Here is a 72,089-nt window from a genome sequence, read left to right as displayed (position 1 = left end):
TCAGGAAAGTGTAAGGGTCAAAAGACTACTGCTACTTCTCTTTCCCTCTGGTTGAGAAGTATGATTCGTTTTGCTTATGAGACGGATGGACAGCAGCTTCCTGAGAGAATCACAGCTCATTCCACTAGGGCTGTCTCCTCTTCTTGGGCTTTCAAAAATGAAGCTTCTGTGGAACAGTTTTGCAAGGCTCCACCTTGCTCTTCTGCATAATTTTTTCAAATTTTCCAAATTTGATACTTTTGCCTCGGCTGAGGCTTCTTTTGGGAGAAAGGTTCTTCAAGCGGTGGTGCCTTCTGTTTAGGTCTGCCTGTCTTGTTCTCCCTCCCTATTCATTCCGTGTCCTCTAGCTTGGGTACTGGTTCCCACTAGTAATTGATGACGTCGTAGACTCTCCATATCTTAGGAAATAAAACAAAATTTATGCTTACCTGATAAATGTATTTATTTCTAGATATGGAGAGTCCACGACCCCTCCCTTTATTTTAAGACGGTTATTTTTTACTAAACCTCAGGCACCTCTACACCTTTGTGTTATTCCTTTTTTTATTTCCCTTTGGTCGAATGACTGGGGATTATGGGTAGGGAAGTGACATTTAACGGCTTTGCTGTGATGCTCTTTGCCTCCTTCTGCTGGCAAGGAGTGATATTCCCACTAGTAATTGATGACGTTGTGGACTCTCCATATCCGGAAATAAATACATTTATCAGGCAAGCATAAATTTTGGGTTTTTTTGGGGTGATTTTTTTTTTTTAGATTAGAGCTTTTTTTATTTTAATGGGCCGAAAAAGAGCTGAATGCCCTTTTAAGGGCAATGCCCATACAAATGCCCTTTTCAGGGCAATGGGTGGATTAGTTTCTTTTTAGTTAGGTTTTTTTATTTTGTGTGGGGTGTTTGTAATGTTAGGGGGTGTTTGTTGTAATTTTTTAGCACAAGAGCTGTTAACTTTAGGGCAATGCTCTACAAAAGGCTCTTTTAAGGGCCCTTGGTAGTTTATTATAGATTAGGTTTTTTTTATTTTGACGTTTTTTTTGTTTGTTTTTTTTTAAATGGGGTATTAGAATAGGAATAATTTTTATCGTTTTGGATAATTTCGTTTGTTATTTTTTGCAATGGGATTTTTAAGTTTTTTAGTAATCTTAGGTTTTTGTTTTTTTTTAGTAATGTTAGGTTTTTATTTTTTAGTAATGTTAGGTTTTATTAGTGTAAGCTTAGGTTTTATTTTTATTTCACAGGTAAGTTTGTATTTAATTTTAAATAGGTAGTTAGTTAATAATTGTAACTTTAATTTAGGTCTATTTTAATTATGTTAAAGCTAGGGGGTGTTAGGTTTAGGGGGTTAATATAGTTTAATTTAAGTTGTTGCGATGTGGGGGGTGCTGGCAAAGGGGTTAATACGTTTGGTTAGTGTTGGCGATGTGGGTGTACGGAGGTTTAGGAGTTAATAGGTTTAGTTAGTGCTGGCAATGTCGGAGAACTGCGGGTTTACGGGTTAATAGGTTTAGTTAGTGTTGGCGATGTTTGGGAAAAGCGGTTTAGGCGTTAAAAGGTTTATTTAGTGTTTTAGTTAGTGTCAATGATGTTGGGGAACTGCGGTTTACGGGTTAATAGGTTTAGTTAGTGTTGGCGATGTTTGGGAACTGAGGTTTAGGGGTTTATAGGCTTAGTTAGTGTTGGCGATGTCGGGGAACTGCGGTTTAGGGGTTAATAGGTTTAGTTAGTGTTGGAGATGTTTGGGAACTGCGGTTTAGGGGTTAATAGGTTTATTTAGTGTTTTAGTTAGTGTCGGCAATGTTGGGGAACTGCGGTTTAGGGGTTAATAGGTTTAGTTAGTGTTTGCAATGTTTGGGAACTGAGGTTTAGGGGTTAATAGGTTTAGTTAGTGTTGGGGATGTCAGGGAACTGCGGTTTAGGCGTTAATAGGTTTAGTTAGTTTTGGCGATGTTTGGGAACTGTGGTTTAGGGGTTAATAGGTTTAGTTAGTGTTGGCGATGTCCGGGAACTTCGGTTTAGGGGTTAATAGGCTTAGTTAATGTCAGCGATGTCGGGGAACTGCGGTTTAGGGGTTAATAGCTTTATTTAGTGATTGAGTTAGTGTTTGCTAAGTCGGAGAACTGCGGTTTAGATTAGAACAATGAAAAATTCCAAATATAAATAAAACGAAATTCGGCCGAAACTAATTGCACGTCTAATTTGCGGTCCACTTGTAATCTGGCCCTAAAAGTTTACACTTATTTTGTCAATATTTAAACAGCTAATGAAAATGTTAAGATTACATCAACATGTTATTCTCAGACTAATCTTTTCTTTGAAGTTATTTAGGGCTAGATTACGACTGGAGCGCTATCTTATTGTGGGCCCATTAAGGGGCAAATTGGCCCGTTTACAAGCACACGTTAAATAACCAGCCATTACAAGTGATTGGTTAATGCTCCCGTGAGCTCGCGGTTTCACTTTGCGCTTATAACAACCTCTGGTTAATGAAAAACAATGTGTCCCAATAGCCTCCAATATAAAGAGTACAGTAGTTAACATTAACAAATAACGATGAGCATTTTCATAAACAAAAACTGCACAAAGCAGTTATAAAAGGTTAAAGTTTGAGATGTAAGGTGTTAAAAAAGTGCCTTTACATTGATGTCAATGGGGGACTGTGTTTTTACTTTAAATATATATATATATATATATATACACACATATAAAAACATACATATATATGTATATATTCATATACATACCTGTATATATTTCTTTATTGCTGCTCAATGCTATGTGAATTGCCCCCTGCGCTGTGCTAGGTGGTTTGCTGTATCTTGCGGCATGAGAAGAGAACAGGGCTCCCATTGGAGCCTATGGAAGCACTTTCGTGAGCGCAAGGCTCCCAGGCAATGAGAATGCAAGGTCGTTTACATCTAAATTAGACTAATACTACAGTACTGATTTTACAATGTCTACTAATGCTCACTGAGAAAGACACACGTTTATTTGAGCGCAATTAAATTTAAAACGTTGAGTTAGTGCAACTTTAGAGCACTGGTTAGCTGTTACGTGAGACAAAAAGGTTGCACAAAACCCCTTAAAAAAATTGTATTGTATTGTGTACTAATCACCCGTAAGGGTCTCAAGGAGCTGCTCATTTTATCGACCTCGGAAGGATGAAAGGCTGAGTGGACCACGCCGGGGATCGAACCTGCAACTAGCATGCTGAGCTATCTGTCCATTTAAATACATTTAAATGTACAGTTATAATCATAATAACACTGATAATTTTTTTTTATTTTTTTTAAATTGCATTTGAATCAACCAATAGGAATGAGAGCTGCTTCAATCCTATTGGCTGATTTGAACAGCCAATAGGATTTTAGCAGCCCTAATTCCTACTGGCTGATTTAAAATTTTCAGCCAATAGGAATGCAATGGTACCCCCAGTATAAAAGGTGTACCTTGCATTTGAATCCTCAGTGTACAGCGGACGACCGCATGATGAGGACCTCAGCCTGGACCTCTGACTGCTCCGCCTCCGCAGGGATGAAGAAGATGAGAGTCCCTCGATGGATGAAGATGGAGCCGTCTGGATGAAGATGGAGCCGCTGGGATGAAGATCGTTCAAGCCGGACTTCAGCAACTGTGAGTACTTAAAGAGGGGTTAGTGTTAGTTTTTTTTTAAGGTTCTTTGGGGTGGGTTTTTTTTTTTTTTTTAGATTAGGGTTTGGGCTTGTCTTAAAAGAGCTGAATGCCCATTTAAGGGCAAGAAAAGGAGCTGGATGTCCTTTTAAGGGCAATGCTCATACAAATGCCCTTTTCAGGGCAATGGGTAGATTAGGTTTTTTTAGTTAGGTTTTTTATTTTGTGGGTTTTGGGGGGTGGGGGTTTGTAATGTTAGGGGGTGTTTGTTTTTATTTTTTAGAAAAAGAGCTGATTTCTTTAGGGCAATGCCCTACAAAAGGCCATTTTAAGGGCTATTGGGGTTTATTATAGAATACGGTTCTTTTATTTTGGGGTGTTTTCTTTAGAAACGGGGTATAAGAATAGTAATATTTTTTATTATTTTGTGTAATGTTTTTATTTCTTTTTGGGGTGTTTTTTTTAGAATAGCCATTTTTTTTATTTTTCATGGGCAGCAAAAGAGCTGAATGCCCTTTTAAGGGCAATGCCCATACAAATGCCCTTTTCAGGGCAATGGGTAGATTAGGTTTTACTTTATTTTTATTTTGTGGGTTTGGGGGGGTGGGGGGTTGTATACTGTTAGGGGGTGTTTGTTTTTCTTTTGTAGAAAAAGAGCTGATTTCATTGGGGCAATGCCCTACATAAGGCCCTTTTAAGGGCCCTTTGTAGTTTATTATAGATTAGGGTTTTTTATATTGGGGTGTTTTTTTTTAAACAGGGTATTAGAATAGGAATCATTTTTTATTGTTTTGGATAATTTCGTTTGTTATTTTTTGTAATGGTATTTTTTTTATTTTTTGTAATTTTAGTGTTTTTTTATTTTTTATAATGGTAGGTTTTATTGAACGACAGCTTAGGTTAATAACTATTTACAAACTAGTCTACCTAGTTAAAAAAAAATTCCAAACTTACCTGTGAAATAAAAGCCTAAGCTAGCTACAATATAACTATTAGTTATATTGTAACTATCTTAGGTTTTATTTTTATTTCACAGGTAATTTTGTTTTTAGTTTTAAATTGGTATTAATTAGTTAATAATTGTAACTTTAATTTAGGTCTATTTTAATTATGTTAAAGTTAGGAGGTGTTAGGTTTAGGGGTTAATATAGTTTAATTTAGGTTGTTGCAATGTGGGGGGCTGGCAGTTTAGGGGTTCATAGGTTTATTTAGTGGTAATGATGTGGGAGGCCAGAGGTTTAGGGGTTAATAACTTTATTTAGTGGCAGTGATGTGGGGGAGCTGCAGAATAGGGGTTAATATCTTTATTATAGTGTGGGCAATGTTGGGGAGCGGGGGAATAGGGGCTAATAACTTTATTATAGTGGCAGCGATATTGGGAGCAGCAGATTAGGGGTTAATAAATGTATTTTGTGGCGGCGATTAGGGGTTAATAACATTATGTAGGTGTCAGCGATGTCGGGGGCGGTGGATTAGGGGTGTTTAGACGTAGGGTTTATGTTAGGTTGTTAGGTTTAAACTTAACTTTTTTCCCCATAGACATCAATGGGGTTGCGTTACGGAGCTTTTCATTCTGCGATCGCAGGTGTTAGGTTTTTTTCTAATACTCCTCCCCGTTGATGTCTTTGGGGAAATTGTGCATGAGCACGTCAAAATAGCACTTGTATTTTGTGCAGTATGGAGCTCAACGCAACCATATCGCACGCAGAAGGCGACTTTTTTAAAACTTGCAATGGCAGCGCTATAGAGGGTGAAATAACGCAACTTTTGTTGTGTTCGTTTCGCACCCTCTATAGTGCAAAACTTGTAATCTAGGTGTTTGTCATTTACCATATACATTTTAACCCTTATAAAAGTGTTTTATTAATATTTATATGAATATTTTTTATTAGCTACTTTATATATCAGTGTAACATTTTATTTTAGCGTACTTACATTTTTTTTTATCCCTTACACTTTATGCCAGGTCTTCAGTGATGCTAACCTGACAAGTGCAAATTCTGTTTGCGCACAAGCGCACCCTTTTACTTTCAACTTGTAATACGTTCGCAAATTAGCTTGGTTGCGACCTGCACTAGCTATAGCGCTTAACTTGTATTCTAACACCAAATATTTATAGTGACAGTGTACTGCACATTTTTCCTCATCTTTAATGTGTTTGCAGGGATCCATTTTATCTGATGGGATGCATTAAATTGTTTACAAACCACTCCTTTACCCTTATTTTGTAATTTGAAATAGCTGGTTTTGTCTGTTGTATCACCACCTATACTGAAAATGTCAGTAGGAGAACTAGAAGGTTTTGATTAAATCATTCCAGTGGGGATGTGACAGAGCTGTACTAAAATGCTAAATTTCCATTGTTCTCTCTATGTATTGGTGTTTGAGTAAACAGTGAGAAATAAGACGAGGAAGACTTTGTGTAAATAATTGGACAGATTTGCTAATTACGTCTGTTCTACCCTACAAGCTCAACCCATTTCGTTAGGTTGTGGTTTAAATGAGCAGAACCAGCTTCAGATAGAGCATGCAATTTTAAACAACTTTCTAATTTACTGCGGTTATCATTTCTTTGTTCTCTTGGTATCTTTTGTTAAAAAGCAGGGATGTAAGCTCAGGAGCATGCACATGCCTAGAATACTACATAGCAGCAGTTTTGCAAGAATGTTATCCATCTGCAAGAGCACTATTTCCTGCCATATATCGCTCCAGATGCCTACCTACGTATCTCTTGAACAAAGAATACAATGGAACAAAGCAAATTTGATGATAGAAGTGAATTGTAAAACTTTTTTAAAACAGCATGTTCTGTCTGAATCACAAAATATATATTGTGTATCCCTTTAAGAGGAAACCAATTTTACACTGTCCTATTCATATAACACACTATACCCATTATACAGAAGTAAATAAAAAAATAGAATCAGTAAATGCCCTTTTAATAATAATTAAAGTGTTAATCTGATTATATTTAGTTGTTCATGTGTTCATTGATCAGTACTTGAGACTGAAGAGGATTTAAGTTTATAATTAGTAGATATGTTGGCAGCTGCCTCCCCTGACCTTGTTGTTTGTACAAAGCACCCACTGGCAAAGGGAAGCCTGGACAGAATCAGTCTCAGGTATTGATCAGCATATTATGTTATTAGATTCAGTCTGTGAGCATTACTGTCAGGGCACGTTAGCTATTGCAGAACAGCACATCTGTGACACGCAGTCTAATGTGCATCATGTGCAGCCTACCAGAACACAGGTCTTTCCTGCGGCAGACGCTCCTCTCCAGCTTACGACTCTCGTTATTATTATTATTTATGAAGCGCCAACATATTCTGCAGAGCTGTCCATGGGTACATGAGCTGTTCTTTGTAGAGAATTTATCTTTTCAGACAACTTCAAAACATCTCCTCCTTTTTCTCTCAAAAGGTCTTAACTAATTAGTCCTCCTTGTGATTTTTTTAATATGCACTTCCTGTGCCCTTCTTGAGACTCACACATCCTAATTGATTCTACAGCACGTGATCCGGATTCCGGACACTGACCTGGGGTGTCCTCTGTGCCGACTGCACCAATGTTTCCTCTTGTCTTCCCTCATTTTTACTTTCCGATATGGTACAATAGGTATAAAAATAGAGACAGAGGTAAGGGCAACGCCTTTCCAGGATATATTTATGGAGGTGAAAAAAACAAAAGTGTGCTTGGGGTCAGTAACCGGAACAATACATTGGATAGCCAGGGGAATGGGTATTTAAATTACAAAACTCAGTGTAGATCATAGTCTGAAGGAAAATATTGAAAAATATAGGGGCTAATGCAGTAAACTAGATGACCCACTCTTCAGTCAAAATACAAAGAAATATAGTAACATTGTAGATGAAGTTAAGACAGAAGTCCATTGTGTTCAACCTATACAGATCGTACCTGATTTACAGTAAAAAATGCACCCATTGAAATGTATGTTAATACAATTAACCCCTTAACGACCGAGGACGTGCAGGGTACGTCCTCAAAAAAAGGCAGTTAACGCCTGAGGACGTACCCTGCACGTCCTCGGTGTGGAAAGCAGCTGGAAGCGATATGGAGGCATCCTGCAATAACCTTTTGAAGCCATCCGATACAGAGAGAGCCACTCTGTGGCCCTCTCTGCACCGGAGATCGGTGGCTTACTTCGTTGGTGGGTGGGAGCAGGACCGGGAGGCGGGTGGCGGCCATCGGTGGCCCTGGAGATGTGGAGGGAGGCGGGATCGTGGGCGGGGATGTCCGGGGGGCGCGCATGGAAGGGCGGGGGCGGGCGCATGCACGGGAGGGAGCGGGTGGGAACCGCTACACTACAGAAAAAGTTGGAGTACAAATTTTTTAAAAAAGAATAAAAAAGTGAAAAAAAAAAAAGATCAGGCATGTGGTGGGGGTTGGTCTGTGGGGGGGAGGGGGGAAGCTACACTACAGAAAAAAAAACAAAAAAAACTACTTTTTGCAAACTGGGTACTGGCAGACAGCTGCCAGTACCCAAGATGGCCCCCAATAAGGCAGATGGGGAGGGTTAGAGAGCTGTTTTTTTTTGGGGGGGGGGATTAGGGAGGTTGGGGGCTAAGGGGGGATGTTACACCACAGCATATGTAAATATGCTAAAAAATTTTTTAAAACTTTTTATTTTAGTACTGGCAGACTTTCTGTCAGTACTTAAGATGGCGGGGACAATTGTGGGGTGGGGGAGGGAAGGGAGCTATTTGGGAGGGATCAGGGGGTCTGATGTGTCAGGTGGGAGGCTGATCTCTACACTAAAGCTAAATTTAACCCTGCAAGCTCCCTACAAACTACCTAATTAACCCCTTCACTGCTAGCCATAATACACGTGTGATGCACAGCAGCATTTAGCGGCCTTCTAATTACCAGAAAGCAACGCCAAAGTCATATATGTCTGCTAGTTCGGAACAAAGGGGATCCCAGAGAAGCATTTACAACTATTTGTGCCATAATTGCACAAGCTGTTTGTAAATAATTTCAGTGAGAAACCTAAAATTGTGAAAAATGTATCATTTTGTTTTTAAATTAATCGCATTTGGCGGTGAAATGGTGGCATGAAATATACCAAAATGGGCCTAGATCAATACTTTGGGTTGTCTACTACACTACACTAAAGCTAAAATTAACCCTACAAGTTCCCTACAAGCTCCCTAATTAACCCCTGCACTGCTGGGCATAATACACGTGTGGTGCGCAGCTGCATTTAGCGGCCTTCTAATTACCAAAAAGCAATGCCAAAGCCATATATGTCTGCTATTTCTGAACAAAGGGGATCCCAGAGAAGCATTTACAACCATTTGTGCCATAATTACACAAGCTGTTTGTAAATGATTTCAGTGAGAGACCAAAAATTGTGAAAAATTTAACGTTTTTTTTAATTTGATCGCATTTGGCGGTGAAATGGTGGCATGAAATATACCAAAATGGGCCTAGATCAATACTTGGGGTTGTCTACTACACTACACTAAAGCTAAAATGACCCCAAAAAGCTCCCTACATGCTCCCTAATTAACCCCTTCACTGCTGGGCTGGGCATAATACACGTATGGTGCACAGTGGCATTTAGCGGCCTTCTAATTACCAAAAAGCAACTCCAAAGCCATATATGTCTGCTATTTCTGCACAAAGGGGATCCCAGAGAAGAATTTACAACCATTTATGCCATAATTGCACAAGCTGTTTGTAAATAATTTCAGTGAGAAACCGAAAGTTTGTGAAAAAATTGGTGAAAAAGTGAATGATTTTTTGTATTTGATTGCATTTGGCGGTGAAATGGTGGCATGAAATATACCAAAATTGGCCTAGATCAATACTTTGGGATGTCTACTAAAAACAAATATATACATGTCAATGGATATTCAGGGATTCCTGAAAGATATTAGTGTTCTAATGTAACTAGCGCTAATTTTGAAAAAAAAAAAAATGGTTTGGAAATAGCAAAGTGCTACTTGTTATAGCCCTATAACTTGCAAAAAAAGCAAAGAACATGTAAACATTGGGTATTTCTAAACTCAGGACAAAATTTAGAAACTATTTAGCATAGGTGTTTTTTGGTGGTTGTAGATATGTAACAGATTTTGGGGGTCAAAGTTAGAAAAGTGTGTTTTTTTCCATTTTTTCCTTATTTTATATATTTTTTTTTATAGTAAATTATAAGATATGATGAAAATAATGGTATCTTTAGAAAGTCCATTTAATGGCGAGAAAAATGGTATATAATATGTGTGGGTACAGTAAATGAGTAAGAGGAGGATTACAGCTAAACACAAACACCGCAAAAATGTAAAAATAGCCTTGGTCCTAAACGGCGGTCATTAAGGGGTTAAAAGCTGACACATTTAACACAAACAGTCATAACCCTGAATCGGTGTTTAGCTAAAAATGTCTCTAATCCACTTTTAAATGTATCTAATGTATTGGCATTCACTACCTCCTTAGGCAATACATTTCACAATTTGATTACTCTTTCAGTGAAAAAATGTTAACATTGCTGGAGATTAAATCTTCTATAAGGAGCAGAAATTCACCACTGGGAGCTAGATGCTGGTTGGTGGCTGCACATATATGCTTTGTCATTGACTCACCTCACCACATGTGTACACCCTATGTGATCAGCGAGCTACCAATAATGCATTACTGCTCCTTCAACAAAGGATACCAAAAGAATGAAGCACATTAGAAATTTGAAGCTGCTCAAAATTGTATGCTGTATCTGATTTATGAAAGAAAAATGTTGGGTGTCATGTCCCTTTAATTCATATACATTGTATTTTCCCCAATAAATGCAGTTGTGTATATCTTTTTATACCTGGGGGCCGAATGGCCCCTGATGCCCCTGTTTCCACGCGAGCCTTCAGGCTCGCCAGAAACAGCAGTTCAGACCGCTGCTCCTTAACTGGTCCACCTGCTCTGAGCGGCGGACAGCAATCAACACAATCAGATACGATCAGGTTGATTGACACCCCCTGCTAGCGGCCAGTTGGCGGCATTGGACAAGCAGTTCACAAGAACTGCTTGTGCAATGATAAATACAGACAGCGTATGCTGTCAGCATTCAGCGATGTCTGTCAGACATGATCCACTGAGCGGATCATGTCGGACAGACTAATGATAAATCGGCCACCTGGAGTCTGTTCATTTACTGTATTTAAATCTCGCTCATGTATTTGTTTTATGAAATCATTCTGTGCTACATTGATACAAATGTAATATTTTCAGTAGCAAATATACAAAAGACAGGAACATTAGGATCTTGTATGCTTATTCTAACTCAAATTGGGAATATTGCATATTAAAGTTTAGCAAATGAAAACTTTTATTTTTTACTTGAAAGTGATGCAGCAAAGCTGTAAAAAGCTGACTGGCAAATATCACCTGAACATCTATATGTAAAAAGGAAGATATTTTACCTCAAATTATCCTCTGTAGCCACATCCAATTGGAAAGGCATTTTAAGCAGCCAATCAGGACTTGCAGGGGAGTGTGCATTGGCATCTGTTAGATCACAGTAAAGCAATAAAGCTGATTGGCTGTTTCCCCCCCAACATGCAGTGGCATAAGCTGAATTATAACTGGCCACAGAGCACTTACTATTGTGAGCTGAATTCATTTTAATATAAAATATCTTTATATTTTAGATGACTCTGAACAGTAAAAAGAAGGGAAACCATTCACAAGAGTGTTTAGCCAAGTTATGGAAATTATTAGACATAGAAAGAGAAAAAGCACATTTTGAAATTAAAGGGACAGAACAGAAACAAATCTTGTAATTACAACATTATTCTGTAGTCTTCCAATAAATTAACATATTGGGGCCGATTTATCAAGCTCCGTATGGAGTCAATTTTGCATAACCAACACTGTTATATTAATACACTTTTTACCTCTGTGATGACCTTCTATCTAAGCCTCTGCAAACTGCACCCTTATCGCAGTTCTTTTGACAGACTTGCATTTTAGCCAAGCAGTGCTGACTCATCAATAACTCCATGGGAGTGAGCACAATGCTATCCTATATGGCACACATGAACTAGCGCTGTCTAGTTGTGTAAAACTATGAAAGTGCACAAGGGCTAAGAAATAAGCACATGAGCCTACCTAGGTTTAGTTTTTAACAAAGAATACCAAGAGAACAAAGGAAATGTGATGATAAAAGTAATTTGGAAAGTTTTTTTAAAATTGCATGCCCTACCTGAATCATGAAACTTAAATTTTGACTAGACTGTCCCTAGCATAGTAGCATAGCAAAACATTTCTGATAACTACATAAATGTGGTTATAAAATGCAAACTAGTACATGACAATTATTGGGTCTTGGATTCCTATATATATCATTTAGAAACATTGATTTTATTGGAAAATGAAATGAAGTTGTCACAGCAACCCAATCTTTAAAGGGATAATAAACACCAAAAATGTAAATACCTCCTTATCTCAAATCTTTTGACAGACTTGCATGCAGACAATTAGTACTGACTCTTAAATAACTCCATGTGCATAAGCACAAAGTTATTTATATAAAACAAATAAACTAACGCCCTCTAGCTGTGAAAAACTGTCAAATGCATTCAGATAAGAGGTGGCCTTCAGGGACTTAGAAATTAGCTTATTAGCCTACCCAGGTTTATCCTACAACAAAGAATACCAAGAGAATAAAGCAAATTTGATGATAAAAGTAAATTAGAAAGTTGTTTAAAATGACATGCCCTATCTGATTTATGAAAGTTTAATTTGGACTTTAGTATCCCTTTAAGCTTGTATACCAGTTGTGCTGAGGAAAAGGAACACAATAACTCTCCTTGCCTCTGTTTCTCCTTGTCAATCCCTTGCACCAGCAAGCACACACAAACATCTGTAACATCTCACACAGTAAACAAGAATCGCTATCAATGTGGAAAAGCAATAATTACCACTTCCACAAATGTTTGTAATTGTAAAATATTCACGTCTGTCTTATTGGAGTAAAGTAGTTTTGTTGGGTAACATAAGAACGATCTCAGAAGCCTCACAGAAGGAGCTGACCATGGGAGGTCCTGGGTATTCTAGAGCCATTGTCATGGTTCATTAATCTAATACTTATTCCATGTGGAATTCATAAAGACTCTCTTGAACCTGTACTTGTCATTGTATCTTTATATTGTTTAAGATGACAAGGTTGTCTAGTTTTTATCTTAATTATATTTCTCTTGAACGTTTTTAAGTTTTAATGTATTCATCTGTTAAATTGTTTTATATAGTTTTTGTTTTACTTTGTTTTGAAGGCATTTTTGCTGGCATCCTTCACACAAACATAATGGAGATGTTACTCTGTTGATTATAATGAAGCTAATCTCACATCTCGCAGATGTAATTAGCGGCAGTTACAAATCTCTTGTAATCTTGTGGTGAGTTTTTTCCCATGATCATGTTTATCTGAATCTAAGCTATTGAGTTGTATCTCAGTGGCTTTTACACCATGTTATCTCCACCAATGTGTTGCGTTATAATAATTCAACAATAGTATTACAATCCATCAAAAAAACCCTTTTTTATCACATTTTCACAGGATTTTTGTAATTTGGCAGCCATGACCTCTTGAGAGCACATTTGACTAATTATTCACTATTCACATAACTTTTTCTGTTATGTTTTTGAGCATGCACAGTTCATGTGTTCATACACTCCAGAATACAATTTAAAGTATTAACCCTAACTTACAAAGAACTCAACAGTCTAACTCCCAACTATATTTCCTCTCTCATCTCCAAATACTCTCCGACCCGTCCTCTTTGATCAACCTCTGTCCTACATCTCTCTACTCCTATTATCTCTACATCCCACTCCTGCCTCCAAGACTTCTCATGCGCTGCTCCTGTCCTCTGGAACTCTCTATCCCGCTCCATAAAACTGTCTCTAACCTGGTGTAGCTTCAGACCCGCCTTGAAAACTCACCTATTCAGAGAGGCTTACCATCTCTCCTCCATCTCTCATCCAAACCAAAGTAATTCTTGAACTCCATGACTCACTGCTGCAACTACAATCCATGTGACAAGCTACCCCAAACCTTATCTGTCTCTGCACCCTCAACCTGTAGACTGCAAGCTCTCTGGAGCAGGGCACTATTCTTCCTGTACTAGATTTGTTTAGTTGTTATGTTTTGCAACTTTTCTTGTGCTTTTGGGTTAGTAGTGCTGTACGTCTTGAAGTTCTGGCATGGAAACCTTCTGCGTTTAGTACACACCTTACTGTGCAAACTGAAACCTCAGTGCCTGTTGCCACCAATTCTTGCTGCAGGTCTTTTGCAGTCACTTGAGGGTTTTTCTCAACCTGCATTTTCAGAAATTTAGTTGCAGCCGTTGATAGCTTCCTTTTTCTGCCCCATCCAGGTAGTGTAACCACTGTTCCTTTAACTTTGAACTTGCAAACTATCCTTCAACAGTGTCTCTAAGAACTTTTAGTGACTTCACTATTGTGTTTGTATCCTGTTCCTTGTTTGTGAAGGGCGATGATCTCTTAACTTTTTTGACCAATCTTTTGACTTAGCCGTAATTCTAACATGCAGTCAACGTGACACTCAACAAACCCCTAGCCAGTTCAGGTATTTCATGTGTTCTAGCTTAAGCACACCTGGTGCAACTAATGAAGCCCTTGATTAGTTACATCAGGTGTGCTTGAGACAACACCAGGTTTGCATATTTTTACAGGGGGTTGAGTAATTTTGAGACTGCATAATTCATAAAAAGTTGCATTTTTTAGTTGAAATACTGCATCAACTTGTGAATCTCACAAATTAAAGTCTTCTAAAGTTCAAATAATGTTCATGTACAAGAAAATTTGTCTTTGAAAAATTTCTCTTAAGGAGTAGCAAATCCTTGATCAAGCAGGTTAACTTCAGACCATCAGGATCTGGAACAAATTATCTGCAAAGTTAAAACATAAGAAATGTAGCACCACATAGTGTGTATATATATAAATACAAAGATGTCCTATTCAAAGATGTTAATTGACAACTCACAATTTAAGAGGCACTATAAATAGTGCAAGTGATGTTGGCTGGTACTCTCAGTGACAAGCTAGCAAGTGGTGGACTGGGCCAGGAGGCAGGGTGGCAATGGCCTCTGGCTTCTCTTGGTGATGGAATCAGGGCCAGCGCAGAAGGCTTTGCCATTTAAAGGTGCATGCATCTGTCTGTCTATCAGTATATATATATATATATATATATATATATATATATATATATATATATATATATATATATATATATATATATATATATATATATACATATGGGTGTGTGGGGCTTGGCTGTAGCTGTAAATACAGTATATGCCCTCTGTCTCTACACTGCCCCACTTGTTGACAGAGCTGCACCTGCTGAGCCCAGTGCCCAATGTGCTATGCATCTCAGCAGTGAGTTGTGTTCCCAAGAAGTCTTGTTTACTATAGCTGTAGGCTGTCCTACATGCATGTTGAAGAAGGAGCCAGTGCCACATCATAACCAACAATCCCTTTGCATTTTGTTTTAATATCAACTATAGCATTTTAAAAGTGGTGGGTTGATATACCTGGACTTCTGGGTAATGCTTGCCCCCTGGGTCAAAAGTTGTCAGACCTCCTTTACAGCTATCTGATCTCTGGCTAGATCTGCTCTCTTACTCCTCATGGTGAGTGGTTACCCAGGAGCAGAAGTAGACATATGACGATAAAAACTTTATTTAAAAACAATACCAGTCATTAATAACAAAAGTTAAACAGCACTTTAAATCTGACTAAAAAAGGCCCATATTTAACAAGACCCACATGTACTGGCATAGTAACTAAGCATATCTAAATCCATTTGTTCTTGGTTACTATACTATTTATGCCTGGTCACTATGGCAATGGAAATCAGCTAACTAAATCAAAAACAGTTTACTTTCAACTCATAATACCAGCGCAACCCGACTCGTGCAAAAAGCTTACTTCTAGCGCAGTTAACACTCAAATGGGATTGTTAATTAGTTCTCCATTTGTTGTAATCTGGCCCATTATTGGACTATGCAGAGATACACCCATATATGTGCCCACATGCATTTGGAGCCTTGAGAAGCGGGTCATCAAAAACTTGTTTACCAATTTTAATTCCCCACCCAATGTCCTTAAGGTAAAGAGCAAACAGGATGAATGACAATTCGTTCCCATATGTGAAATTACTAGGACAGAGGTGTTTCTCAGCAAGGAAACAACTGCTGAAAGATGATCTTGACTGAAGTGTATTACATATTGCTTCCACAATGATCGTCAGTTTTTCTATTCTTTTTTCTCTGCCAGTTAAAAGTGTGGGAACCTGTTGAATCTCTAGACTGTAAGCATTCACATGAGCCTTGCTTTCAGCTTCTGCTGCATAAACGCCTATATTAATGTTTCCTTTATATATCAGACATTCACTTTACACCTTTTGTACAGAGCTCATGAACATAATGGCCTGGAACGCAATCGATCGAGCAGGGTGCGTTATTAAAATTGTGACCCTGAACTAAGAATAATGCACAATCAGGTATTACAAGTGAATGGTAAAAAATGATTTACCAGGGAATCTTAACATGACCAGCGTTTTTTTTATCAAGCCTGATACTTTCAATGGATAGCGAAGGATGTACTGTCATTGCTCATATTAGTGAAGAGTTATGTGCTGCGCTCGAGTACAACATATGATAGTGCTGGAAAATGTAGTTCTCTTGGAGATCTGTAGTAAAGTGATAAGGCTTAATTATATGCATAATGAAAAACATGTATAATGTATTAAAATTAAGTATTCACTTTGTATGTGTATATGTGTGTATGTATACATGTGTGTGTATGTGTGTATACAGATGTGTGTATGTTTGTGTGTAGATATGTGTGTGTATACAGGTGTGCATATTTGTATGTGTGTATACAGGTGTATGTGTGTATATTGTGTATGTATACAGGTGTATGTGCTTAGATATACGTGTGTGTGTATACAGGTGTGTGCATATACAGGTGTGCATATTTGTATGTGTGTATATTGTGTATGTATACAGGTGTATGTGTGTATATTGTGTATATATACAGGTGTATGTGCTTAGATATATGTGTGTGTGTATACAGGTGTGTGCATATACAGGTGTGCATATTTGTATGTGTGTAGATATACAGTATGTGTGCATGTATACAGGTGTTTGTGTGTTTATGTATATGTGCAGTGTTTTAAACTTATATCTCAAGAGAAAAGCATTGTTTAAAAGTAAATGAAGAATGATAGCCGGCATGAGTTTTTCAGCGTGTCTGGATGGAAGTCAATTATGTGAAGGATTTAGTACAATTGTACTATAAGACATGCAGATGTTAGCGTGTCTTAGTCTTTTGTATGAACAAAAAAATAAAAGCGCTATTGATCTAACTTGAGCATTATTAGTGCACAATTTAATAATGCTAGGGTCAGATAAATAGATCTATTAGTCCATGAAAAAAATAGCTGTAGCCTTACATTGCCTCCTATTCATTCTTAGGGGCCGATTTATCAAGGGCTGAATGGCCCCTGGTGCCCCTGTTTCCGCACGAGCCTTCAGGCTCGCCAGAAACAGCAGTTATGAAGCAGCGGTCTTAAGACCACTACTCCTTAACTGGTCTGCTGCCTCTGAGGCTGCAGACATCAATCCACCCGATCCTATATGATCAGGTTGATTGACACCCCCTGCTAGTGGCCGATTGGCTGCAAATCTGCAGGGGGCGGCATTGCACAAGCAGTTCACTAGAACTGCTGGTGCAATGTTAAATGCCAACAGCTTATGCGTATTCAGCGATGTCTGGCGGACATGATATGCTACAGCGTATAATGTCCGCCGGACACTGGTAAATTGGCCCCTTACAATAATACGTTTGTCCAGACATATATTTAAATGGACATGAATCATCAAATTTTTCTTTTATGAATCAGAACATACAATTCTAAATAACTTTCCAGTTTACTTCTATTATCAAATGTGCATTATTCTCCTGGAATCCTTTGTTGAAGTAGCAATAAAACACTACTGTGAGCTAGCTGAACACATTAGGTGAGCCAATGTCCATAGGCATATATGTGCAGCCACCAATCATCCGCTAGCTCCCAGTAGTGCAGTGCTGCTTCTGAGTCTAACTATGTATTATTTTCAACAAAGGATACCAAAAGAACAAAGCCAATTAAATACTTTAAGTAAATTAGAAAGTTTTTAAAATTGCATGCTCTGTCTGAATCATGACAGTTTCATTTTTACTTTACCTTCCCTTTAAGCCCATGCACACTGTTTAACTCTAAAGCAACTGTCTAAGGAGATAAATCATTTACGTTTTTTCATTAATTTATTATTCAGAGGGTGGGGTAAGACATCTAGAAGAACAGCTGTTTTTTTTATAATGTCAGGCTTGTCTGTGTGATGATTTAATTTGGGTAAAATGAAGATGCAGTCTCCTTGTCAAAATTAATTCTATTTTTTCTGAACTAATGGATTAAATAGTCCCATTTTTTCTAGATGGTCATGCTTTCTCTTGTTTGAAAGAGGAGAATCTTCCTTTTGACATTAGAGCTGTCATAGGCCTATGGATTTCTGTTTGACTGAGCTAAAGGCACAGTGTCGGAGCTCCCTCACATTTATTGCTAAGGTTAGAAAACTACAGCGTCCTCAATGGCTACATTATAACCAGAGGAAACTGTTTGGGAGATTCTACTATTTTCAATAATGAAAGGTCACAGGTCCCTCTAACTTGCATGGAGTTAAACCATTGGCTGTTTGCTGACTATCCCCAAGATCCCACCCTGTGCATGTGCCTAAACTGGGGTGGGCGGAAGCGATTGTTCATTGTGATCTCTGTAAACAACAAGGCTTAAAGGGACAGTCTAGTCCAAAATAAACTTTCATGATTCTGATAGAGAATGTGATTTTAAACAATTTTCCAATTTACTTTTATCACCAATTTTGCTTTGTTCTCTTGGTATTCTTAGATGAAAGCTAAACCTAGGAGGTTCATATGCTGATTTCTAAGCCCGTGAAGGCCGCCTCTTCTCTCAGGGCATTTTAATAGTTTTTCACCACTAGAGGGTGTTAGTTCATGTGTGTCATATAGATAACACTGTGCTCACGCACGTGAAGTTCAGGTGAGCCAGCTCTGATTGGCTAAAATGGATGTCTGTCAAAGGAACTGAAATAAGGGGGCAGTTTGCAGAGGTTCAGATACAAAGTAATCACAGAGTTAAAAAGTGTATTTATATAACTGTGTTGGTTGTGCAAAACTAGGGAATGGGTAATCAAGGGATTATCTTTCTTTTTAAACAATAACGATTCTGTTGTAGACTGTCCCTTTAAATCAACCTCAGAGAAATGAAGTAAATAACAATACCACAACACAGTGTTTAATAAATAATGCATATATGCAAGACACAGGGCAGCTAACCAGCACGCCTGATTTCAATAGCAAAATAAGGGTAGTCACAATGATTCTCAAATGCAAAAGTGGGAGTAAGCTGATAGCAGAACTGCTGAGAAATGTTATATTATTAGTATATTCAGCAGTAATAACCCCCTATGGTGCAATGACTAGCCATTTGTTTCAGTCATGTTACACCTACTACAGTAAAGAGATCCAAATCTACAAGTATCTCAGATGCTTGCACAAAATGTTAATGTTTATTGTGGAGAAACATTTGTATTGCAGCAATTAGGTGTCAGTTTTACAAAATATCTGCATACTGTCCAGCTTAAAGGGACATGAAACCCCGCATTTTTCTTACATGATTCAGATAGCATGTGATTTTTAACAACTTCCAATTTTACTATTAATTAATTTGCATTGTTCCTTCGGTATCCTTTGTTTATAAATCATGCCTAGGAAGACTAAGGATCTGAGAGCTAGCTGCTGATTAGTGGCTGTACATATATGACTCTTGTCATTGGCTTAAAGATGTGCTCAGCTAGCTCCCAGTAGTGCATTGTTGCTCCTTCAACAAAGGATACCAAGAGAATGAAACAAAATTGATAGAAATAAAATGGAAAGATGTTTAAATTGTATGTTTCACAAAAGAAAAGTTTGGGTTTTATGTCCCTTTAAGAACTGTATAGAGGTGCATTACTGACATTGGTGCGGAGAAACAAATTCCTGCATTAAAATAAATGTTTGTGCTGCAAAAGTATAAGCAAGATGACTCATGCACAAGGGCCCTTCTGTAGCGAATAAATTAACATGCTTCTTTTAAATGCACTATAGAAACTTAGTCGCAATGTCACAGCTGTAAAGGGTTACAATTCCTTGAGTAGGCGGCAGATATTTGATGAGGTAACGGCACACAGGATACAGGCCGGAGGCAGAGAAAGCAACTTGTCTGAAACCCAGCCAGGTCGGCTTGAAAATGCATTTAATTTTCTTCCAAACTAGTTTAGTTAGAAAGCAACATATGAAAGTGATCCTGCGCTTGCAGGCAGTGGGAGAAGAGCTCTGTATTAGCTGCCTGATCCAAGTGTGTGGGGGGCTTGCTGGCTTCCTCTGAGATGTCATGGAACCAATTCATAGATTCCTCTGGAATTCATAAATAGCAACAAAATCCTGGAGAGTGTCTGGTTAAAGCCTGAATGTCCTCATAAACCCTTGTGTGACATTTATCTGCTTGCTGGAGCAGAATATCCAAGTATACAAAATGTTAAAGCAGCAATGGGAGTGGTTGTGTGAAGCAATAGGAGGAGCTTGGATCTATAGAGACATAAGAGAGGAGTGGTTATGTAAAGCAATGGGAGGAGCTTGGCTCTGTAGAGAAATAGGAGAGGAGTGGTTATATAATGCAATGGGAGGAGCTTGGCTCTGTAGAGAAATAGGAGAGGAGTGGTTGTGTAAAGCAATGGGAGGAGCATGGCTCTGTAGAGAAATAGGAGAGAAGTGATTAGGTAAAGCAATGGGAGGAGCTTGGCTCTATAGAGAAATAAGAGAGGAGTGGTTGTGTAAAGCAATGTGAGGAGCTTGGCTCTGTAGAGAAATAGGAGAGGAGAGGTTGTGTGAAGCAATGGGAGGAGCTTGGCTCTGTAGAGAAATAGGAGAGGAGTTATTATGTAAAGCAATGGGAGGAGTATGGCTCTGTAGAGAAATAGGAGAGGAGTGGTTGTGTAAAGCAATAGGAGGACCTTGGCTCTGTAAGAGAAATAGGAGAGGAGTGGTTGTGTAAAGCAATGGGAGGAGCTTGGCTCTGTAGAGAAATAGGAGAGGAGTAGTTGTGTAAAGCAATGGGAGGACCTTGGCTCTGTAAGAGAAATAGGAGAGGAGTGGTTATGTAAAGCAATGGGAGGAACATGGCTCGTAAGAGAAATAGGAGAGGAGTGGTTGTGTAAAGCAATGAGAGGAGCATGGGTCTGTAGAGAAATAGGAGAGGAGAGGTTGTGTAAAGCAATGGGAGGAGCATGGCTCTGTAGAGAAATAGGAGAGAAGTGATTAGGTAAAGCAATGGGAGGAGCTTGGCTCTATAGAGAAATAAGAGAGGAGTGGTTGTGTAAAGCAATGGGAGGAGCTTGGCTCTGTAGAGAAATAGGAGAGGAGAGGTTGTGTGAAGCAATGGGAGGAGCTTGGCTCTGTAGAGAAATAGGAGAGGAGTTATTATGTAAAGCAATGGGAGGAGTATGGCTCTGTAGAGAAATAGGAGAGGAGTGGTTGTGTAAAGCAATAGGAGGACCTTGGCTCTGTAAGAGAAATAGGAGAGGAGTGGTTGTGTAAAGCAATGGGAGGAGCTTGGCTCTGTAGAGAAATAGGAGAGGAGTAGTTGCGTAAAGCAATGGGAGGACCTTGGCTCTGTAAGAGAAATAGGAGAGGAGTGGTTATGTAAAGCAATGGGAGGAACATGGCTCGTAAGAGAAATAGGAGAGGAGTGGTTGTGTAAAGCAATGGGAGGAGCATGGGTCTGTAGAGAAATAGGAGAGGAGAGGTTGTGTAAAGCAATGGGAGGAGCATGGATCTGTAGAGAAAGAGGAGAGAAGTGATTATGTAAAGCAATGGGAGGAGCTTGGCTCTATAGAGACATAAGAGAGGAGTGGTTGTGTAAAGCAATGGGAGGAGCAGGGCTCTGTAGAGAAATGGGAGAGGAGAGGTTATGTAAAGCAATGGGAGGAGCTTGGCTCTGTAGAGAAATAGGAGAGGAGAGGTTGTGTAAAGCAATGGGTGGAACTTTGCTCTGTAGAGAAATGGGAGAGAAGTGGTTGTGTAAAGCAAAGGGTGGAACTTTGCTCTGTAGAGAAATGGGAGAGGAGTGGTTGTGTAAAGCAATGGGAGGAGATTGGCTCTGTAGAGAAATGGGAGAGGAGTGGTTGTATAAAGCAATGGGAGGAGCTTGGCTCTGTAAGAGAAATAGGAGAGGAGTGGTTGTATAAAGCAATGTGAGGAGCTTGGCTCTATAGAGAAAAAAGAGAGGAGTGGTTGTGTAAAGCAATGGGAGGAGCTTGGCTCTGTAGAGAAATAGGAGAGAAGTGATTATATAAAGCAATGGGAGGAGCATGGCTCTGTAGAGAAATAGGAGAGGAGTGGTTATGTAAAGCAATGGGAGGAGCATGGGTCTGTAGAGAAATAGGAGAGGAGTGGTTGTGTAAAGCAATGGTAGGAGCTTGGCTCTGTAGAGATATAGGAGAGGAGTGGTTATGTAAAGCAATGGGAGGAGCATGGGTCTGTAGAGAAATAGGAGAGAAGTGGTTGTGTAAAGCAATGGGAGGAGCATGGGTCTGTAGAAAAATGAGAGGAGTGGTTGTGTAAATCAATGGGAGGAGTGTGGCTGTTTGAAGAAATTGAGGGGTGTGGTTGTATAGAGAAATTGAAGAGGTTTAACTATGTAGATCAGGGGAAGGAATGGCTGTGCAGAGCAGTGGGAGGGTCATGATCCTGTAGTACAGTGATTGGTTTTGTGGTTGAGTTATGGGAGGGGCATGGCTGTGTGGTTGTGTAGAGCAGTAGGAGTGTTGTGAATGGTAGGGCATAGCTATGTAGCAAATGAGAGGGCCATGGCTATGAAGAGAATGGGAGGAACGTGGCTGTTTAGTGAATTGTAGGGCATGGCTATAAAGAGCAATGGAAGGGTAGTGGCTTTGCAGAGTAATGGGAGGAGTATGGCTGTGGAGTGAATAGTAGGGCATGACTGTGTAGAGCAATAGGAGGGGAGTGGCTGTGCAGAGTAATGGAAGGAGCATGGTTGTGTAGTGAATGGTAGGGCATGGCTATGTAGAGAATGGGAGGGGTGTGGCTGTGTAGTGAATGGTAGGGCATGGCTATGTAGAGAATGGGAGGGGTGTGGCTGTGTAGTGAATGGTAGGGCATGGCTATGTAGAGAATGGGAGGGCGTGACTGTGTAGTGAATGGTAGGGCATGACTATGTAGAGAATGGGAGGGTGTGGCTGTGTAGTGAATGGTAGGGCATAGCTATGTAGAGAATGGGAGGGGTGTGACTGTGTAGTGAATGGTAGGGCATGGTTATATGGAGAATGGTAGGGGCATGGCTATGTAGAGAATGGTAGGACATGGCTATGTAGAGTTCCATAATAACACCTCTATACCTTGGGTCTGGACAACTCAACAACAGTATTCCAATCCATTAGAAAACACTTTTTTTTAACTTTTCAAATTCAACAGCCTTGAATACTTGACCGCTTAAAAATCCATGTGACCTGATTGGTTAATAAATGTAAAATATACAATTGTTCTATGGTTTACAGAGGATATGAAAGTCAAATTAAACTTTAATGGTTCAGATAGAGCATGCAATTTTAAAAGATATTCAGTTTACTTTAATTATTATTATTTTTGTTCATTTGGTACCCTTTGTTTAAAAACATACCTAGATAGGCTCAGAAGCAGCAATGTAGTTCTGGGATTTGGCTGTTGATTGGTGGCTACACACATATGCCTCTTGTCATTGGCTCACAAGCTGTGTTTAGCTAGGTCCCAATAGTGCATTGCTACTCTGGTAGCTGACTTATATTATGTGTTTAATAGGACATACAAGTACAAAAAGAAAATGTTCTAGTGCACCTTTTTATTGCACTATAGGTTGCATAGAACAATGTGGTTAATACATTCAAAGGGGTTAAATGCATAGTTGAAGCCAGCTCCAGAGCATCAATTCTCTACAGGGACCTTGTTGAACACATCTGGTGAACCAATGATAAGAGGCATGTGTGTAGCCACCAATCACCAACTAGCTCCCAGTAGCCCTTGTAGCACTTAATATCCAAATGCTGAATAATTCATATATGCACAAATAATGTCAGAGGCTAAAATTGACATATGGGTTCCATTCCAGTCAAGTAGGTTAAAGTGCATGGGGTAGCTACGTTTTTGAAAACTTGCGTGGGGACAATTCAACATTGGAATGTCATTCAAATAAAAGCATTTTGTCAACAGATTTTTTTTTATTTATTGAATTCTATACCTTGGACCTGTTGAAAACATATTTTTGCCTTTTTTTTGCTTTTTGTACATTAAAACAGCTGAGCACAATTGTAATAGACTCAAAGCCGTTCTCCTATTTTAACACTATAAAGGTACCACATGCTGAAGCTCCGCCTCTTCATACTACGTGCTGCCATTTTGGAGCACACATTTTCTCCTACTTTGTTACAGATCAGTCACAACTTTATGACAGCTGTATCATTTGTTTGGGATAGTGTGAACTTTAAATCTTTATTTTTACACAGTTTGAAAGTTACAAAATTATATAAAATAAAAAGAACCCAGCAATAATAGAGATCCACTGCTTCTGCACAAAAATGTAAATCTCCTGCTCTGTATTGTGCACACTAACCTAAGGTGCAGGATACAGCTTATAAAAGTCTGACAACCTCACCAATCTGTATATGTGCACTGTTTCTATCACAGGGCGGAAGAATATGCGGGCACGAAGATGGCACCACCCAGTATGAAGAAGTGATACTTCACTGTCTGGAACATTTAAAGTGAATGTCAATTTTGATGCTAAAGTGCCGTTTTTTTAAAGTTTTATTAAAAACAGGGGCATTTTAATTCATCAAAATTTACATTTCACTCCTGTTGAGAAAAAAAACATACCTTTTAATCTTTACAGCAGCTCCAGCTTCCTCCGGTCGTTGCAAGCCATTTCTGACGTGGGAAATGATGGATAGGTCATCCTCCAATCACGGATTCCCCCCCGGGGGAATCAGTGTCTGATTCAACGCCGTGATTGGAGGAAGCCGGATTCCTCATTTTAGACCCAGGAAGAGGCTTTGCGACGGGCGGAGGAAGCTAGAGCCGCTGTGAAGATTAAAAGGTAATTTTTTTCTCTCCACAGGAGTGAAATGTAAATTTTGATGAATTAAAGTGCCCCTGTTTTCAATCGAATTTTTAAAAACCGGGCACTTTAGCATCAAAATTGACATTCACTTTAACTGGGAAAACATGCAATCAAACATATTAGAAAGTCATTCTTAATTTTGGATCACTTATATCATTCCTTACTTTCACATTGGACAAGTATCTGGTGCTTCCATGAAGGTCTCTGTAATGCTTGTTTCTTTATACGTATTAATTTGTTTCTCTTGTGTAACATTTTGCTATTATATCCTTTTTACAATTAAAGGTGTTTTCTAATCCAATCTAATTGAGTCAAATTTAATCTATAACTTGAATATATTTAAACTGAATTAAAACAGAGCTACTATGAGTTTTAATTGATAAATAAAAGTTTTGGAATGGGGAAAAGCTATAAAGAAAGCATGCAAAATGATAAGGGATTAAATGCTCTGAGATTAAAATTCCATAAAACTTTATTACCCCCATGCCCAAACTTACCAATAACACACAGACAAGAGATTTGGAGGAAATAATATCATTGGTCACATTTATTAAAGGTCATAAATCTAATTATTGTGAACTGACTAAACTTTTCTGTTTGCAGTGATCAGGGCAATTAAAGACATCTACTGGCCGGCATACACGTGGGAGGGAGCAACCTAAGTCTGCACTTAAGGTGAGACACTCCTCCCATCATCCTGAACATCACTCCACCCAAAGGTTGTTCAGTATGCAGGGCTGACACCTCCCGCTGTTAGAGAGTACAAAGCTACTCCAACCAATATGGGGTCTCAACACTGTTGACCCCACAAACCAACTTAAGTCAAGGGGACTCCGAAACTTAAAGCTCATTGTCTTACAAAAGGCTAGCTGGAATAATGCTATCCCACCAGATACTCTGCAGGAACCCTAAGGAGGCCGTCTCTCTCAAGCAGTAAAGAAAAACAAAATAAGAGTGGGATGGTGGGCAACCGCAACAGTTTTCTGCAGGAAGTGAAAGGGAGCCTAGAAGCTTCCTGTAGCCCCCTTTAACACAGCAGCTAAGTCATTCCCCTTCACCTGCAACAATATTGTCAGACCCTTCAAACACACCACATTTTGCCGGTTCTCACCAGTTCTTAAGAATCTGTTCCTAAAATGTAGAAAGTGTAAAGTGTCTGTTCCAAAAATTAAGAAAATGTAAAGGTTCTAATATCGTAGCTCAAATTTCCTAACTTTTTGTATTATAGAGAAGTTAGAGAACCTGTTGTTAAAATTTCAGGATCCCACCACTGTCTTATGGACAATACATAACAAACCCAGAAAGGGCTCTCCACTAACATAAGGGATTAAATGCTTAGTCTGAGATTAAGATTCCATAACTCATATAACCAAATAACCAAATTTTATTACCCAATACCCAAACTAAACAATAACACACAGACAACATATGTGTTGGTCACATTTAATAAAGGTCATTAACCTAATAATAGTAAACCGACTAAACTTTTCTATTATAAATTGACAGCAAGTGAGTCCATAAATTAACCTCAAGCATAAGAGGTCACTGCCCAAATTCCTGAAACTGCAATGGAGCGCTCCTGGGCGGCTCCATCCTAAGCAGTGATCAGGGCAATTAAGGAGCTCTCCTGGCCTGCCAACACGTAGAGAGGAGCACCCTAGGCCTGTACCTAAGGTGGGTCACTCCTCCCATCTCTCAACTTCACAACTTTAAGTTGGTAGGACAACAACAATCCTAATATTTAAAAACAAATCCAACCCAACATCAGAAAGGAGCACACCATGTGGATGATATAAAACCTTTTTGTTGACAATCAAATTTGGATGACCAATTACAAAACCCTGTGACTCTCTGATGGTCTTCCAAAGTAAAGCATTTCCACAGGCACCATGCAATATAAATAGCTTTATTGGAACATATGGATCCCAGGCAAAAAGTGGCAATGTTTCGAGTTATGCACCCTTAATCATAGCATGTGGAATTGCTTTACTTTGGAAGACTTTATTGGGAATGTGCAGTGACCCTATCCACAAGTTGCACATGAAAACTGTGTTTTGTGAGTGCTGGAAATCACTGAAGTTGTTTCCCTGATGGTCTTCCCCAACTCCCTGTTCACTTTCTTCCACACTCTATAAGCCCCACCATAAGATCCCATATATCTCCAATGCAACCTACCTACAATATTTGACCAACTGATACACAAGCCTGGGCACCATGCACTCAACCACCCAAGGTCCGACTGAATGATCCTGATCAAGTTCAAAGCAGGAATTGCCCCAGAATCACTCCCCCACTAATAAATCACCACAATGCGTGGGGTCTCCTCAACTTTCTCAAAGCTTCCTGCAGCAACGCTGGCAACTCATGCCACCTCATACCCCTATTACCCAACCATTTTAAAGTCCCTCTAGACATGGAAAATACTAATTGTTGGCTGCCTGGCTGGTTCAAAGCTCATATAGGTGTCCAGTGAATGAATGAATGGCAACTATCCAAATACGCACTGAGCCACGGGCCAATCCTGCAAAAACAACAAAACAAGCTATATCAACAAAATTATAAAACAAATAGCAAAGAACTAAACAAGAAAAAAAAAGGCAACTACAAACCATGTGTCTTCAAATGCCTAACATACAACTTAAACCTGTTTGAATGCCACCTCCCCAGCCTGTGAATGCCCTCATGAGACACCCCACTACTAGCTGCTGAAGTAGCAGCACCTATCCTGGACGAATGGGGAGCAATTTTAGTAAGATCTAGCCCAACCATCCTTGCACATCAATCTAAACCCCTCCTAAATTGAGGCCTAGTTAATGCAAACACCAAAAGCTGAGAACTGTCTTGCAGACGAATCCTAAGAATCTCACTGGACAGCACTAATTTTTCATACTCGCCTTTAATTGCAGCCAAATTCCTCTTGCACCCTGGTCCGTCTTTGACCGGAGTACAAATAACAGCACTGCATCTTCACTCACCCTCGCATAAGCACGCTGCACACCTCCCAGCCGTGGCCTTAGTTGGCACCACTAGTTCCTCAACTTGCAGGCCCCAAATGAACGCCAAAAGAAAAGCTGCCCTAAACAAAGATACTTCTTAATCTGAACTGCCAATCTCACCCAACATATGCAACAGCCTTCTTAGTCTTTCCAAAGTAATAGGCTTTTTAAAATCGACTCTCCTTATTTCAGCCCGCCCCCCACCATGCACTATCTGATGGACCAAGAGAGTTCAATTGGGTCAGGAAAAGAAAATAACTTGTTGGAAAAAAGAAAGAGCAGCAAGCTTAGACACAACCACACCCTTTCTAACAAACTTGGCACACAACCTGATCAGCCTCTCCAACAACATTACATGAGAACCCTCTGCAGTTGTTACTCCCTTTAGCGCACAAAAGGATTCCCATTCCCCCCAAGCTGGCCAAGTAGCTAGCAGTAGTTAAAGGAAGAAGTGACAACTAATTTCCACAAGCTACCAGAGAAAAGGTGGACACATAAGCCCTTCAGCTGCTGCCTTAGGAGCTAACAACCTAAACTGAACCAAATTGAAGCAATACAACACATCAGCTATGGTGTTCTTCACTCCTGGCACATGCTGAGATGAAAAATTAATATTGTGTTCCAAACAATGCAAAACCAGGAATCTGAGATAATTCTCTACCCTGGGCGACGATGCTAACAAGTTGGTAATAGTATGGACCACGTTCTGATTACTATCCTCAGGGCCGGCGCTTGTATAAGGCCAACTAAGCAACCGCCTTAGTGCGCCCCAGCAGGTGGGGGGGGGGGCAGTTTAGAACAGCCTGATTTTTTATTTTTTTTTAACTTGAAGTTCCTTAACTTGTTGGCTCGGCCACTAGCCTGTAATACAAACCTGGTGGCAATAGTGCAGCACACAGTACATCCCCCACATACCCAGCCAAACACCCCTCACCCTGCATGCTCACTCACCCCATGCACCCATGCAAGCTTTGAGTGGGATGTTAATGTGTTTAACAGGTGCCGCACCAGGCTGCTCAGTACAGGGTTTCTCAGGAGGCTGCATGGTGCTCCGCCCCCTGTCGACTCTATGTGGGTGCAATAGGAGCAGCACACCTGACCTTGCTCTAAAGATTGTCTTTTTTTTTTTAAAAAATTAAAACTAAATTTCAAAGCCCGCACGCAGCACATTGCTAGCCTGTGCATGGGTTTTTACAGACAGACTGGTTGGATGCAGGACTTAGGAGGAACAGCATTAAATTAATTGTGATCCCTGTTGAAGGAAGACAGACTGCAGAGCAGGACTACTACAGAAGGTCTGATAGTGATTTTTCTCTACAGGTGTATATGTTTACAAGTATGTGAATATTTATTATCTATGAATGTAAATATATATATATATATATATATATATATATATATATATATACACACAGTGTACATATATATATATATGTGCGTGTGTGTGTTTACAGTATATATATATATATATATATATATATATATATAGTGTATGTATATGTATATTCAAAAAAAGAAACAAGAACTGACAATAATATACAATTTATTACAACTTATATTATCCCAAAATTGGCACATTCTAACTCTAGATGACAAAATTCCAGAAAAAGTGGGAAGAAGTCCACTATTGACCGCTAAGAAATCTAACTTAAAAGATGTTAGTAAAAAGTAGGTTTGTTAGGTCAGAACCTGAGAGTAACTGCCTAAATAAGTACCAAAAGGTTAAAGGCAATTTTCCGTGTGGACACTGTGTCTACTGTCCCTACATGCTAAAGTGTAAGACATTTTCAGCAAATACAGGTAGACAGTTTAACATTAGGTGTTTTTCTAACTGTAACTCTGTAGGGGTAGTCTATCTCTTACAATGCTACTGTCCCCTGTTCTATGTTGGAAAAACAAAACGAATGTTCAAGGACAGGGTGCAGGAGCATAGGGATGACATCCTCTATGAAAGAGATACGAGTGTTGCCCGTCATTTTAGTGATATGCATAATAGCATTACTGTCTCTTTAAAATTTGTAGGGATCGATAGAGGAATAACAAATGGCAGAGGAGGGGATGAAAATAAATGTCTTTTGAATAAAGAAGTAAGATGGACGTATATGCTTAATACAGTGTCCCCCTATGGGCTAAATTAAAGGATTGAATATGGATCCTTTCTTGGCTAAATATCTATCCTTAGCTATAATTCATAGATTAATCTCTTCAAGTTAATTGTCAAATTAATCTATCTAGATGGTTTGGGTTAGTCTCTATAACCAGAGAGGGAGACCTTTAGCAATAATATTATCTATGTATGGCAATATTCTCTGTCTTTAAAGACTAGGATTCGTATTAGCATCTTAGTAGAAAAATTTAATAAGATAATATAAAGGTTATGTTGTCTAAGATTATGCTTCACCACATGTTTTTCCACATTCTTGATTTTCAATTTAGAGTCCTTGTAAATAATATTGAAATGTTTATTTAGGATTGTAGCATGCAACAGATCTAGACGGAGCAGTTGATATTTTTGCAATATGTTTCTCTTTTGTACTCAATTTAAAGGCAATGCTGTATCACATAAGTAAAGAAAGCTTGGCATAAGTAGTTTTTTACTAATAAAGGCAACAATGTTTTATTGAAACAAAAGAGGCTTGGCTTGAGCAGCCAATTCCATTGGTAAACAAGTAAGAAGCTGCGGCCACTCCTCCAACAAGGTGAATCAACAAAAGCCTGGAGTTATAAGTGATTGACAGTCCTGACGAGGCCCCTTTCGCTCAGCATTGTGGGGCGAAACGCGTGTCGACAATTCAAACAGGAGCAGCAAGCCTGGCACTTGCAGTAAGAAGCAGCTGTGTCTAGCCGTTTGGAAGTGGAATCACAGAGGCGCGATATTCTACCTACTGAAGTCAGTGTCCCTAAGGAGTAAGGAGATGCGACCCTTTGATGGTGTAGGTGAGATTAGGATGTTGGAGGCTCATGTCCCGGTCCGTTTGTCGTAAGCCCTGTGAATAAGATTCCTGGACTTTGCTGCAGTTTTCACGATAGCTTGTTTAAATTTGTATCTACTATTTACTAACTTTGACCACGCTTGAAATGGATGCTCTGTATTACCTATATATTATGTGATATCCCATAGCTGGCATTTGAGGACGTTTTTACCTCGGTTGGCTCTTGGGCTCTACCTGACTTATATACAGGATTCACTGTGCTGTGTTTGTTGGATTTAAAGGCGCTTTTATGCTGCAATTGGTGGAGGCAGTATACTTCTAATCAGAGACTTGCAAAGTTTGTTGAGAGGACACTTTCTACAGATTCTTTAATGAAATAATCTAGGTTATCTGTCCATCACATTTGTTGCCTTGCTTATGAAGTTTTATCTGTCTATAATATCTCACAGGTTGCTGCTTATGTATCTAATATCTGCCTACTTTGTAGAGTCATTATTGGCATCATATAGATGCTTTTTATAGTTAGCATCCACTGCAGTGGCCTATTCTAGTGTTGATATGAATTTATCTATGCTGTGATAATATATATTTTTTATTGTAATAAAACAACTGCTATTGATCAGGTCTGTGCATGCATGTTTCTTTTTGGGTTTGACACTATTCCCTAGCCATACATCTACATATTAGATTTTTAATGAGGTTTATTTTCGAGTGCTGAAATCCCCTTCTTTAGTCACAGTATATCATATAGCTCTACTGTGCATATTCTTATTTATTTTTTAACTGGGTTAAATAATACTTTAGGGGTCTGCACCAGGTCTGACAAAAGCTAATGCTGAGCAGACTGTATTTAGTTATCCAGAGTAAAAGTTCCCATCTCTTTAACTGAAGGGTAGTAAATATATATATATATATATATATATATATATATATATATATATATATATATATATATATATATATATATATATATATATATATATAGTGTATGTATATATACACATAAATGTATGTATATATATATATATACACAGAGTATGTATGTATATATATATGTGTATATACACTATGTATGTATGTATGTATGTGTGTATATATATATATATATATATATATATACATACATATACACACACACAGAGTATGTGTATAACTCCCAGCAGTATGTGTATAACTCCCAAGCCACTATAAAAGGGGAAACATTTTGAGCAAAGTAAGATTCTTAGTCAGACGTCCATTAAACTACGCCTGTGGCCAAGATCCTGCACACCATTTGCCCTCAAAAAATGCCCCAAAACCGTGTGACCCTGCAGCATCCGTGAAGAGATGAAGTGCCTGTCTAAAAAACGCAGCTGATGGCCAAAGACTCACCCAATTAAAACTCACCAAAAAAAGCTCCCACACCAAATCTTCAAAAATATCCCTGGTCAACCTAATCTTTCCTTTCTGACGCGCAACCCCCTTCTAAGAAAACTTTATCTGCTGGTTGAAAATCTTTCCCAAGGAAATCACCCTACACACGAAAATGAACAACCCCAATAGTGATTGAAGCTGCTTAAAGGGCCATAATACCCAAATGTTTAAACACTTGAAAGTGATGCAGTATAGCTGTAAAAAGCTGACTAGAAAATATCTCCTGAACATCTCTATGTAAAAAAGAAAGATATTTTACCTCAAAAGTTCCTCAGTAGCCACCTCCCATTGTAAAGAATTTCTAAGCAGCATTTTAGTGTGTCTGTCCTGGGACATCTTAGGGGATGAGCATCGTGAACTCTCATATTATTTCACCAATCAGGTAAAGGAAGCTTACTATGAAATCTCATGAGAGTTAAGTCAAATCTCATGAGATCACAGTAAGAGTTCATGACCTCAGCAATGCTGATGCTGATTGACCGCTGTTCATTTCTTCATTTTTTTTTTATTTTTACCTGCAGCTGGGAGCAGCTGAGTATAACTTTTTACACAGAACTTACTCTGCTGAGCTGAGGAAATTGTGAGGTAAAATATCTTCCTTTTTTACATAGAGATCCTCAGGTGATATTTTCCTGTCAGCTTTTTACAGTTATACTGCATCAGTTTCAAGTGATTTAACATTTGAGTATTATGTCCCTTTAACTGAGAGCCCGGACTGCCTCCAGCATCTTAGCAACCTTATTCAATGGCAAATGGTACAACATAGCAACATAGCAACCATGTAATTTCAATATTCAGAAAAGTCAAACATGTGCAAGGCCCTTGAGTCTTGTCTTCAGCTAATGGAACTGAAAATCTGTATATGCGCATGCAAATAACTTTTATCAACCTTTCATTTTCACTGAACCTACCAGCAGAAAATCTACTAAATAATGAGCAATGGTGTCATCCTTTGCTGTTGTTTGAACAGCCAAATATAAATAAGAACTGAACATCTCGGCAGACAACGCATCGGCAGACAACGATCTGAAAGATACTGTCCCTCAAATTTACAAACCATTGATCTAAAAGAAGATAGATGAAGTGGTAATAAATAAAAGGATGATTCTATATTAAAGTTTCGCCAGCATCGCCCCCTCCAGCCTGTCAAACAATAACAAGAGCCTCATCAAATGACTGGTACCTTACAGAGTTAAGCTCCGACCCTTGTGCCGAATACCAGATCTGAACACTCATTTAATCATGACTACAGCAGCATATCAGTCATCCCAGAGCTAAGTACGGTATTCCTAGACATTTTGCCGTTAAACTCTGTATAATAATCTCTCCATGCCACCTCTTTAAAATGCCTATGCACCCAATTTATGGTTTTCATGTACTTTAATATTGCATGTACTTACCCTGGGTGCTTCTCCAGGTAGCATGAGGCAAACGTTAGCTCGTGAGCTAAACACTTATGTGTGCTGTTTTCAGGATTTCGGATATAACGACCAATATAAATTGGAACCCTTTCCAGTCAAACACCTTGCCATATACCATATCGCTTTCAACCCTTTAACTTTTTTTTATTAATATTTAAAAATTATATATTTTTATTAAAAAGTGTATATATGAGTGTAATACTGTATTTTAATGTGTTTTCATGTGTTTTGTGATTTTTTGTTTAAACCCTTACACTTTACTTCTGGTCAAAAGTCTTGCTTAAGTGCAAACTATGACTTTCAACTTGTAATACCAGCGCTATTTAAGCACAGTCATGATATCCAATGAAAGTATAGGTTGTGATCGAGCAATGTCAACCACGTTAACCCATCTCTAGTAAATGGGATTTACCATGGACTTGTGATTTCAACTTGCTTGCTAATGTTAGCGCGATACAGCGATACTGCTTAACGCGATCCGCGTGCCACTACTAATCTGGCTCTATATTTTCTAAATGTACACACACAGAATTTTCATCCACGAAAATACTGCATGTTTTTAAAGATCAGTGATCTGCATTTATTCAATGAAATTTCCTCCTTGTTGCTAAATCTCAAAAGATTTTTTTTACAGTTAAAGGTAGAACCCAGAAAAGATACCAAACATGTTTATTTTTTTCTTAACAAATTTGCTGAAAATACTAACAAGATACATGGGATGTTTAAACATATATGTACTAGTGCTACATATAAACATTGTCAAATATTATGAGCTAGATTACAAGTGGAGTGCTATTTATCGATCCCGCTTGTGCGCTAGATGTAAGGGAGAGAGTGTACGGGAGAAGAGGTAGATATGAGTATCGTCAGAATAGAGAAGCATGATAAACTATACTCATCTTACTTGACCTCTCTGCGGCCTTTGACACTGTTGACCATCCCCTCCTCCTATGGACTCTCAGCTCTCTTGGGCTCTGCCCTCTCCTGGATTCACTCTTATCTCTCTAACAGATCCTTCTCTGTCTCTTTGCTGGTGACTCCTCCTCTCTATTGCCTCTGTCTGTTGGAGTACCTCAAGGCCCTGTATTGGTTCCTCTACTGTTCTCTGTTTACACTTCTTCACTGGGTAAACTTATCAACAGCTATGGCTTCAACTATCACCTCTATGCTGATGATACCCAGATCTACCTATTCACCCCTGCAGTCTCTCCTTCTGTCAATTCTCACATCAGCGACTGCTTATCTGGCATTTCCTCCTGGATGGCCTCTCACCATCTAAAAATAAATATGTTCAAGACCAAACTACTTCTAATCCCCCCCTATAACTCTACTTTAATTTCTATTTTTTCTATCACTGTTGGTGGCACCACTATCTCCACATCACCCCAAGTCCGCTGCCTTGGAGTCACACTTGACTTACTCTGTCCTTCATTCCCCACATCCAATTGCTCTCTTCATCCTGCCGCTGTAACGCTGCTCTGGTTCCGGCCACCGCTCCCCTCACTTGTCTTGGCCATTGCCATGGACGCAGCCATTGCCATGGATGCGGCAGCTGCTTCTGGTGCTCGTCGATAACGTCATCGCCGCATGCCAGCTCCCTCTGATGTTGGTCCTGATTGCAGCTGAATGCTTCCTCTGGCGCAAATCTACGCCTATGTAAGAACCTCCATTGTCTGTTATCATTGCCCAAGTATAGGTGTTACTGTGTGTGCTCCAGGGTGCTTATTTTCTAAATTGAACTACTGATTGCCTTATTGTTACTGAACTCTGCCAGTCTCAAGCCCACTCTTCTGATTAACCCCTGAACTGCTGATATCCTTATTGTTGTTGAACTCTCCCTGTCTCAATACCACTCTTCTGAATAACCCCTGAACTGCTGATTGCCTTATTGTTGCTGAACTCTGCCTGTCTCAAGACTACTCTTCTGATTAACCCCTGAACTGCTGATTGCCTTATTGTTGTTGAACTCTCCCTGTCTCAAGACCACTCTTCTGAATAACCCCTGAACTGCTGATTGCCTTATTGTTGCTGAACTCTGCCTGTCTCAAGACCACTCTTCTGATTAACCCCTGAACTGCTGACTGCCTTATTGTTGCTAAACTCTGCCTGTCTCAAGACCACTCTTCTGATTAACCCCTGAACTGCTGATTGCCTTATTGTTGCTGAACTCTGCCTGTCTCAAGACTACTCTTCTGATTAACCCCTGAACTGCTGATTGCCTTATTGTTGATGAACTCTGCCTGTCTCAAGACTACTCTTCTGATTAACCCCTGAACTGCTGATTGCCTTATTGCTGCTGAACTCTGCCTGTCTCAAGACTACTCTTCTGATTAACCCCTGAACTGCTGACTGCCTTATTGTTTCTGAACTCTGTCTGTCCCAGAACTCTCTACTGTTTAACCCCTTTACTGCTGGTACTCTGGATTGCCTTGTTGTTGCCGAACTCTGATTGCCTGACTACTTTCCAGTTATCTACTGTAGTGCCGTGAATGATTGCCCTCTCTACTGTGAGTACTGCTTACCTCATTTACTTACCTATTCTCTTGTTCTTGGATATTTCCTTATCCTTCCACTTGACGCTGGGATAAGAAGGTCTGATAGGGAAATATCCCACCAACCATAACAGCGGCAACCACCTATGCAATATCTCCAAAATTCATCCGTTTCTGAGCACTGAAAATACTAAACAGCTAATCCACTCCCTGGTAATTTCCCGACTTGATTACTGTAATAACCTACTAACTGGCCTCCCTCTCTCACGCCTCTCCCCCCTTCAATCCATCCTAAATGCCTCTGTAAGGCTAATCCACCTCTCCCGATGCTCTGTTTCTGCTGCACCTCTCTGTGAGTCCCTTCACTGGCTCCCCATTCACAGCAGAGTTAAATTCAAAATTCTAAGTCTAAGTACTTGTGCCTAAGGGTGGAAGAAATACCTGAGTATAAAGTGAGTGTAAAGGTGAGAGAGTTCTTGGGGTACCAGAGAGAATCTGGTGTGCATAACATTAGAACACATGGGGATTTACATATAGGTGGAAAGAGTGGCTTCTTGCGAATGCATATGAGTACAAGAACACTTTTTGGGTGCTGGTAAGACTCCTAGGACATTTATACAACAGGATGGAAAGCCAAACATTGTGACTATGGCTTGAAAATCAAGATAATGGTAAGTTTGGATAGATAAGAATGGGGAACAAATTCAGATAAACATCAGTGGCTATAAGATCCAATAGTCTTAATTTAGTGTTATAAGTACATCTTCATGTGAATATCTCCATGATTGAGGAATCACAAATAAAATGATAATGAGATTATTATATTTGACAGCTATTTTTTCATACAGATTTTGTTTTTTTGTACTTTTAGCTAGGCTGCTGACAATTACTTTTTGCTTCTAAAGCAAACCCTTCAGGTGTAGGTTGGGTTACTTTGTATTCTTTAATTCTGGCACTAATGGAGGTGTGACTGGAAATTCCAAACTATCTGCTCCTTCTTACTGAGTATTCCACATGTCCACATCCATAACTTTGTTAATGTTTCCTAATCCCAGCCATCAGTAAAACAATCCCTTGGCAGTCCATATAAGGATGAGGAAGTCAGGGAAGAGTGAAATTTACAGAAAGGGTCACATTCAGCATGACCTGGCTTTGACACATATTAATAATTTTAGCAGAATTTGAATAACATGGGGCAGGCAACTACCCATCATCAAACCCATGGATCCAGTAAAAAAATGCTATATATGGTGTCAATAGACTTTTTTAAGACTTTAATAAAATGTATATTGGCTGTGGTCTTGTTACCCTATAAGATTGTAGATATTATTACAAATAATCAGTGAAGTTGCTCTAGAGGACAACATGTTGCAGTTGAAGTGTTTGGTATCTGCTCATTAGATGTTAGATACAAGAGGCTTTTTATCATTTATGCTCCCTCTTACAGTTCATGTATTACATAATCACAAGTTGCTGATTTGATATTGTTATGAGAATGTTATGATATTTTGAATGAATACTAATTATGCCAAATAATGTGATACTACTGTCATTTTATTTTCTGACAATAGCTCACCCTTTGTCTGAGTGACACTGTGGCCCTGAATTCCTGCAACCCACACTACTGTGAGTGGCACAAAGAGGGGCTTCTGTCAGTGTCCTGCACAACTCATCTGAAAGCGCCTTGTTGACAGCTGTGCTCACATATCAAGCATCCCAAGAATCGCACAATATAAAGGCATTTGTCAGCAGCAAACCCATTTCTTTATCATTTTAATTTTGAAGTCATAAGGGAAATTCTTAATCCAGCCAGCAAAGCAACTGATTATATTAATGAAATTACTACCGATGCCAGCAATATCTATCTATCTATCTATCTATCTATCTATCTATCTATCTATCTATCTATCTATCTATCTATCTATGTCTCCCTCTCTGTCTATCTATATATATATATCTGCCTGTCTTTTCTATCCATCTATGTATCTATCTATCTATCTATCTATCTATCTATCTATCTATCTATCTATCTATCTATCTATCTATCAGTTCACAGACATCCTATAACTGATATGATGAGCATCAACTGTTATGCAGAATCTTTTATCTTCAGACTAAATAATATGCACAACCTCTGAACTAACAGAGTCTGTATAAACTAAATGCGTTCTCTCATCTCTGAGACTGCAAATAAAAATGCAGCTTATCTCAGGCTCTATAAAAATAATATGCAGAAAATGTTAGCTCCCAGAATCTAATTAACTGATATGCAGAACCCCTCTGCTCTCAGACTCTGTAGGAATATTATTCTAAGTCTGTCAGCTATCAGGCTCTGTATTATTGTTAATCGGCCATACTAAAAATGACGTGCTCTAATCTCCTTTACGGGGGTTAAATACACAGTAGAGCAGGGTCAATAATCGAAAAATGACACGTTCTAACGGATTAGAGAATGTCATTTTTTTACTATAATGGCCCTTTAAGCAGAGCTTTTCAGAATCCAGACTCTATATCCATAATATTGAAACCCTCAAAGGTCCCAGACTCATTATAATTGATATGCAGAGCCTCTCAGTTCCCAGACACTGTATAAATTATATACAGAGCCTATCTGCTTACTGACTCTGGCTCAGATTACAAGTGAACTGCAAATTCTTGAGCTGGACGCAAATAGCAATATCGCTGGACTGTGCTAAAATTAGCGTGTAAATTAATATTAACAAGTCCATGGCAAAACAGGTTTGCCAGAGAAGGTTTAGCGCTGCCAACATCGCTCTAGAGCACCCATTACTTTAAATGGATATCTTGGCCGTGATATTACACATGGATTGTGTTCAAGCGAAAGCCCAAATTGCGCTAGAAGAATTAACGCAACCTGAGACCTGAAGTAAAGTGTAAAGGTTAAAAAGAGTTTCACAAAACACATGTAAAACATATAAAATAAAAGTATTACACTTATATATACTATTTTTTAATAAAAAAAGCATTGAACAAAAAAAAAAGATTTTATAGGGTTAAAAAGGGATTTGGTATATGACAAGGGGGCCGATACTAAAAAATAAGTTCAGTCCATTTTACAAAAAAACCCAACAATTAGACTTTGTATTTTGTACTTATAAGTAAGCATTTCTATGTGTTTTTGCACATTCAGTGTACTTAAATTTCAGTTTATGCTGTGCATTTTTAATACGATTTATTCCTGTGTAATTTACATACAAGTTTACATTTTTGATAAAATACGATTTTTGGCAAACAATTTTGCTACGATATTTGATGCACCTTAACAATACATATTTTCTCTGTGTATTTTTGTGTGAATTGCTCAATTATTCCTTTTGTATGATTTTATAACTATGATTTTCAATGTGCCCTTTTGTAATGTATGCTTCTCCTTCCTATATGAAAATGCAGTATACGAATACGCCCCTTAGCGAGATACCCTGTCTTCAAGGTAAAAAGTGGCTTTATAGAATCCCACCAGGAAATAGAAGTACGGGAGAGCATTCTTAGCGAATTTCACCAGCCGAGAGAGCTTTATAGAATTGGGCCCAAGGTGTTTGACTGAAAAGGCTCCAAAGTGCATATGTGTATATGTATGGGTATGTATATATATATATATATATATATATATATATATATATATATAGTAAGCAATTTCCAGTTCAGCCCACCAGTAGCCAACTCGCCTGGGTGCAATGATATACCATGAAATAAAAAGCAAAAGAATGCACTCTCAGGACTTTTCCACAAAAAAACAATTTAATGGAACGTTTTCGGGGTTCACAACCCCTGATGAAGGGGTTGTGAACCCCGAAAACGTTCCATTAAATTGGTTTTTTGTGGAAAAGTCCTGAGAGTGCATTCTTTTGCTTTCTATATATATATATATATATATATATATATATATATATACACACACGTGTATCTGTGGATTTATACATGTGTGTATATATGTGTATTTATATGTGTAAATAAATATGTGTGTACACACACACACACATTTGTAATCCCTATATATTTAAGACCTATATATATATATATATATAGGTATAAGATAGATATTTTAAAAATATATATATATATTTAAAAAAGAAAGAATATTTTCTTCTAAGTGAAGAAGATAGGATTGTGAAGATTTCCTAATGCACTTTCGCCTAGATTTAGAGTTTTGCGTTAGAAGGGGTGCGTTAGCTACGCGTGTTTTTTTCCCGCCGCACCTTTTAAACAACGCTGGTATTTTGAGTTCTCAGAAGGGCTGCGTTAGGCTCCAAAAAGGGAGCGTACAGGCATATTTACCGCCACTGCAACTCTCAATACCAGCGATGCTTACGGACGCAGCCAGCTTAAAAAACGTGCTCGTGCACGATTCCCCCATAGGAAACAATGGGGCAGTTTGAGCTTGAAAAAAACCTAACACCTGCAAAAAAGCAGCGTTCAGCTCCTAACGCAGCCCCATTGTTTCCTATGGGAAACACTTCCTAAGTCTGCACCTAACACCCTAACATGTACCCCGAGTCTAAACACACCTAACCTTACACTTATTAACCCCTAATCTGCCGCCCCCACTATCGCTGACCCCTGCATATTATTTTTAACCCCTAATCTGCCGCTCCGTACACCGCCGCAACCTACGTTATCCCTATGTACCCCTAATCTGCTGCCCCTAACACCGCCGACCCCTATATTATATTTATTAACCTCTAATCTGTCGCCCCCAACGTCGCCGCCACCTACTTACAATTATTAACCCCTAATCTGCCGACCGGACCTCATCGCTGCTATAATAAATGTATTAACCCCTAATCCGCCTCATTCCCGACTCAAAAACCCTATAATAAATAGTATTAACCCCTAATCTGCCCTCCCTCACATCGACGACACCTAACTTCAAGTATTAACGCCTAATCTGCTGACCGGACCTCGTCGCTACTCTAATAAATGTATTAACCCCTAAAGCTAAGTCTAACCCTAACCCTAACACCCCCCTAAATTAAATATAATTTAGATCTAACGAAATAAAATAAATCTTATTAAATAAATTAATCCTATTTAAAGCTAAATACTTACCTGTAAAATAAACCCTAATATAGCTACAATATAAATAATAATTATATTGTAGCTTTTTTAGGATTAATATTTATTTTACAGGCAACTTTGTATTTATTTTAACCAGGTACAATAGCTATTAAATAGTTTATAACTATTTAATAGTTACCTAGTTAAAATAATTACAAAATTACCTGTAAAATAAATCCTAACCTAAGTTACAATTAAGCCTAACACTACACTATCAATAAATTAATTAAATAAACTATCTACAATTATCTACAATAAAATCAACTAAACTAAATTACAAAAAAAAACAAACACTAAATTACAAAAAATAAAAAAAGATTGCAAGAATTTTAAACTAATTACACCTACTCTAAGCCCCCTAAAAAAATAACAAAGCCCCCCAAAATAAAAAAATGCCCTACCCTATTCTAAAATAAAAATTTTACAGCTCTTTTACCTTACCAGCCCTTAAAAGGGCCTTTTGCGGGGCATGCCCCAAAGAAAACAGCTCTTTTGCCTGTAAAAAAACATACAATACCCCCCCCCCAACATTACAACCCACCACCCACATACCCCTAATCTAACCCAAACCCCCTTAAAAAAACCTAACACTAAGCCCCTGAAGATCTTCCTACCTTATCTTCACCACGCCGGGTATCACCGATCCGTCCAGAAAAGGGTCCGAAGTCTTCATCCTATCCGGCAAGAAGAGGTCCAGAAGAGGGTCCGAAGTCTTCATCCTATCCGGCAAGAAGAGGGCATCCGGACCGGTAGACATCTTCATCCAGGTGGCATCTTCTATCTTCTTCCATCCGGCGCGGAGCGGGACCATCTTGAAGCAGCCGACGCGGATCCATCCTCTTCTTCCGGCGACTCCCGACGAATGAAGGTTCCTTTAAGTGACGTCATCCAAGATGGCGTCCCTCGAATTCCGATTGGCTGATAGGATTCTATCAGCCAATTGGAATTAAGGTAGGAAAAATCTGATTGGCTGATTGAATCAGCCAATCAGATTCAAGTTCACTCGGATTGGCTGATTGGATCAGCCATTCAGATTGAGCTTGCATTCTATTGGCTGATCGGAACAGCCAATAGAATGCGAGCTCAATCTGATTGGATCAGCCAATCCAATTGAACTTGAATCTGATTGGCTGATTCAATCAGCCAATCAGATTTTTCCTACCTTAATTCTGATTGGCTGATAGAATCCTATCAGCCAATCGGAATTCGAGGGACGCCATCTTGGATGACGTCACTTAAAGGAACCTTCATTTGTCGGGAGTCGCCGGAAGAAGAGGATGGATCCGCATCGGCTGCTTTAAGATGGTCCCGTTCCGCGCCGGATGGAAGAAGATAGAAGATGCCGCCTGGATGAAGATGTCTACCGGTCCGGATGCCCTCTTCTTGCCGGATAGGATGAAGAGTTCGGACCCTCTTCTGGACCTCTTCTTGCCGTATAGGATGAAGACTTCGGACCCTCTTCTGGACGGATAGGTGATACCCGGCGTGGTGAAGATAAGGTAGGAAGATCTTCAGGGGCTTAGTGTTAGGTTTATTTAAGGGGGGTTTGGGTTAGATTAGGGGTATGTGGGTGGTGGGTTGTAATGTTGGGGGGGGTATTGTATGTTTTTTTACAGGCAAAAGAGCCTTTTTTCTTTTGGGCATGCCCCGCAAAAGGCCCTTTTAAGGGCTGGTAAGGTAAAAGAGCTGTAAAATTTTTTATTTTAGAATAGGGTAGGGCATTTTTTTATTTTGGGGGGCTTTGTTATTTTTTTAGGGGGCTTAGAGTAGGTGTAATTAGTTTAAACTTCTTGTATTCTTTTTTTATTTTTTGTAATTTAGTGTTTTTTTTTGTAATTTAGTTTGGTTGATTTAATTGTAGATAATTGTAGATAGTTTAATTAATTTATTGATAGTGTAGTGTTTAATTGTAACTTAGGTTAGGTAGTGTTTAATTGTAACTTAGGTTAGGATTTATTTTACAGGTAATTTTGTAATTATTTTAACTAGGTAACTATTAAATAGTTATTAACTATTTAATAGCTATTGTACCTGGTTAAAATAAATACAAAGTTGCCTGTAAAATAAATATTAATCCTAAAATAGCTACAATATAATTATTATTTATATTGTAGCTATATTAGGGTTTATTTTACAGGTAAGTATTTAGCTTTAAATAGGATTAATTTATTTAATAAGATTTATTTTATTTCGTTAGATTTAAATTATATTTAATTTAGGGGGGTGTTAGTGTTAGGGTTAGACTTATCTTTAGGGGTTAATACATTTATTAGAGTAGCGGCGAGGTCCGGTCGGCAGATTATGGGTTAATACTTGAAGTTAGGTGTCGGCGATGTTAGGGAGGGCAGATTAGGGGTTAATACTATTTATTATAGGGTTTTTCAGTCAGGAGAGAGGCGGATTAGGGGTTAATACATTTATTATAGTAGCGGTGAGGTCGGCAGATTAGGGGTTAATAATTGTAGATAGGTGGCGGCGACGTTGGGGGGGCAGATTAGGGGGTAATAAATATAAAATAGGGGTCGGCGATGTTAGGGGCAGCAGATTAGGGGTACATAGGGATAATGTAGGTTGCGGCGGTGTGCGGTCGGCAGATTATGGGTTAAAAAAATTTAATAGAGTGGCGGCGATGTGGGGGGACCTCGGTTTAGGGGTACATAGGTAGTTTATGGGTGTTAGTGTACTTTAGAGCACAGTAGTTAAGAGCTTTATGAACCGGCGTTAGCCCATAAAGCTCTTAACTCCTGACTTTTTTCTGTGGCTGGAGTTTTGTCGTTAGAGTTCTAACGCTCACTTCAGCCAAGACTCTAAATACCGGCGTTAGAAAGATCCCATTGAAAAGATAGGATACGCAATTGATGTAAGGGGATCTGCGGTATGGAAAAGTCGCGGCTGGAAAGTGAGCGTTAGACCCTTACCTACAAGATTCTAAATACCAGCGGCCGGCCAAAACCAGCGTTAGGACCCCCTAACGCTGGTTTTGACCGCTAACGCAGGACTCTAAATCTAGGAGTTTGGCTTTAGTGCAGTTGGAAAACTAAAGTGAGAGCGAGTTAGCTTTGTCATAATACTGATGTGTTAAGCTAGCTCCCAGTCAAGCAAATAATAGTTGTTTAAAATGTATGATCTATCTGATTCATGAGATGCATTTTCTAGGTCCCATGTCAGTTTAAGAAAGAAGTGAAATGCAGAGCCTTTTAGCCCGATACCATGTATTTTTGATTTGAAGAGTCTCTTCATCCATAGGCTCTGTAAATATGGTTTTAATTTTAAATATAGGATCACTAATACTGCGAGTGATGTAATTGCATCCCTAAATGGCTGACAAGTGGTTAACCCTACCCCTATTATTTATCCCCTAACCCGACCTCCTAGCCATAAACCTAGAGTGATGTTCTGTAATATATATATATATATATATATATATATATATATATATATATATATATATATATATATATATATATATATATATATATATATATATATATATATATATAATATATTGTTTAAAGGGACATGACACCCAAAATCTTCTTTCACAATTCAATATAATTTTTATATGCACTGGGAAACAAACAAATGAGTGTGACTCACCTTATTGTTATATTTGCTTTATTGTGGTGGTCTGGAACTGAACTCACAATATCTCTGAGGTACCCCTATAGTTCATTCTTACATAAGCACAAAAGGAAACTTCACACCAGTTAAAGAAAAATGAAAGAAAACTAAAAATGAGATAGTGGCGAGACACACTGGTGTATTATGTATTTATGAATTCCGCACACAAGGTTTAGAGGAAACCATTCACCACACCTCTAGAATGCTCCAGAATGCTCATAACAAGTCTTTTGTTCACAATTGCGAAGCTTCAGCAATACCTCTTGTTCTATCCAGAAAGCTACTTTGTCCTAATACAACACACATGGAAATATTTTACAATTACAGACATTTACATAAGCTGTATTGTATTGTTTTTCCGTTTTGCAAGGTGTTCTTGTTTGGTGTGAGAAATATGTTTTAGGACATTTAAAGGAACTGTCAACTCCACATTTTGTACTGTTTAAAAAGATAGATAATCCCTTTATTACCCATTCCCCAGTTTTGCACAACCAACACTGTTATATTAATATACTTTTAACCTCTGTGACTACCTTGTATCTAAGCCTCCTTATCACATGGCTATTTATTTATTATCTATTGACTTGCATTTTAACTAATTAGTGCTGTGGCATGCACAACTCCACAGGTGAGAGCACAATGTTATCTATATTGCACACATGAACTAGCCTCGTCTTGTTGTAAAAAGCAAATAAAAAAGCATGTGTTAATAGGCTGTGTGTAATGGCGTAGAAACAGACAGAAATTTAGAGGTTTAAATCTTATAAAGTATATTAATATAACAATGTTATTTATGCAAAGCTGGGGAATGGGTAGTAAAGGCGTTATCTATCTTTTTAAACAATAACAATTTTTGTGTAGGCTGTCCCTTTAACATAACTGTATATGTTAATGCAGGAACAACCATCAAAGAAAGGCTAAAAGAAATACATGAGACTAAGGGCTCAATTCATTTTGAATCTTCCCAGCCTAACGAGCTCCATAAATTTAGCCCAATGAATTTATCCCATTGAGGACAAGTTTATAAACAGTTCCATGTGGACAGTTTCTCATGTAGAGCGCCGTATACCCTGTTATTGATCAGCTTCAAAGGGTGATTAGGATTCCAATCCCCAGCTACCTCTTTAAGTGCTCATATCTCCAAAGATGCAATTAATTTAAATTAATAGCTGCAAAATCAATTAATACACATTAATATCACACATCACAATGGATAAAGTATTGATAATCTTAGATTAGCTCCACAATGTATTGATCAAGCTAAAGACAATGTATTGATCTTGCTTCATTAATTGCTAACAGGATTACACAGCAGGCAGTCTGTATATGCCGTAAAAATAGCAAAGCTGTGTCTTTAGTGCGGCCATTTACATTTTTATATGAATCAATGGGAAATCGGAGTAACTTCTCCGCACTGTGATAAAAAAAATGTCCGTTTAATATGAGAAAAATAAAAGGTTTAGGGAAAGGTACATAACAGTCATAAATGAAATGCACATAAATGTATTTCATTTTTAAAGGGATATGATACCCAAGATTATTATTTAATGTTTCAGACAGAGCATAACATTTTAAAAAGAGTTTCCAATTTGCTTATATTATTAAATTTGCTTCATTTTTTTATTCTTTGTTGAAGAGATATCTAGATAGGTAAGTGTGCACAAGTCCAGAGCACTACATGACAGGAAATAGCACTGCTCTTGCTAATGTATAACATTCTTTTAAAACGACAGCCATATAGTCTGCAGCACGTGCACACTTCTGAACTTAGCGCTGCGGAATGTGTTGGCGCTCTACAAATAACTGATAATAACAATAATAATAACTTACATTCCTCATTTTCAGCAAACGATAACAAGAAAACAAAGACAATTTGATAAAAGTAGTAAATTGGAAAGTTGTTTAAAATGTTGTGTTCTATCTGAATCATTAAATAAAAATTCTTTTTTTTGTCCCTTTAAATATAAACCTTTTTCAAATACACATTAATTAGGAAATTCTTACAGTAAAAGTTATGAAACTCCCTGAAGCGGCTTCTGTAGCTTGATAAATAGAGGCTATAAAATGTACTATAATAAAAATGAAAAACAATGAACAACAGATATTTCAAAGTAAAAATATGCAGCCAAAACCAAAGTAAAACAGGATGGCTAATGGATTCCATATTGATGGTCACTACCTAATGTGTGTGAATGCATTTTTGTACCGTATTTTGTACCATAAACATGTTTTACCCTCACTCTCACCTAGTTGCATTATTTCGCTCTCCATAACGCTGCCATTACGAGTTACTGAAAAGCCTCCTTGTGCGTTCGATATGGGGAGAGAGTGTTAGAAAAAAACCTGAACACCTGAAGTTTTGAATGAAAATCTCCGTAATGCAACCCCATTGATGTCTATGGGGCAAAAAAAAGTTAAGTTTAAACCTAACATAAACCCCTAGTCTAAACACCCCTGATCTGATGCCCCCGACATCACAACACCTATATAAAGCTCTTAACCCCTATTCCGCCGCTCCCCGACATCACCGACACTATAATAAAGCTATTAACCTCTAATCTGCCACTCCCTGACATTGCCGACACTATAATAAAGTTATTAATCCCTAAACCTCTGGCCTCCTACATCACCGCCATTAAATAAACCTATTAACCCCTAAACCTCCAGCCTCCCACATCGCTGCCACTAAATAAACCTATTAACCCCTAAACCGCCAGCCCCCCCACATCGCAAAACACTAAATTAAATTATTAACCCCTAAACCTAACATCCCCCTAACTTAAAATTAAAATTACAATATAACTATTATAAAATAAATAAAAACTTACCTGCGAAATAAAAATAAACTAAACTATAAATTAACATTACTATTCTAATAAAATAAAAAAATACCAATTAAAAATCTATTTTACAAATTTAAAAAAGCTTAACACTACGAAAAAAAAATTAAAAATCTAAAATTACAAAAATAATGAACACTAAATTACGAAAAAAATTAAAAACACTAAGCTTACAAAAAATAATAAACAAATGATCAAAAATATACCTAATATTAAATTAAATATAATAGCCCTATAAAAATAAAAAAGCCCCCCAAAATAAAAACACCCCCTAACCTACAATAAACTACCAATTGCCTTAGGGCAATTAAAAAGCTTTTTTACCAGTAAAATAAAATACAAAGTCCCCCCAACGGTAAAACCCACCACCCAACGAACCCCCCAAAATAAAAAACCTAACTCTAAAAAATACCTAAGCTACCCATTGCCCCTAAAGGGGCATTTGTATGGGCATTGTCCTTAAACGGGCATTAAGCTTTTTTACAAAAGCCCAAAGTCCTAATCTAAAAAAATCCCACCCAACAAAACAAAAACCTAACACTAACCCCATAAAATCTACTCACGGTCACATTCTATGGACAGCCAAAAGAGAGAGACCATCGAAATGGACACGATACATTTCAATAACACACACTATTAAAATATGGGATAATATAGAGATGGGGTCCAACCTTCACACTGTTAGCTCTGTGGCGACACCACTTTTCTTGCCATCTGCTCAGATCTCAAAAACAATAAGTAACATCTGGGCGAATAAAGGGCTATATCGAATTGCAGATATTTGGATAGACTCAAAGATTATTCCCTTTGAGAAATATAACTCTTTACATCCGGTGTCACCGGATTCTTGGTTCCAATACATTCAGTTGAAATCTAGGTTACGGGAGGTAGGCAGGCCACCCACATACTCAGAACATACTCCTTTTGAGAAACTATGCACATCAAAATCCAGAACTAAGGGGGCTATAACAATTCTGTACACTTTTCTGAATACAAATAGCTCAGGAGACAAATTGCATTATATGAAGAAATGGGAGGATGAGGGGCAATTTGTAAAGGATCAGGTAGAATGGTCAGATACTCTGAAAAGAGGACAGGCATGTTCTATTAGTGCAAATTTAAAAGAAAGCTACATCAAAGTAGCATATAGGTGGTACCTACACCCAAGCAGAACACAATGGTCAGGCAAAACCCCCAAGAATTGTTATCGAGGATGCGCAGACATTGGTTCCTACACACATATGTGGTGGTCATGTGCAGAGGTGCAAAAACTTTGGTTCCAAACTAACAATCTCCTTTCCGAGATATTTAGCAAGCAAATCGTTTTAACTAGAGAACAGGCACTATTACACTTCCCGATTGAGGGCCTCACCAAAGCTAAATTAAAGTTAGTGGGAATGATTTGCACAGCTGTTAAGACCACAATCGCAAGGTTTTGGAAATCCTCTGTACCAAGCTACGATTTAATACTTAATAAAATCAAATATTATTATAAAATGGCGGAGATTTCCTCTGCTTTGCTTAGTACTGGAATAGAGTTTCTTCAGGTCTGGGAAGACTGGATAGTCTGGACAGATAAGCAACGGATGGCTAACAGGCGTAGCATCCAATCCACAGAAATAGGGCATATGGATGACACAGGACAGAGGGGGGGTGACCGCGAGTGACACATGTTCTTGATTCTTCTTCTTATCTACTCTGAGATTTCTTGTCTCTATCTTGTCTATTCTTTCTTAATCTCATTATTTCCTTATATAAAAAATTTATGAGTATAGAAAAAAAGGTTTGCATTCTCCATTAATTATATTGTCTGGGGATACTTCCCAGTCATGATGGACAGCATAATGCTAATGAAGGGGGTTGTTATATATGATATGTGGGGCCGATATGAGTCTAGGGGTCCAGCATGATTGTATTGCAATCTCTGTGAAACCAAAATGTTATGTCATACCTGTTCTTTTTTTTTTATGTTTACAAAAGATGTCATGGAATATGTTATGTTACTCAATAAATAAAAATTATTTCAACAAAAAATCTACTCACGGTTCCTGAAGTCCAGACATCCATCTTCATCCAGGTGGCGACACCTTCATCCATCTCGGGGACATCTTCTATCTTCATACCGGCGTGAAGCGGGCTATCCTGGAAACCGATCCCATCCTGCGCGGAGCGTCCTCTTCATACGGTCACCGCCGTATACTGTAGTTGAATGCAAGGTACTCTCTCTAGTACTTTAATTAGCACAGAACAAATAAGTACTGGAATGTAACTGTAAATTAATACATCTAAATGCCGAAGAAAATCATACTTTTGTAAAAGTTTAGTCTCGCTATCCTGATGAAGAAAAGCTTGCATAGGTGACGTAAATGCAGATCTCCTGATAGCGGAAGAATCCAAGGTAAAAAGGAAATAAAAAGTCAGACAGTTTGGGTCAAGGCCTCAAAGGGACAGAATCATTACACAAATGCAGAGTCCAAAAACAAGCTAAAGTCAAATATCAAGTCATTCAAAACTAGGGGGTTAAACAGAAGCGAAGTCAGGGGTAGCCAAAATCATACCAGTATAGTCATACAACAAACTGCCAGAGTGATGGTCTGAAAACTTAATACACAAGCAGCAGCATGCTGCAAACAGAGAGCTGATTTAGACTACTACAATTAAGGCCTAATTGATCTTCCAGCCCTCTTTAAAGATACAGCACACCTTACTGCAGCAAGGACAGAAATCACTCTCTTAAACATGTGCCTGTTATGACAGTAACCTTCCTCTTGACAGAGAAGTGAGGGGGCAAGGTCTGCTTCATTGAAATTAATGGAGCCGCTTTTACCTCACAACTGTTAAAGGGATGTTAAAATTTTGAAAACCTAAGTTTCCAGTCCTCCTGTGCTGTCACAGGAAGTAAATGACACTGCACAAATGTAGTGTCAAAAATAAATGGTAAAATCCATTTAAATAGACGACTAATACATGGTAATGCTTTATATTAAGTGATAGCAATTATTTAGGGATTTTTTAATACAAAATTAAACTGACTGTTTAACATCCCTTTAACTTCTTACAGCATAGAACAACAACAATATTAAAATATTACAAAACACACAAATTAAATGGGGGAAAACCCAACAAAGTCTATAAACATATAATATATGCAGTAAAGAAAACTTAAAAACATTCTAGATAAGTAAAACCAAATCAAAACAAGACAACCTGGTGAGCTTTGACATAGTGAGATGAGATACTTCACTAAGGCAATTGCATCTTTTTAAATCCCCATGCTAAATTGTGATTTAGGGGAAAAAAATCATGACCACACCTTGATAAAACCATGGCATGCTCACAGTTTCATATGCGCTTTCTGAGACACCATCTCCTACTGAGCATGTGAACAAATTCACAGTGTATACGTATATGAACCTATGATTGGCTGATGGCTGTCACACGATACAGAGGGCAAACAAATTTAAGTAAATTTTGAATTTTGTCCCAAAAAGTTACTGCTCATTTAAAATTCAGAGTAAATACTAGAGCATTGTTTTTAAAATATACTTGTTGGTTATGCAATACTGTTGTATTTAATGGTCCTTTAAAGGGGCAGTCTACTACAGAATTTGTATTGTTTAAAGGGATATGAAGCCATCATGTTTTCTTTCATAATTTAGATAGAGTATGCAATTTTAAGCAACTTTCTACTTTACTCCTATTATCAATTTTTCTTAGTTCTCTTGGTATCTTTATTTGAAAAAGCAGTAGTTTAAGCATAGAAACCGGCCCATTTCTCGTCCAGCACCTAGGTTGCGCTTGTTGATTGGTGGCTACATTTAGCTGCCAATAAGCAAAAGCTATCAAGGTGCTGAACCAAAAATCGTCTGGCTCCTAAACTTACATTTCTGCTTTTTCAAATAAAGATACTAAGAGAAGGAAGAAAATTTGATAATAGGGGTAATTTAGAAAGTTGCTTTAAATTGTATGTTCTATCTGAATCATAAAAAGAAAAAATTGGGTTTCATAGCCCTTTAAAAAGATAGATAATCCCATTTATTACCCATTCCCCAGTTTTGCATAATCAACACTGTTATGTTAATATACTTTTTACCTCTGTGATTACCTTGTATCTAAACCTCTGCAGACTGTCCCCTTATTTCAGTTCTTTTGACAGACTTGCATTTTAGCCAATCAGTGTTGACTCATAGGTAACTCCACAGGAATGAGTACAATGTTATCTACAGTTAGGTCTGTAAATAATTGGACACTGACACCATTTTCATAATTCTGGCTCTGTACACCACCACAATGGATTTGAAATAAAACAATAAAGATGCAATTGAAGTGCAGACTTTCATCTTTAATTCAAGGGGTTGAACAAAAACATTGTATGAAACGTTTAGGAATTGCAACCATTTTCATACACAGTCCCCTTATTTCAGGGGCTGAGATGTAATTGGACGAATTAACACTATCATAAATAAAATGTTAATTTTTAATACTTTGTTGAAAATCCTTTGCAGGCAATGACTGCTTGAAGTCTGGAATGCATGGACATCACCAAACTTTGGGTTTCCTACTTTGTGATGCTTTGCCAGGCCTTTACTGCAGCTGTCTTCAGTTGTTGTTTGTTCGTGGGTCTTTCTGCCTTAAATTTAATCTTCAGCAAGTGAAATGCATGCTCAATCTGGTTGAGATTAGGTGATTGACTCGGCCATTGCAGAATATTCCACTTCTTTGTCTTAAAAAAACTCCTGGGTTGCTTTCGCAGTATGTTTTGGGTCATTGTCTATCTGTAAAGTGAAGCACCGTCCAGCAGACAATATATCCATATACACTTCAGAATTCATCTGGCTGCTTCTATCTTCTGTCACATCATCAATAAACAATAGTGACCCAGTGTCATTGGAAGCCATGAATGTCCATGCCATCACACTGCCTCCACCATGTTTTACAGATTATGTGGTATGCTTTGGATCATGAGCCATTCTAAGACTTCTCCATACTTTTTCCTTCCCATCATTCTAGTAGAGGTTGATCTTAGTTTCATCTGTCCGAAGAATGCTGTTCCAGAACTGTACTTGCTTTTTTAGATATTTTTTGGCAAAGTCTAATCTGTCCTTTCTATTCTGGAGGCTTATAAATGGTTTACACCTTGTGGTGAACCCTCTGTATTTGCTCTCATAAAGTCTTTTCTTTATGGTAGACTTGAATAATGATATGCCTACCTCCTGTAGAGTGTTCTTCACTTGGTTGGATGTTGTGAAGGGGTTTTTCTTTACCATCCAAAGGATCCTACGATCATCTTCCACTGTTGTCTTCCATGGACATCCAGGACTTTTGTGTTTTCACAAAATGTGCCAAACTGTTGATTTGGCCATTCCTAATATTCCTGCTATCTCTCTGATGGGTTTCTTTTTTCTGCAGCCTAAGGATGGCCTGTTGAGAGCATTGCATTCAGAGTTCCTTTGAACGCATGCTGTGGGTTCACAGCAACAGCTTCCAAATGTGAATGCCACACCTGGAATCAACACCAGACCTTTTACCTGCTTAATTGATGATGAAATAGCAAAGGAATAGCCCAGGCCTGTCCATGAAACAGAATTTAAGTAAATTGTCCAATTACTTTTGGTCCCTTGAAAAAGAGGGGACTACATATTAAAGAGCTGTAATTCCTAAACCCTTCCTCCAATTTGTATGTAAATACCCTTAAATTAAAGCTGAAAGATTGCACTTTGAGCCCATATTCATTATTTAACTGTAACTTGAATTTATTTTGGCAAACTCATGCTGACTCGTGTCAGTGTCCAATTATTTACTGATCTAACTGTATATGGCACACATGAACTAGTGCTGTCTAGCAGGGATAAACTGTCAAATGCACTGAGATAAGAGGCAGCCTTCAATTTTGTTAACGGTACCATTTTTTTTAAGGAATTCCTATTAAGCACTACTTTTAATATATGATTTTTTGAATCATGCATGATTTAGCTATATGATTTGTTTTATATCTATCTGTTGAAATAAACATATTTTTATATATACCAATTGCGTGGAGTAATTATCTATTATATTTCCTATGCATGTACTATTTATATTAATTTGAAGTATAAATCTTTTTAAGGCATATTACTATAAAATATTATTTGAAATATACATTTTATTACCTTTAAAACATGTTTTTTCCCCCAATTGCTTAACATTTTTAGATTTTAAAGTGAAAGTCAATTTTGATGCTAAAGTGCCCGGTTTTTAAATATTCGATTAAAAACAGGGGCACTTTAATTCATAAAAATTTACATTTCACTCCTGTTGATAAAAAAATTCTTACCTTTTAATCTTCACAGCAGCTCCAGCTTCCTTCGCCCATCGCAAAGCCTCTTCCGGGGTCTAAAATGACGAATCCGGCTTCCTCCAATCACGGCGTTGAATCAGACACTAATTCCCCCGGGGGGAAGCCGTGATTGGAGGATGACCTATCCATCATTTCTGACATCAGAAATGGCTTGCGACGACCGGAGGAAGCTGGAGCTGCTGTAAAGTTTAAAATGTAATTTTTTTTTCACAACAGAAGTGAAATGTAAATTTTGATGAATTAAAGTGCCCCTGTTTTTAATTGAATTTTTAAAAACCGGGCACTTTAGCATCAAAATTGTCATTCACTTTAAGCCTAACATTAATACATTAAATATCCTCTTTTTTTCTTTTACTCTCCTATTGTTTCAGGTTTTAGGATTGCCTGTTCTTTTCAGCGCAAGTTATTAGAATACCAATCCAATCACAAATCAGTTTAAACTGCCAAGACATGTGTCTCAAAAGAGGCTAAAATTGGTTTTCAAGAAATCAAAGCTGTTAAATAAGAAAAATCCAAAACTCCTACAAAATAATGCTAAAATTTGTTTTTTATTAATTGGAATATCTCTGTTTAATTATCTCAGCGCAAACTGTTAATGAACTGCACAATAATCATACATTCTAATAGTTTTAGAGGATTTGAATGACTTTGAAATGGAAAAGCATTGCTCTGGTTTAGAACAGAGCCCAGTGTTGTCTTTGCTGCAGAGATCTCCAAAGAGAGACTGACTGGAATAGATTTCTCATATTCATGAAACAGAATCTCATAGTAGCTTGATTACAACTAAAAAAATCACATTTTAATTGTGAATTTTGTTGAAAAATGTTTTTATAAGCTTTTTCTAAAGTATTAAAACATACCCACAAGTTTGAATGAGAGGTAGGGAAATGTGAGTTGAGAAGTTATTTTTTTTAATTTAAATATAGGAAAAAGAGGAATGTGGAGAAAATGTTAATAAAGAAAGAAGGGCTAAGTGGTTATATATGTATATGTATTTATGTACAGACAGACATATATGAATATGTATATAAGTAGATAGATAGTAGAGAGAGAGATGATAGATAGTAGATAAAGATAATAGATAGATGATAGATAGATAGAAAGAGACACAGATAGTTAGATGATAGATAATGTCTTGCTGGGCTAGTTTATACTATAATAGATCACACAACAATTCAGTTCATCCTTTCTTGCTGTGGTGGATATTTCTGCAATATTTATCACATTTAACTGCTGATGCCTCTTCCTCGTGTTGCGTTTCTTTAATTTCAGTCACTAACCACTCCCTTTGGTGGATTCTAGTTTAATTAAGTAGTACTTTCAACAACAATATTTGTTTATCCAGAATTAATGTTATTATGATAGAATTTTCCCATTGTAGAATTACATAATAATCCTTATATAGAGAGTCATTTGGGTCAAGGCGACATTCCCATTACTCGTTGTGTTAAGGACTAGTTCTCAGTGGGTAATTCTGGTAAAAATGAGCATATTTCCAGCTGTTGTCATGGCTTTATTCCCATGAACACATGATGTTGCACATCCTGCTGAGTTTGGCTTGCTGTTTGGCAAGAATCAAAATCCCTGGAAATCAGCAGATAATGAAAAGCTGTGGAGTTCCTCTATACTGAGACATGGATACTGAGCTTGGTCATGGTGAAAAATCTTTTGGAAACTCTTCATCCTAAATTTCCTCTGCTCCATTAAGTCTTGCAACAGCTGTCTTTTAAGAAACATTTTTCATCCTGTATAACATATGTGATAACCATAGCTTCATCCTAAAAAGCAACTCATTCTAAGGAAGTAAATATTGTGTTCTCTTCCAGATCATCAACAGTAGAGGGGACCTACCTCAACTTTGAAAGTCAAAATTAAGCTTAAACTTTCATGATTCAGACAGAACACAATAAATATATATATATACATATATATATATATATACATATATACAGTAAATATATATATATATATATATATATATATAAAAAAAAAATATATATATATATACATATAATTTACTTCCCTTCTTAGATTTCTAAGTTTCTCTTGGTATCTTTTGTTGAAACTTAGTTCTTTTCCATTTGAGATAGGCTCAGGAATGTGTATGTTTCTTAATCTAGTCCATGTTTACGTAGACTCTTTATATGTTAAAAAATTAAGAGGAACTGATTATGTATTTGCTATTTCCTGTATTCATATTTATAAATAAATGTTTTAAAAAATTCTTTCGCTGCAATAAAGAGCTTGGACACTCTTAATAGTAATGAATTTCATAACTGTCTGGGAACCAAGGATGCATCATTATGGAAGAAAGAAGAGATTTTTTTATTAATCATGTATACATAGTACTGAATACCTCCCAGACTCTCCCTGAGGCTTTCCGGGACTGGGAGATGATGGAGACTTGTGGGCGGTGGCCCATGGCTATTTTGTGGGTTGGGTGTAGGCGTACTGTAGGTGGGACTGGTTCTGTAATGGGTGGAGTCAGGTTGGATTGTGGGAGGGGCTGGGCAGTACCTAGTTTTGCTCTAGAAACTGGGAGATCTGCCCTAAAGGTAAAACAGCATTTGGGGCAGTGGAGTCGAACTCTTAACCCATGATGATCTCACAATATGTTCTGGTTGTTCTGGTGTGGTAAAGACACTTTTTAATTAAAGTAATTTCTAAGGGAAAGATTACATATGCGGCGTCACCCGCAAAAGCCGGCGACGGCGGTTTTTACGCTGTTTTGGTATCACATATACATCACCTGTCACCGCAATTTTTACTCCCATAAGCTAACATAGAACCGCGTTGCAAATCGGTATCACATATTCAGCGCAAGGACTTACACGGGGAAAATGGAGAAATTTTACTCCCTTTTCACCTCGCCACACATAGGCAAGACTTGCGCTGAGTATGTGAGTACCGTAAACCCCCTGAAAATAATAACTAACACCTAATGCATGCACAATACAGGTATACTTCACTTTATAGCGCTTCACTTTACAGCGCTTCGCTAATACAGTTTAACCTCCAAGGATTTTGAAACAGTGCTGTAATCATCATGAGATTGCGAGAAAAGTGACTGGCACCATTTTGTTATGCTTAGTTCACTCTGTTTACAGCATTACAGTGCAATCTGTGTCTCAGTGCTATAGTCTGGCAAATTGTACTACAGTAATTGTCACTATTTTACAGGTACAGTATTTATTGAATACTAATTGAATACTGTGCGAGTGTTAAACTAAACGTAGCACTATTGCACCCCTAATATATGTTAGTTCAAACATGTTTTCAAGTCTTTAAATGCACTGGCAAGCGAAAGCGAAAACTGCCTTGTTTCATTTTAAGGCGGTTTTCACTTTACAGCGGGGCTCCAGTCCCTAACCCGCTGTTTTTGCGGGGTATACCTGTATCTATCTACCTCCTGAAAATAACTAACACCTAACGCATGCACAATATCCATCTACCTGTCAACCGCCAACCCCCACCACAATAACTAATAAATTATATTAACCCCTAATCTGCCAACCCCACATTGCAAAATATCTAATTAACCTATTAACCCTAATCCGCCAACCCCCAACAACGCTATATACCAAATAAACAGGTAGATTACGAGTTTTGCGTTATGGCTTTTAACGCTGAAAAAATGGCACTTTCATTGTAATGGCAGTAACGCAGTTATTGCGAGTCGTGTCGGTATAGCTATACCGCAAGCATTTAAGCCTGTAACGCAACGTCCATTCCGCACTCAAAAAATGACGTTTTTGCATGGGATTTTCATAGAGCTGGTATTACAGGTTGTGCAGTGAAGCTAAAAAGCTTTCGTTACAGCCTATACCGACACGATCCATACCGCCATCTGAAACCAGTAGTTATGAGTTTTGCGCCACAAAAATGAAACTCATAATTAAACTACCTATTATCCCCTAAACCGCCGCCCTCCTGCATCTCAAACACTATATTAAACCTATTAACCCCTAATCTGCCGCCCACCCACATTGCAACTATTAAATAAATTTATTAACCCCTAATCTGCCGCTCCCGACATCACTGACACTAATAAAAAATATTAACTCCTATTCCTCTGCTCCTTGACATCGTCGACACTGTAATAAAGCTATTAACCCCTATTCCGCCAATCCCCATCATCGCCGACACTATAATAAGGTTATTAACCTCTAAACCTCCAGCCTCCCACATCTCTGCATCTAAATAAACCTATTAACCCCTAAACCTCCGGCCTCCCACATCGCAAAACACTAAATTAAACTATTAACCCCTAAACCTAAAGCCCCCCAAACTTTAAATTAAAATTACAATATAACTATTTAAATAAATTAAAACTTACCTGTGAAAAAAAAATAAGCCTAACATTAAACTATAAATTAACCTAACCTTACTATTCTAATAAAATAAAAAATACTACCAATTAAAAAATGTTAAGAACCCTAACACTACGAGAAAAATTACAAAATCTAAAATTACAAAAAATATTAAACAATAAAATAATAAACAAAATTATACCAAATAAACAGGTAGATTACGAGTTTTGCGTTATGGCTTTTAACGCTGAAAAAATGGCACTTTCATTGTAATGGCAGTAACGCAGTTATTGCGAGTCGTGTCGGTATAGCTATACCGCAAGCATTTAAGCCTGTAACGCAACGTCCATTCCGCACTCAAAAAATGACGATTTTGCATGGGATTTTCATAGAGCTGGTATTACAGGTTGTGCAGTGAAGCTAAAAAGCTTTCGTTACAGCCTATACCGACACGATCCATACCGCCATCTGAAACCAGTAGTTATGAGTTTTGCGCCACAAAAATGAAACTCATAATTAAACTACCTATTATCCCCTAAACCGCCGCCCTCCTGCATCTCAAACACTATATTAAACCTATTAACCCCTAATCTGCCGCCCACCCACATTGCAACTATTAAATAAATTTATTAACCCCTAATCTGCCACTCCCGACATCACTGACACTAATAAAAAATATTAACTCCTATTCCTCTGCTCCTTGACATCGTCGACACTGTAATAAAGCTATTAACCCCTATTCCGCCAATCCCCATCATCGCCGACACTATAATAAGGTTATTAACCTCTAAACCTCCAGCCTCCCACATCTCTGCATCTAAATAAACCTATTAACCCCTAAACCTCCGGCCTCCCACATCGCAAAACACTAAATTAAACTATTAACCCCTAAACCTAAAGCCCCCCAAACTTTAAATTAAAATTACAATATAACTATTTAAATAAATTAAAACTTACCTGTGAAAAAAAAATAAGCCTAACATTAAACTATAAATTAACCTAACCTTACTATTCTAATAAAATAAAAAATACTACCAATTAAAAAATGTTAAGAACCCTAACACTACGAGAAAAATTACAAAATCTAAAATTACAAAAAATAATAAACAATAAAATAATAAACAAAATTATCAAAAATAAAAACAATTACACCTAATCTAATAGCCCTATGATGAAGATAGAAGAAACCCCCGCAATGGTTGAAGATGTCGCAGCCTGGATGAAGACTTCTCGCCTCCTGTATTTCCAGACTTTAGCAACCGTGAGTAGATATACTGAGGTTAGTGTTAGGTATTTTTTTATTTTGTGTGTGCTTTTTTCAGATTAGGGTTTGGGCTTTTGAAAAAGAGCTGAATGCCCTTTTAAGTGCAATGAAAAAGAGCTGAATACCCTTTTAAGGGCAATCCCCATACAAATGCCCGTTTAGGGGCAATGGGTAGCTTAGGTGTTTTTTAGAGTTATATTTTTTTATTTTGGGGGGTTGGTTGGTTGTTGGGTTTAACTGTTGGGGGGACTTTGTATTTTTATTTAAGGTAAAAGAGCTGTTTAACTTAGGATAATGCCCTACAAAAAGCCCTTTTAAGGGCTATTGGTAGTTTATTGTAGGTTAGGGGGTGTTTTTTATTTTTGAGGGGGGGGGGGGCTTTTTTATTTTTATAGGGCTATTAGATTAGGTATAATTGTTTTTATTTTTGATTATTTTGTTTATTTTTTGTAAGCTTAGTGTTTTTTATTTTTCGCAGTTTAGTGCTTATTATTTTTTGTAATTTTAGATTTTTTAATTTTTCTCCTAGTGTTAGGTTTTTTAAATTTGTAAATTTGGTTTATTATTTTATGTAATGTTAGAATTTTTTATTTTTTGTAATCTTAGATTAATTTAATTTTGTAATTTTTTTTATTTTTAAGTAATGTTAGCTTTTTTATTTTAATTGTTTGTAACAGTTATTTTTTAATTTAGGTAATTGGGGTTAATTTAGGGGTGTTAGGTTAGGGGTTTTTACTTAGGCATTGCCCTAAGTTAAACAGCTCTTTTACCTTAAAAAAATACTAAGTCCCCCCTCTAACAGTAAAACCCCCACCCACCAAACCCCCCAAAATAAAAATTGGCTGATTTGAGTCTTCAAATTCAAATCAGCCAATAGGATGAGAGCTAGTGAAATCAGTTAATAGGATTTCAGTAGCTCTCATCCTATTTACTGATTTGAATTTGAAGACTCAAATCAGCCAATAGGAATGCAAGGTACCCCATATTTAAACGCGTACCTTGAATTCAATCCTCAGTGTGCGGCTGTGATCATACGAATAGGATCACCACACTCCATGGCTCCGCGATCGCTGGTCTTCAGTACAGCCGTCGCCGGTCTTCAGTTCCGTGATTCGCACCGGCTTGTTCCTGGAAGAAGATAGAAGATATCGCCGCTTGGAAGAATACTTGATCGCCGGACTTCAGGAACCGTGAGTAGTAGTACCTATCTGGGGGTTAGAGTTAGGTTTTTTTTTATTTATTTTTTTTAGATTAGGGATTTAATTGGCCTTTGAAAAAGAGCTGAATGCCTTTTAAGGGAAATGTCCATACAAATGCCCCCTTAGGGGTAATGGGTAGTTTAGGATTTTTTAGTGTTAGTTTTTTTTATTTTGGGGGGTTTGGTGGGTGAATGGTTTTACTGTTAGAGGGGGGACTTAGTTTTTTTTAAGGTAAAAGAGCTGTTTAACTTAGGGCAATGCCCTACAAAAGGCCCTTTTAAGGGCTATTTGGTAGTTTAGCATTAGATTAGGGGGTGTTTTTATTTTGGGGGGCTTTTTTATTTTCATAGGGATTAGGTTTAATTTTTTAATTTTTGATAATTTGGTTTATTATTTTATGTAATATTAGACTTTTTAATTTTTTGTAATCTTAGATTAATTTAATCTTATTTTTTTTATTTTTATTTTTAAGTAATGTTATCTTTTTTATTTTAATTGTTTGTTATTTAGTATTTTTTAATTTAGGAAATTGGGGTTAATTTAGGGGGTGTTAGGTTAGGGGGTGTTAGGTTAGGGGACTCAGTAATTTAATTAGTTATTTGTGTTGTGGGGGTTTGGCAGTTTAGGAGTTAATAGTTTTATTAGGATTATTGCGTTGTGCGTGTTTGGCGGTTAAGGGGTTAATAGTTTTATTAGGATTATTGCGTTATGTGGGTTTGGCGGATTAGGGGTTAATAGATTTATAAGGTTTGTTGCGATGTGGGTTAATGGCGGATTAGGGGTTAATAGTTTTAATAGGTACTTTGCAATGTGGGTTAATGGCAGATTAGGGGTTAATAGTTTTAATAGGGATTTTATGATGTGAGTGAATGGCGGATTAGGGGTCAATACATTTATACGGTAGTTTGCAATGTTGGGGTTGGTGGAATTAAGAGTTTAATACTTTTATTAGGTAGATCGCAATGTGGGTGAATGGCGGATTAGGGGTTAATAGTTTAATTAGGCATATTGCGTAGTAAGGGGTTGTCAGTTTAGAGGTTAATACTTTTATTATTAGTTCTGATGTGGGTTTGATGGCGGATATAAGGGTTTTTACGTGTCGGGTGTATTTTTGGGAGGCCTGTTAGACTTTTATGGGAGATTTAAAAAATTTTTTAATTTTCTTCGGCGTAAGCAGTTTCTGACGGGCCGTAAATCACTGGCGACTCCAAAAATTTGTATTTACTCTAATTTCTATCTAGACATTGCTAGTTTATCCGACTTACGGCACTTTATGAACTGCCTGTGGGGTTTATGTGATACCCCGATGTGCGAGGTGAAATTATGAGCGGCGCGGGTTTCAGCAGTTGCGCTGAAGCTTGTGCCGCATATGTAATCTCGTCCTAAATGTTTTTATCTTTTTTATCATCTTCTATAGCACAATGGTGATTAAAAATTTGGGGCCAGGGGTCACTTACCTCGTTGTTTATTTCTTTTAATTATATTACAAAAACAAGTCTACATGTGTACAATAAAATATATTTTCTTCCGCAAATTACTTGTAAAGATACAAGTACCCTTGATGATACCCAAATGCTCTGAAATCAATGGTAATATGTGGGATTTTTATGAAAGAACCAGTTACCTACACAGGGGTAAAACAATTTTTAGTTCCAACATGTGAGATGGAAGGATAGGGGCTATATATATCTGCACCCCTCCCCCACAACATAGAGCTATTAATCATATTTTTTAGTTTGGTAAATTATCTTTTCTTATTAAACACACATTTGATTCTGTTGGTTTTAAATAAGAATATATTAAAACTGATCTTTATTGGGGACTTTTTGTTTACAATTTTGTTTCTTCCGGAGGAATTAGTGGTGTTGCAACAGGATTTTGCAATTAGGTGTAAGAACTGCAGTTGATTGCAATACAATAATCTGGTAAGTACTATAAATGAGAACACGGAAGGTTGACAAATGGATATCAAAGTGGTTAAACTCTCACAGTGACGGTGGATAGTGGAAATCACAGGGGGAAAAAAGTACTTTTGTTCTCTAGGTCAAGATTTACAAAACTACCATACTTAAACTTTTGATATTTCTGAGTTTCTGGCACTGAAAGGGTTACAGCTTGTGTAAAAAAAGAAAAAGTAAAATGTGTTGTGAAATAACTAATATAACTAGTTCTCGATAACAATTATGGCTGCCAGGAAAAGCCTCATATATAATCTGGCCACGTGCATTATATCAGTTTAAAGTAACATTGGAGCTAATGTTGCTGTTCAGTAAATAGTCGGTCGTCATAGTTACCTGGAAACGCTTCAAAAATATTGGGGAATTAGAGCTATTAGTCTAATATCTTCCCTGAATTTCATTTACCACAGTGGAGAAGTTGTGGCCTTGTGATGTAGTTTGTTCGACTAAAATAAATTGAAATTGCCTTTAAAAAAGATTGTTACTGCTTCGTTTCACTTTCCAAGCCACAATCACAGCTTTCTGCATTTTGAAATAGCTGTGTTATTTTATGTAACTGGACACTTAAAAAGGGGAAGTCTAAATTCTAAAAGGCAAAAAGATTACAGCTGGAAAAAAAGGAACAGACAACTTATGCAAAGTTTTAATGCAGAGCATAACTGTCAAGAATATGTTTTGCGACCTCCCTCATTCCGTTAATTGTGTGTAAGCTCTGTGTAGACTGGAAGTAGGTAATCTGTTTTCTCTCTAGAACATCTGTATCCTCTGTACAGACTAAATATAGACTGCCAGTAGCAGTCAGCTGATGCTCGGCTGCCTATCATTACAGGTTGTATATATCATACATTTTATCTGTAGACTGAATGATGAAGACCAATATACACTCTGTACATAGTCTCTCTGTAGGCTACTTTTATTTTCCTGCAGACTGCATTAGATCTGTTTGGGATCAGTAGTCTGTAGACTTATGTTTGCTTGTATCCTTTTTTACTTTCTGAATATCTCTGTAGATTCTTTTGAAGCTCTTTCCTTAAAGGGAAATTGTACATTAGATTTCTCTTTGCATAAACGTTTTGTACATGCTCCATTTGTATAGCCCATCTGGGGATGTTTTTGTAACAATGTATAGTTTTGCTTATTTTTAAATAATATTCTGCTGATTTTCAGACTCCTACACCAAGCCCCACAGTTTTAGATGTATACTGATGTATACAGACTTCAGACTGCTTCTGTTTGTATTATGGGTCATTCATATGCAGGGGAGGGGCAAGGTTCTGCTGTCAGTCCCTTTCAGTGGGTGTCGCAGCCTAACCTCATCAACAGTGATGAATTGGAATCTTCTAAGTACATTTTTAAAATATTTCATACTTAAATTTTATAACAATATCTGTGCATATTCTACTTTATAGTAGTGTCTATTGCATGCAGTTATATAAAAATTGGTGTATACTGTCCCTTTAACTAATCTAACTGTTTGTAGTTTCTAACTTCTCTATCGGCTAGATTACGAGTCTTGCGTTATGAGCAAAAAAGCAGCGTTAAGCCTCATAACGCTGCTTTTTTTACTACCGCTGGTATTACGAGTCTTGCAGATTTAGGGGCACCGCACACTTTTTTGGCCTTACCGCAAATCAACTTACGCAAATTGCATATTGTCTTTTTTCTATGGGACTTCCATAGCGCCGGTATTACGAGCTTGTCCTTGGAGGCCAAAAACTGAGTGGTACACCCTATCCCGTCAAGATTCGTACCGCATTTTAAAGTCAGTAGTTACGAGTTTTATACTACAATGCTGTAGCATAAAACTCATAACTAAAGAGCTAAAAAGAACAAAAAGTACACTAACACCCATAAACTGCCTATTAACCCCTAAACTGAGGCCCTCCCGCATTGCAAACACTATAATAAAAATATTAACCCCTAATCTGCCGCTCCGGACATCGCCACCACTAGAATAAATATATTAACCCCTAAACCACCGTACTCCCATCTCGCAAACACTAGTGAAATATTATTAACCCCTAATCTTCTGTCCCTAACATCGCTGCAACCTACCTACATTTATTAACCCCTAATCTGCCACCCCCAACGTCGCCGCCACTATATTATATTTATTAACCCCTAAACCTAAGTCTAACCCTAACACCCCTAACTTAAATATAATTAAAAGAAATATAAATAAAAACTACAATTATTACCTAAATTATTCCTATTTAAAACTAAATACTTACCTGTAAAATAAACCCTAAGCTTGCTAAAATATAACTAATAGTTACATTGTAGCTAGTTTAGGGTTTATTTTTATTTTACAGGCAAGTTTGTATTTATTTTAACTAGGTAGAATAGTTACTAAATAGTTATTAACTATTTAATAACTACCTAGCTAAAATAAATACAAACTGACCTGTAAAATAAAACCTAACCTAAGTTACACTAACACCTAACCTTACACTACAATTAAATAAATTACCTAAATTAAATACAATTAAATAAATTACATAAAATTACAAAAAAAACACAGTCTAAATTACAGAAAATAAAAAACAAATGACAAGATCTTAATAAGTAACTAATTACACCTAATCTAATAGCCCTATCAAAATAAAAAATGCCCCCCCAAAATAAAAAAAACACCCTAGCCTAAACTAAACTACCAATAGCCCTTAAAGGGCCTTTTGCAGGGCATTGCCCCAAAGAAATCAGCTCTTTTACCTGAAAACAAAAATACAAACAACCCCCCAACAGTAAAACCAACCACCCACACAACCAACCCCCCAAATAAAACCCTAACTAAAAAACCTAAGCTCCCCATTGCCCTGAAAAGGACATTTGGATGGGCATTGCCCTTAAAAGGACATTTAGCTCTACTGCTGCCCAAAGCCCTAACCTAAAAAACATAATTTATGCTTACCTGATAAATTTATTTCTCTTGTAGTGTGTTCAGTCCACGGGTCATCCATTACTTATGGGATATATTCTCCTTCCCAACAGGAAGTTGCAAGAGGATCACCCAAGCAGAGCTGCTATATAGCTCCACCCCTCACATGTCATATCCAGTCATTCGACCGAAACAAGACGAGAAAGGAGAAACTATAGGGTGCAGTGGTGACTGGAGGTTTAATTAAAATTTAGAACTGCCTCAAAAAAAGACAGGGCGGGCCGTGGACTGAACATACTACAAGAGAAATAAATTTATCAGGTAAGCATAAATTATGTTTTCTCTTGTTAAGTGTGTTCAGTCCACGGGTCATCCATTACTTATGGGATACCAATACCAAAGCTAAAGTACACGGATGATGGGAGGGACAAGGCAGGAACATTAAACAGAAGGAACCACTGCCTGTAGAACCTTTCTCCCAAAACCAGCCTCCGAAGAAGCAAAAGTGTCAAATTTGTAAAATTTTGAAAAGGTATGGAGTGAAGACCAAGTTGCAGCCTTGCAAATCTGTTCAACAGAGGCCTCATTCTTAAAGGCCCAGGTGGAAGCCACAGCTCTAGTGGAATTAGCTGTAATTCTTTCAGGGGGCTGCTGTCCAGCAGTCTCATAGGCTAAACGTATTATGCTACGAAGCCAAAAAGAGAGAGAGGCGGCCGAAGCCTTTTGAACTCTCCTCTGTCCAGAATAAACGACAAACAGAGAAGAAGTTTGCCAAAAATCCTTAGTTGCCTGTAAGTAGAACTTCAGGGCACGGACTACGTCCAGATTATGCAAAAGACGTTCCTTCTTTGAAGAAGGGTTAGGACATAATGATGGAACAACAATCTCCTGATTGATATTCCTATTAGAAACAACCTTAGGTAAAAATCCAGGTTTAGTACGCAAAACTACCTTGTCTGAATGAAAAATCAGATAAGGAGAATCACAATGTAAGGCAGATAACTCAGAGACTCTTCGAGCCGAGGAAATAGCCATCAAAAACAGAACTTTCCAAGATAAAAGCTTAATATCAATGGAATGAAGGGGTTCAAACGGAACACCCTGAAGAACTTTAAGAACCAAGTTTAAGCTCCACGGAGGAGCAACAGTTTTAAACACAGGCTTAATCCTAGCCAAAGCCTGACAAAAAGCCTGAATGTCTGGATTCTCTGCCAGACATTTGTGTAAAAGAATAGACAGAGCAGAAATCTGTCCCTTTAACGAACTAGCGGATAAACCCTTTTCTAAACCCTCTTGTAGAAAAGACAATATCCTAGGAATCCTAACCTTACTCCATGAGTAACTCTTGGATTCACACCAATGTAAATATTTACGCCATATCTTATGGTAAATTTTTCTGGTAACCGGTTTCCGAGCCTGTATCAATGTATCAATAACCGACTCCGAGAAACCACGCTTTGAGAGAATCAAGCGTTCAATCTCCATGCAGTCAGCCTCAGAGAAATTAGGCTTGGATGGTTGAAAGGACCCTGAAGTAGAAGGTCCTGCCTCAGAGGCAGAGACCATGGTGGACAGGACGACATGTCCACTAGGTCTGCATACCAGGTCCTGCGTGGCCACGCAGGCGCTATCAGAATCACCAATGCTCTCTCCTGTTTGATCCTGGCAATCAGACAAGGCAGCAACGGAAACGGTGGGAACACATAAGCCATGTTGAAAATTCAAGGGGCTGCTAGTGCATCTACCAGCACCGCTCCCGGGTCCCTGGACCTGGATCCGTAACAAGGAAGCTTGGCGTTCTGGCGAGAAGCCATGAGATCCAGTTCCGGTTCGCCCCAACGAAGAATCAGTTGAGCAAATACCTCCGGGTGAAGTTCCCACTCCCCCAGGTGAAAGGTCTGGCGGCTTAGAAAGTCCGCCTCCCAGTTCTCCACGCCTGGGATGTAGATCGCTGACAGGTGGCAAGAGTGAGACTCTGCCCAGCGAATTATCTTTGAGACTTCTAACATCGCTAGGGAACTCCTGGTTCCCCCTTGATGATTGATGTAAGCCACAGTCGTGATGTTGTCCGACTGAAATCTGATGAACCTCAGTGTTGCTAACTGAGGCCAAGCTAGAAGAGCATTGAATATCGCTCTTAATTCCAGAATGTTTATTGGAAGGAGTTTCTCCTCCTGAGTCCATGATCCCTGAGCCTTCAGGGAATTCCAGACTGCGCCCCAGCCTAGCAGGCTGGCATCTGTTGTTACAATCGTCCAATCTGGTCTGCGAAAAGTCATTCCCTTGGACAGATGAATCAGAGACAACCACCAGAGAAGAGAATCTCTGGTCTCCTGGTCCAGATTTAGTAAAGGAGACAGAGCTGAGTAATCCCCATTCCACTGACTCAGCATGCATAATTGCAGCGGTCTGAGATGCAGGCGCGCAAATGGCACTATGTCCATTGCCGCGACCATTACTTCCATGCACTGAGCTACTGATGGGCTTGGAATGGAATGAAGGACACGGCAAGCATTTAGGATTTTTGATAACCTGGACTCCGTCAGGTAAATCTTCATCTCTACAGAATCTATAAGAGTCCCTAGAAAGGGAACCCTTGTGAGTGGTAACAGAGAACTCTTTTCCATGTTCACTTTCCACCCATGCGACCTCAGAAATGCTAGAACTATCTCTGTATGAGACTTTGCATTTTGAAAAACTTGATGCTTGTATCAGAATGTCATCTAAGTACGGAGCCACCGCTATGCCTCGCGGTCTTAGTACCGCCAGAAGCGAGCCCAGAACCTTTGTAAAAATTCTCGGGGCCGTAGCTAACCTGAAGGGAAGAGCTACAAACTGGTAATGCCTGTCTAGAAAGGCAAACCTTAGGTACCGATAATGATCTTTGTGAATCGGTATGTGAAGGTAGGCATCCTTTAAGTCCACTGTGGTCATATACTGACCCTCTTGGATCATGGGTAGGATGGTTCGAATAGTCTCCATTTTGAATGATGGAACTCTTAGGAATTTGTTTAAGATCTTTAGGTCCAAGATTGGTCTGAAGGTTCCCTCTTTCTTGGGAACCACAAACAGATTTGAGTAAAATCCTTGCCCTTGTTCCGTCCGCGGAACTGGGTGGATCACCCCCATTTCTAGGAGGTCTTGTACACAGTGAAGAAAAGCCTCTTTCTTTATTTGGTTTGCTGATAACCTTGAAAGATGAAATCTCCCTTGTGGAGGAGAAGCTTTGAAGTCCAGAAGGTATCCCTGAGATATAATCTCCAACGCCCAGGGATCCTGGACATCTCTTGCCCAAGCCTGGGCGAAGAGAGAAAGTCTACCCCCCACTAGATCCGTTTCCGGATAGGGGGCCCTCTCTTCATGCTGTCTTAGGGGCAGAAGTAGGCTTTCTGGCCTGCTTGCCCTTGTTCCAGGACTGGTTGATTTTCCAACCCTGTCTGTAACGAGCAGCAGTTCCTTCCTGTTTTGGAGCGGAGGAAGTTGATGCTGCTCCTGCCTTGAAATTACGAAAGGCACGAGAACTAAACTGTTTGGCCTTTGATTTGGCCCTGTCCTGAGGAAGGGTGTGACCCTTACCTCCAGTAATGTCAGCAATAATCTCCTTCAAGTCGGGCCCGAATAAGGTTTGCCCTTTGAAAGGAATATTAAGCAATTTAGATTTAGAGGTTACATCTGCTGACCAGGATTTAAGCCATAGCGCTCTGCGCGCCTGAATGGCGAATTCGGAGTTCTTAGCCGTTAGTTTGGTTAAATGCACAACGGCATTCGAAACAAATGCATTAGCTAGCTTAAGGGCTTTAAGCTTGTTCAAAGTCTCATCCAATGGTACTGTGCGAATAGCCTCTTCCAGAGACTCAAACCAGAAAGCCGCTGCAGCAGTGACAGGCGCAATGCATGCAAGGGGCTGTAATATAAAACCTTGTTGAACAAACATTTTCTTAAGGTAACCTTCTAATTTTTTATCCATTGGATCTGAGAAAGCACAACTATCCTCCACCGGAATAGTGGTACGCTTGGCTAAAGTAGAAACTGCTCCCTCCACCTTAGGGACCGTCTGCCATAAGTCTCGTGTGGTGGCGTCTATTGGGAACATTTTTCTAAATATCGGAGGAGGGGAAAAAGGCACACCGGGTTTATCCCACTCCTTGTTAATAATCTCTGTAAGCCTTTTAGGTATAGGAAAAACGTCAGTACACACCGGTACCGCATAGTATTTATCCAGCCTACATAATTTCTCTGGGATTGCAACCGTGTCGCAATCATTCAGAGCCGCTAATACCTACCCTAGTAATACACGGAGGTTCTCAAGCTTAAATTTAAAATTTGAAATGTCTGAATATGGTCTCCCTGGATCAGATCCGTTACCCACAGAATGAAGCTCTCCGTCCTCATGTTCTGCAAATTGTGACGCAGTGTCAGACATGGCCCTCATATCATCAGCGCGCTCTGTCCTTAACCCAGAGCTATCGCGCTTGCCTCTTAACTCAGGAAAATTAGATAATACTTCTTTCATAACATTAGCCATATCTTGTAAAGTGATTTGTAAGTGCCTTTATGTGCTTGGCGCCACAATCTCACGCACCTCCTGAGCGGGAGGCAAAGGTACTGACACGTGAGGAGAGTTAGGCGGCATAACTTCCCCCTCGTTGTCTGGTGATAATTTCTTTACCGGTAAAGACAGACTTTTATTTAAAGTAACATCAATACAATTGGTACACATATTTCTATTGGGCTCCACATTGGCCTTTAAACATAATGAGCAAGCAGATTCATCTGTGTCAGACATGTTTAAACAGACTAGCAATGAAGCTATCAAGCTTGGAAATTTCTTTCAATAAGTTACAAGCAATATAAAAAACGCTGCAGCGCTTTTAAAAACACAAAAAAAAAAACAAAAAAAAAACTGTCACAGTTGAAATAACAACAAACTAATACGGTTATAGCAACCAATTTTAAACAGTAAATGTATGAAATTAGCAGAGGATTGCACCCATTAGCAAAAGGATGATTAACCCCTCAATACCCAAAACGGATAATCAATTTAAGATTTAACGCTTTTCTCACAGTCAAACACACTGTCACAGGTCTGCTGTGACTGATTACCTCCCTCAAAAAATGAATTTTGAAGACCCCTGAGCTCTCTGGAGACGTCCTGGATCAAAGAGGAAGAAGCAGGAAGACTGTGCTAGAATTTTAACTGCGCAACAAGGCGCTAAAAAAAGGTCCCTCCCACTCATATCACAACAGTGGGAGACCTGATATAACGGTGTCTATGCAATACGTTAGCCATGTGGAAAAAAATCATGCCCAAAAAGATTTATCACCAAAGTACCTCACAAAACGAATAACATGCCAGTAAACGTTTTAAAAAACAACTTTCCAGTGTTATGCAAAGTTATCACTAAGCCTGCTACCAGTCGCTTCTACTGCAGTTAAGGCTCATACATTTATTTCAGTACTAACAGTATTTAAAGTTAAATTCTAGTCCCTAGAAAATAACTCAACTGCGCATACATTTATCAGCCTGATACCAGTCGCTACTACTGCATTAAAGGCTGTACTTACGTCATATGGGTAACAGCAGTGTTTTCATAGTCAATTCCATTCCTAGAAAATATTTTACTGCACATACCTCATTTGCGGGGGACCCCGCATGCTATTCCCTTCTCTGAAAGTACCCCACTCCTCAGAATGTGCGAGAACAGCCAGTGGATCTTAGTTACGTCTGCTAAGATCATAGAAAAACCGCAGGCAGATTCTTCTTCTAAATACTGCCTGAGAGAACAAACAGCACACTCCGGTGCTATTTTAAAATAATAAACTTTTGATTGAAGAATGTTACTCCTGTCTCCTCTCACAACCTCCTTTGTTGAGACTTGCAAGAGAATGACTGGGTATGACATGTGAGGGGTGGAGCTATATAGCAGCTCTGCTTGGGTGATCCTCTTGCAACTTCCTGTTGGGAAGGAGAATATATCCCATAAGTAATGGATGACCCGTGGACTGAACACACTTAACAAGAGAAATAAAACCCACCCAATACACCTTTTAAAAATCCTAACACTAACCCCTGAAGATCCACTTACAGTTTTGAAGATCTGATATCCATCCTCAACTAAGCCAGGAGAAGTCCTCAATGAAGCTAGGGGGGTGTTAGGGTTAGACTTAGGTTTAGGGCTTAATAAATTTAGTATAGTGGCGGCGATGTTAGGGGCCGCAGATTAGGGGTTAATAATATTTAACTAGTGCTTGCGATGAAGGAGTACGGCGGTTTAGGGGTTAATATGTTTATTATAGTGGTGGCGACGTTGGGGCGGCAGATTAGGGGTTAATAACATTATGTAGGTGTCTGTGATGTTGGAGGCAGCAGATTATGATTTAAAAAATATAATGTAGGTGTCGGCGATGTTGGGGGCAGCAGATT

Source organism: Bombina bombina, chromosome 7 (genome assembly GCF_027579735.1).
Source record: "Bombina bombina isolate aBomBom1 chromosome 7, aBomBom1.pri, whole genome shotgun sequence".
Lineage (NCBI taxonomy): Eukaryota > Metazoa > Chordata > Amphibia > Anura > Bombinatoridae > Bombina > Bombina bombina.
This window is presented reverse-complemented; position numbering follows the sequence as displayed.